The sequence below is a fragment of the Pholcus phalangioides genome, unplaced genomic scaffold (assembly GCF_987345545.1).
Source record: "Pholcus phalangioides strain wild (caught in Gottingen) unplaced genomic scaffold, Ppha-v1.0 ptg000013l_1, whole genome shotgun sequence".
In the NCBI taxonomy this organism is placed as follows: Eukaryota; Metazoa; Arthropoda; class Arachnida; order Araneae; family Pholcidae; genus Pholcus; species Pholcus phalangioides.
In genome coordinates, this window is record NW_028301606.1 from 22,098,214 (window position 1) to 22,154,170 (window position 55,957).

The 55,957-nt window shown below is 37.3% G+C and overlaps 1 protein-coding gene and 1 non-coding gene across 2 annotated transcripts; one reads left to right on the forward strand and one right to left on the reverse strand.

The window, feature by feature from the left end:
- Positions 1-1,058: 1,058 nt before the first annotated feature.
- Vps45 (vacuolar protein sorting 45) lies at positions 1,059-24,218 on the reverse strand. The gene is made up of 15 exons (XM_089240884.1): positions 24,009-24,218; positions 22,078-22,273; positions 20,379-20,458; positions 18,850-18,918; positions 18,582-18,719; positions 17,310-17,420; positions 15,937-16,071; positions 12,355-12,465; positions 11,710-11,877; positions 9,772-9,930; positions 9,181-9,288; positions 5,963-6,084; positions 3,976-4,110; positions 3,137-3,225; positions 1,059-3,013 (listed from the first exon to the last, which is right to left on the reverse strand). The coding sequence occupies exons 1-14, from the start codon at positions 24,099-24,101 to the stop codon at positions 3,171-3,173; spliced, it is 1,680 nt and encodes a 559-aa protein (XP_089097010.1). The 5' UTR covers positions 24,102-24,218; the 3' UTR covers positions 1,059-3,013; positions 3,137-3,170.
- An 8,516-nt stretch (positions 24,219-32,734) lies between these two features.
- Positions 32,735-32,808, forward strand: TRNAF-GAA (transfer RNA phenylalanine (anticodon GAA)). The gene has a single exon. It is a non-coding gene; the product is annotated as a tRNA-Phe (tRNA).
- Positions 32,809-55,957: the final 23,149 nt, after the last annotated feature.

Here is a 55,957-nt window from a genome sequence, read left to right on the forward strand (position 1 = left end):
AGCAACCATATGGCAGCTCTGCCATGAGAGCTGAACATAATGAAAACTCTTGATTGCAACTTGAATGGGGGGTGGGGTGAAAGTTTAAATTGGGAATATAAACACCTCGCTAGGATGATAAAATTGATCATAGGCATCAAATACTGTTTGGTGCTTCAGAGAACATTTGTTTCTTGCAAACAACAGGTTGAAATTACTTTGCTTTGGAATTTTTTTTTTCACACATTTGAATAAAATGCTTAATGGGATAAAGGAGGGCTTTGGGTAGCATTCTAGGGCTGAAAAAAAATTAAATGATTTTATCAAAATGTACTACCACAAAAAGTCCCATATTCTTTTTTTATTAGCATATCTTTTCACTGCAAAGTTTTAATATGGTCCTGTATATATGGGGTGATTATAAAAAAACTATCCCGACATATGGGCCTCAACTATCATACCATTCACAGAAACTGAATGAAATTTTGGCATAAGGTATTTTGATGTATGCGCTCAAGAATGATATGGAAAACAACAGTGTCACTCTAACAGTTACGGTTACATTGAGAAAATTTCGAAAATATCAAATGGCAACACCAAGTTTTTTGTATTGGAATGTGATCTCCATACTGAAAAACACTAAATAGCGTTGGAATGGCACCTGTAGCACGAAAATCCCTGGAGCTAGGCAAGGAAAAAGTAAAAAGGACTTTGCCGTGCACCAGAGCATTAATGTTCGTTTCATTCATCACACCGTTTCTTCGGCTGAGATCCCAGCCTGATTAGTTCTACACAAGGTCATGTGGAAAATTAGTGAAACACAATAAAATGCTTTATTTTATGCTGCTTCTCTGTCCTTATTGTTTGTCCTCACTTTTAGCCTATCTACCGCCGGTGATTTTCATGCTACAGTTGCCGTTCGAACGCTATTTAGGGTTTTTCACAATGGAGATCACATTCCAATACAAAAAACTTGGTGCTGCCATTTGATATTTTCGAAATTTTCTCACTGTAACCGTAACTGTTAGAGTGACACTGTTGTTTTCCATATCATTCTTGAGCGGTCCATATGTCGGGATAGTTTTTTTACAATCACCCTGTATATACAAATACATACAGTGAGAGACAAGGTATGACACTCATACACTATCTTTGAATCCTCCATATCAATATGAGCTTATTACTAAAGCTGAACCACTAGTGAATTGAATTATAAATTACAGGTTGCAAACAATATATACAGCAAATATTAGAATAAGCCAACTAAATATCAATTCTGTTTTCTTTCTCTTCCATACCTTTCATCTATTTCTTTAAAACAAGAAATGGAAAACAGAGAAGAGTACATTTATGTATTTCTTTTGAACAAAATTTTAAAAACATTTACTCACAAGAGCCTAAAAATATAATTTCAATGATTTAAATAACTAGAATATAATTTACTCAGACAGTTTCTGCTACTTCAATGGGCTGAAGCTGCAAGATATTTATTGAAAATTAAATGAAACAGTAGTTAAATGAAGAAGTTACAGTAGAGTACATGATAATAATGAAAAATAATGGAGTTACATTTTTATTGAAATTCCTCATTCATTTCTTCTAGAAACATTAGGTGTATTATATAGTATAATTCTTTAATGAACTGACCATAAAAAAAGAAATAAAATATGAACAATTAATTTAAAGCACAGAGCGTTTAACTTTTTTGAATTCAAGGGCCACTAAAATGCCTGAAAAATTTTGCACGACCACTAACTTACAGCATGAGTATTATGACAGTATGTCCTTTACTTTATGGAATAATCCTATACTTTGAACATTGAACTTTTTTTATATAATTGTCCCATCTTCTTCAAAGATGCCCATTTTAATTTTATAATCTTTACTACATTTTTTAAGAATGACAATAATTATCATAATTCATAGATTTGATTATGAGAATAAGATTATTAACATAAATATTCATCTCACATATTCGTCATGTTCAATGTTTTTTTTTTCTCAACTACATTTCAATTACCTGTGATTTCTAGTAGCCCTTCATTTTCCATCTATTGGTAATTTTTCAGCAACTCTTGATAAAGAATTTTTCATGTAAGAATTTTGTTCATTGGTGATGCCCTGTATTTTGCTGCATTTATCACCATTTCCACATTTTCTCAATGAGATATGATTACCAAGGCGTGATGAATATTTCTTCTCGTAAAATACATTTTTGTTTACTGTAACTTGCAGCAGCCTTTCCTCCCCCTCCACCAACTTTATCAGCAATTAGAAAATTTGCAGTAAATTTCATTTTTTGCCTGCATTTAGAGAAATGTGCTGATATCAAGCATTTAGAATAGCAATTTTCTATATTTTTCTCAATGAGATATGGTTAACCAAAGTATGAAGGTCTGATAGTGATTTGAAACCCCTAGGGAAAATAGTGATATCAATTTAAAGAAATTGAATAATTTAGCATTCAGGTGGAAATCAATTATCAAGTCTACCAGCAGACCTTCTTTACCATCCTCACAGATCCATAGGTTGAGAAACGCTGATTTAAAGTATTAATTTCTCCCAAAAATTTGATACAAATTGTTGGCAAGTGCATTAAAAATATGAAAGAACATGTACTAGATGACTAATGTACATACATATAAATCAGAAATATATTTATCCTACAAAGAAAACAATAACATCACTCCTTTAAAAACATGGGTGGATAATAAACTTTTTCAAAATATATTGCATGCTCTCAACTATTTCTCATCATGCAATTTTAATAAACAGAAATATTTTTTTGTGAGAAAAACTAGTAGGACAAGGAAAGAACACAGATGCTCTGTCCTTTACACAGACAAAAATTCAGATATCACATTTTTTAAAAGAGTTTCTTCTAATTTTTACAAGTTGACAAATGAACAAATTTTGCACATAATTTCACACATGTAGACATAGACGCATCTCTCATGGATCCAGTTCATAAACATAGTTAGCCACAGAGTGATTAGAAAGGTTCAAGACGTATGCAAGAAAGTTTATGAAACATCTGAAAAACAAACAAGAATATGATACATATACACAGGGGGAAAAGTTTTCACGAACATGTATGTTAAAGTATTTTTTATTACATAAATCAATACATTTCTTCTACAAACAGATGAATACACACCAATGCATTTTCTTCCACAGTAAATCAAAGAATTCTATGAGTAGTTTCCAATCCTCTCAAAGACTGTAGATTTGACTTCATTAAGAAAGCTAATACGAACAAAAATCTCAATTTTAGTTTTCAGTGTACAAGAATATGAAAAGATGTTTCAGTAAATGGCAGTAGATTTTTTGTAGGATCTAAGTTTTGCTTTCTATTAAAATTCTGAATAATTTAAAATAAAATATTATAGTCTATTAAAGTGAAATTCTGAATAACAATATTCAAGGGACTGGAGAGAAGTATTTATTGTTACAAATGGAATATATTAACAAAATTAGAAGTATACCAGGACAGTAATATTATGTAGGTAATTACCATAATAGAGAGTACTGTTGCACTAGAGCAGTGTTTCTCAAACTTTTATCACCAGCAGCTCTCGTGCCCAATTCATGGCTCATCGGCGGCTCCCCAGAGTAGTTTATAGTCAATATTTTCACTAATAAAACAACCCCTTTGAAGCATCTCAAACTCGTTGCCACCTTCCCCCCCCCCCAAAAAAAAGAGCCGCAAAGCACACTTTGAGAGACACTGCACCACAGTTTCACTGTACAATGAAGAAAAGTTTAAAAAATATACACCTAAGCCTTATTTTTTACAAGAAATTGATTTAATTTCGCAAGACTCTATATAACCCAAAACCACTTTGGATTACTTAAACAGACCCTCCATCCCACCCACCTGTTATGCTTTTTTTGCTGCAATGCAAATTTATTTTTTTTTTGTTTCATAGAGATTCCTTCAAACATACATATTATTTAAATCAAGCATTATCAGAGAAAATAAAACAAGTGATTTACCTGGTGAAATTATGTACGTTTGTTCCACCTAATAGTATCCGGACATTTGGATTCTGTTTGTTCATATTGTAAACTGTATACGACTCTTCAAATGTTGTACCACCAATGAAAAATACTATGATATCCTGTATTCGACTGTAAAATAAGAAAAGTGAAATACATAACAGCCCAAGAACTTAAATAAGAATAGAAATACATGGAAATATATCTGAATATTTTATATAGAAGTATATTTAGTAACAAAAATAAAGCTTTTGGAAACTAAATATACCTTTATAAAACACATGCAGAGGATGTTAACTCTTTATCAAAATGAAAAATAAATGGACTAAAAACTGATATAATAAGTTCATGTAATACATCAGATGGGTCAGTTGCACAGGAAGGTAGGCTTGCTCGAATTGCACTGCTCCATTCTTGTTATCTATGCCCGAATCGCACTGGACTCCCCCCCCCCCCCACTTCCTTGCTGTTACTGATTGTTGATAAATTTTTTTACCCTCTCTGCATTATTTTCTTTTCACACTTTACTCAGGCCTAGGACTGGCAGTGCCGTATAGTCACTGGAGTGTTTAACAAATTTTGTGTGGATTTAAATTCCCTCGACTTATTTATTTGATATTAAACTTCCTTATTGTTCAACATAATTTCTTTGGGTTGTTATAGTACCCATAATATGAAATAGCTTTCAAATATTGGTATCTCATAAAGTTCTCTATTCTGATAATTCTGTTATATTTTTTTCATGTTTTTCCATACTTTTCAAATTTCTTGTTTATCTTTTTCATGATATGACCACTGTTTTTTAATGCATAGAAATCAATTTAGAATTGTTTGATAACTTCTATAAATGCATAGATATTGGAATGAGGTGCTCTAAAGCTTGTGTCTACTTATATTTTTTCTCATATATTGCAGTCTTTCACATATTTTCTTTCTGCATTACCTGCGAGCTCACCACTAATTTCTTTCCTTGTAAACTTTGGAGGGTCGCTCACTGAAATTGCTAACAAATTTCATTTCACACTTACATTTGTTAGAAATGATTTGCTAATTCAAATTCTTGTGATTGTGGTGTAAATCCTATTTCAAAATTTCTGTCAAATTTTCCTCCAAATATATCTTTGCATTCAAGTGCGTTTCACACATCACCACTTGCAGCCATCTTGAGTTTCATAGTCTTTATAAAATTTGCAGTTTTCGTACACTACTAACTTACGTCCTTTTTTATTGCACATAAATTTCATTTTTAAAATGAAGGTAAAGCCTAACACACAGGATACTTGAGAAAAACGACGACGCAAGAAAGATATGACTAAAACATACTAGTTCCAACACCAACTACTATAGATAAGATTAGGTTCAGTGAATCGTATCCATCCTCTTCCCAAACAACTAACCCATCCTATATGAAAGCAGTCCAGTGCAATTGGCCCTCAGATTTGATTGACAGGTTTTGCGAGCAGTGCAACTGACTCTTGCCCACCTGAACTTAACACATCAATACTATTTTTCTTTTGTTCCAGATGGACCAAAAAATAAAGATCTCTATAAGCATATGTGAAATACAATTTTAACTGAATAAAAAGTTACCCACCTTTCACAAGGTTAGAACTCAAATCTTCAAAGTTTCTGTATTTAAATTTCTGCTATATACAGTGTGCTATATAACGTGTGAACATGGCAATTTATTGCAGATTCTGAATGACAGGTTTTTTTTTTGTACTCACAGAGAGGTTGGTGTGGGACTCTCTGCAGTAGCAATTACTTTCTGTGGTCATGTTGCCACCATTTCTGTTGAACTCCTGCATCAGGGGAGTTTCTAACAAAAACGAATCAGGTATCAAACTCGCAACATCTCTAAACAACCTTTGGTACTTTAAGCGAGTATCTTATTGATCCCTGAGCTACCTTTCCCAAAGCATAGATTGATTTATACTATAACGGGGGGGGGGGGGGGAAGAGGAAGAAGATATAACAGTCTTACCTATCACATACTTGTGTTCCACTTACAAATGGGAAGGAGGGTTCTCTGAGCTTCCCTTTTATAGCATCTCTCAAAACATCCTTCAACAGTGGAGCATGTTGAGTGTAGATATTCTCAACACCCTAACCAAAAAGGGGAAAAATAAATGCAACTCGTAGCAATATTATTACATTTTTTTTCTTATGTACTTATGAGTATCTAATGAGCATAAATACCATTTGCTAAAGTGAATACTAACAGAAACATGAAAAATTTTTTGTTACAGCCATCTTATGAATATTGTTACGAAAAATATTGGTAATTGGTAGCATAATTTGTTGACGACCCCTCAAGTTAACAAAGCCATGAAGAAAAGAAGAAAGATCATTCTCTTGGTTGAGAACATTCCGGCAAGTCTGTGCCCCCCCCCCTCTCCTGCAGCGTCACTCTTCGAGAACAACAAGTGATGCTGGAATCTTCTATTTCTCGAACGTTAGATGAGTCTATAAAAATGATGCAATCAAGAGATCAGTGTGTTGCTGGACTGTTAGCTCAGTGTGAGAACTCTCAATTTTGTGAAACCGCTGTCTGTAAATATGTGTGAAAGAGTTGCTGAGACTGTATCCTCAATTTGAGATTATGAATAATTGAAATAGCTGTTTTCGGTGAATGAATCTGTGACATCCTGAAAAATTGCTTCATTCTCTGATCATTTCAAGGACTTGTGAGAAATTATCCGGAACAATATCAAGGTTAGGCAGACTTAAAATACAGTGAAACCTGTATGAAATAGAATGTCAAGAGGGTGAAATATTATTTCGTTTTAGATATTTTTCCTTTTTTATAAAGGTGCACATGAAAGTACTAATCATCAATGAGACTACCTCTTGAGTCCTTTCAAGACAGTTTCTGTCTCATACAATATCTATTTTAGATGGGTTTCGTTGTACTTTTTTAAAAGATAATTTCAAATGTCTAAGCTTCTATGTCTCTGAGGGCCGTTTCAATGTATGGACTTACCCGACACTAGCTAGGAGCCTATTGGTGGTGCAGAGAAGGGGGCTTCATAACTTTGCATTACAGTTAACATCAATAATGTCACACAATTTAGGAGACTTCTGTATATTGCTTAGCCGGGGGGGGGGGGGGGCAGCATGATGCTGTTACGATTGCCCCCAATGCTTTCATCAAGATTTGAACACACATTTTGAATGGAAAAACAAAACTATACTTGCCATTATATTGTATATTAATTATATCTAGTTAATCTAATCATATCTATAGTCTGTTTCAGGTTAACTTTGCAGTGAAGAGAAAGGTAGAGAGTGTATTCCTTCGCCGCAAAATATAGTTCTCATATATCGGAGGTTTACGATGAACCTTTATACAGAATATTTCAATTTTTTCTATGATTTTTAAAAAAATACTGAAAAAAATAGTTTTGAACCGATGTTTGCTTGTTTAAAATTTTTAAATTATAAAAAATATTGGTTACCATTATTAAAAATCCATAGCAACGGCAACGACACTCTGGCGCGATATCCTAGAAATTTTCCCCGCCAATATCACTGTCGTGATTTTTTTCGTTACACAATTGTATACTGTATATATAAATTTTTTTTTTCGTTATTTGGTTGAATTTTCCATAACGATACAATTTTTCATTCAGTTTTACATGCAGTTACAGGCTTACACATACACACGAATATTCAATCAGTTTTATTTTCTCCTAAAAATAGGCTTCAGTGAGTTCAGATATTCACTCATAGATTACAAGAAGTGTTTCTCTTCCACGAGAGTGCCGATACTATTGTGACTTGCGAGAGGCCCTCTATGGGTGCAGAAGTTTTGGTTATAGGTCCTCCTTTTTTTAATTATTTATTTTTTGCCATGTTTATGGGATAGTTTTAGTTTCCGATCACGGAGAGTGTTGACAGAGTCGCGACTTCCACTCACACGAACGGACGCCATCTTCCACCCACCTGTTTCTCCTCATGCCCCTTGCCTTTAGCGTCTCTTCAGATACAATAAATGAGTGGGGGGGGGGAAGGTCCACAGTGGTTTGGGCTTTCATCTGTTATGTGACAGTTGTGTCTTAATTTTCACCAGAGATAGCCACGCTAAAGTTCTCTGCTCTTCCATTCCTGAATACTATATTTTTGGTTTTTGAATATTCGTTGTAAACAAAACTCCATAAGAATAATCCGTAATAACCATGAGCAGCACATCAACCGTAACAAAAGACAAAAGCTGTCGGGAAAACAAGTGGCATCGACGTATACCGTTCGGGGAAGGGGGAGGTCGAGTGACGGAAATTTCGGCAAGAAAAGTGAGTGAAAAAATTCTAAACTTTTCCGTATCATTATTATTATTTGGTGCTATTCCTGCATTTACACATGAAAACAGAGTTAGCCTGCTTAAGCTAAATAAATTAATATTTAACATTAATTTTTTCCATATAAATTGAAGAAAAAATTAAAAATCCCCAAGTTTTTGAGAGCCATGGTTAATATACAGTATTTTAAAATTACACGTTGCTTTCATAATATTGTTTGGATTTTTTTTTGTAAATAAATTTCAGCTGAGGGAAGGGAAATATTGCAGAAAAATATATGACTTTTTTGAAATTTTTAATGTTACTTACGGCATATCAATGAAGATTAAGTGACACACTCTGATACAAGATAATTATTTTTTTCTAAATTTTAAAACATTTTCTAATCAAAAAACAAAACAAACGATTTCAAAAACCTCACTTTAATTTCTGAAAGTATCGGCAGTGGTTTTCTTTTAATTCTATAATTATTACTAATTTAACTGTGCAATTACGTTACACGTAAAAAATATTTTTCTCAGTGAGATTGGCGAGAATCGGCCATACCTTACCGATTCCGCGCATCGATACATTGGTTAAGAGGCTTTCGTTCCCATAGCAACGAGTGATGCGGTTCCCTCGTAGCTTCCCCTTCACTGCAAAGTTAACCTGAAACGGACTATAGTCAAGTTTTAGTTCTGAATTTTTTATCTTGTAAAATTATGAAAACTTACTGTTTTTAAAATTAGAATGTGACTGCACATAAACTGCATCAGACTGAATATGTAAAACAAGGAATGTAATTCTATGCACTCATCGTGTGACCTTTAACAAGGTCAAAACAATTAAACTTGAACCACATGGATAGTATTTTCTAGATTTCAAAAAGCATTTGATAATGAAACTGAAAGAAAATATTATTCACCTTCAAACCTTTGATAACCCTCTTGGTGAATGTTTTGACATTCTCGGTAGTGAACAGTTCATTTTGCCCAGATTTATTTCCACCAAAGTCAACAACTGTACGGACCAACTGCAAGAAACAAAAATAAGTCAACAATATTTTTATGGTTAGGGTAAAATATTTTTCTTAACAATTTTATTCAGTTGCTACATAAAAACTCTTTAATTTTAATATGCCATATTTAAAAATAACTGACATCAATATGTGTTAACAGTATTTTTTCTTTTAATTTTTTTTGTCACCTTTGATGGGAAATTTACCTATTATGGCCTACGAATGTGCATTTTCAAAGAAAAAAAATGATCTAGTTTCTTATATAATATAGAATTCTGCCAATTTAGTATATTTTGGAAATAGTATTTTTTGCAGTAAAAAACTACCCCACCTCCTTGAGAAAATCGTGAGTATGCAGTTGAAATATATAAACAGCAAGAGAAATAAATGCATATAATGAAAAACAGAGAAATAAATAAAACATAACAAATTGCATACTTTTAAATCAGTGGTTATCAAATGTTATAATTGATAATAACATGAAAAGTTTAAATTTACCTTAATTAATCTTTCACTGACACCTCTCTTTTTCAGAGCATCCAGTAAACCCCCAACATCATTGTTGCTGTTCTTCTCAAACCTCAAAGCATAGAGCATCACCAATCTTGTAGCATCGATGTCACGAACTTTGTCATTAGAAATCAGTCGCCGAATTTTCTGTTGAAAGCCATGAGTAGATTTTAAGAGAGAAAAAAATAAATCATAAATAGTTTAAAGATGTTGGTGCATTCATGAAATCTAAATAGATATTCCTCATTACAACTATTCACTATGGATATTGTTATTCTTAGCAAAGTAGTGAAGTATGAAATATGCACAACAGGCAGGTTAAAAAAAAAATATTATTTTCATAATATAATGGAACCCTGTTACATTGCAGGTATCAAGAGAAATGAGGCAACCAGTTATAACCTCACTGCAAGTATAACTGAGTATACAAAAGTGTATGCCATAAAATAAGAGGTGTGCTTGTGTTATAACTAATTCTACAAGTAAAATTAATACACTTTTTGCAAGCTAAATAAAATCCTGAAATGGGATGGACAGGAATCTTCAGCAGGAATTTAAGCACCCATACTTTGTTACAGTCAACAATTTCAATCACAAAACTTGTTCTATAGCAGCGTTTCTCAACCTTTCTGAACTCGAGGATTAGTAAAATGCCTGAAGAAATTCAATGGACTACTAACATTCAAGATTAATTTGACCATGTATCCTGTAAAATATGGGACACATAAATGAAGGAATGAAATTAATTACATATCACAAAAGAAATGTCTTGTATTTTACGTGACATTCCTGGCTGTTCCGCAACTTTATTATAATAATTTTATTTCAATGAAACGCATTTGAATTTGTCATCTTTACAAATAATTTTCATAACTTAATTATATTATAATTATGGTCATAAATATATTATACCTCACATATTTCTCATGTTCAATGTTTTTCCTTGAACTACATTTAAACTGGCTGTAATTCCCCCAGTAGCCCTTCATTTTCCATAAATTATAGGTAACTTTTCAGCAATTTCAGCAACGATCAGTAATTTTGCCAAATTACAGTAACATTTTTGGTGAGAATTATCAATGTCCTATATTTTTTCTTATCAGAGATGCCAATTTCTGGTATATTTTTCTTCATGAAATATCGCCACATAGACACAATTAATTTTTCTTCTCCTGAAATATGTTTTTGTTTATTAAGATTTGTAGCAGCTCTTTATTTGTTCACTCTTCTGTGAATTAGGTGATAATTAAGATTTGTAGTAAATAGCATTTTTTTTGTAATAATCAGTGATATCTCGTACTTACAATAGCAATTTCAATTAAATTTTCTGGATGCGATATAGTTACCCTGAGTATTAAGATCTAATATACATTTGAATCCATTTCAACTAATATCAATTACAAGATATGAATTCATTCAGTAAGAATTATAAATGATCAAGTCAGCTTGTGACACCGCGATGGACTACCACTGGTCCACAGACCATAGGTTGAGAAACGCTGTTCTATACCATTCATAGTTTAAGGTATATGTGGAATAACCTGGGACCAAAAAATACAGGCCCTTACTGTATACAATGAATACAAAAAGAAGTGTAACAGAAAGATGCATTTAAAGAAATGAGTTGTTTGTAGAATTACATGTTTTAACAAGAGTGTCTTTATTGCACTGTAGGAATTTTCGCTCAAAAATTTTATAATTTTGTGATTTTTCTCAGTTATAAAGCTATATGGACTGACACAATCTTTTCAATATTATTCTTTTCAACTTGCATTGTGACTGCTTGAGCAACATCCCTCTATTTTTTCAATACATTTTCAATGTAACTTTCTGCAAGACAAGCATTTCAGGGTAAAGAATAAAAAAAAAAGTTCTCAGAAACAAGATACAAAATAAAATTTTCATTGAAAAGTTTTATGTACTCACTTTGAGAGATTCTGAATGATCAGATTGGCAAGCGAGTTCTTGCTCTGCTTCTGATACCTCAAGCAGCATGTGAGTTCCAACTTGGCGAGACAATTCTCCAAGCAAGGTAATATGTTTTGCAACAGTCCCCGACATCTTCTGAAACTCTGGGTAATTTTCTAAAAATGCCTGTGTGATCAAAAGCAATGAAGTTCTTACAAACTAACTCAATGTTTTGGAAAATATACACTGTACAGGATGGTGAAACACATTTTGTGGCAGAATATTTTACTTCTGACAAAAAATGGTTTTCCCTCTCATGAAAACGGATAATTTTTTTAAACAATATTTCAAAATTTTTGATAATACACTGTAGTAAGCAAAAAACATGACAGATTTTTTTTGACAGACATTTGACAGACAAACATGACAGACATTTTTATCAGATTACATTTCCATCGACTTATTCATTCATCATCTATGAATACAAGCTCACCAAATCAACCAATTTTTTTTCCAATACAATTAATTATTTAAAAAAATGATGAGTGAAATAGATAGATCAGACATTTTTTTAAAATCAGGAAATCACTTTGAAACTGATTCATAATTTTTAAAATTATTTTAAATGATTAAAAAAATTAATTAGTGAAAATTTATTCCTACTTTCATATCTGCAATAGATTCTAATTTCTTCTGACTTTTTGTTTTCCTCTGGAATTCGTCCATCAATTCTTTAATATTTGAACCAATTTCTCCAAAATTGAAATACATATTCTATAAAAACAAAATGATTTTGACAAAATGTTAATGATGTAAAACTTTTGAGAACCAATAAATTTTGATCCAAATAAAAAGTTTATCCAATGATAAAATTTTTTTTTTAAATCAAATGATAAAATTTGATTAACAATAAAAATTTGATCCAAGGTAGAAGAGTAGATATTTCAACAGCCTGAGGTGTTTTGCAATGCAGGGGGGCTATAACATTTCTAAATGTTATAGCGTGCCAATAGCTATCAATATTATTCTATGTGGGGGGAGGGTCCGTCCATTTCTGAAAAAGACAAACTCTCTGCTATTCTGAAGTCAAACATGCATAATACCTAATATATTTTACTCATTCATCAGCACCCCTTAGTTTATATGGCCCTACTTAAGAGCCCCCTTTTCCATGGAGAACAATTGCATAATACCCACCAATACTTTCTTGCCTTTCCTCTCTCTGCAACCTCTTAATACTTAAAAACTTATCCTTCTTGTCCTCTTTGCCTAACCACCTGCAAGTGACTGAGAGAGGAAGTTTTATGGCTTTACGATGCCCATTTTGGTGCATATATTTTTCCCTTTCCTGGGAAAGTTTTTCTAAAACAATTGACCCCATTTTTAAGCAATCCTACAGGAAAATAAAAAAGAAACTGTGGGGGCAGGAGCTCCTTTTTTTTATTTTTAAGTGGAATGACCATGATCTCATTCTTTTTAACACCCCCCCCCTCTGTGATAGGGGAGGGGGAAATCACTTTATGCAGCTGACACGACAAATTATGTGTTAGTGGGTATGAATTATTATATTTATCAATAATGATTAAAAGTGTTGTGTAAGCATGTGATCAACATAATTGGAATGAAGCCATCTTATTGCTGCATATGCAAGTTGGAATTCAAACTATACAAAAGGTAAGACCTTCTTTTCCCTTCGCTAATAGTAGGAAAATGAGAGAAAATAAAATTTCATGCTGCGTAAACTTAATTTAATCTGCAACATAAATACAGGAAATTATATAAGTTTTGCAGATCCTGGCCAAACTGCAATGGAATTTAGGACCAGGTCCCAGGGCCTCCACCAGGAGAGTCGGCACACAAGCACCCTTTAATTCAAAGATTTGTATACTTTCTACATTTAACTGTATGGATCATAAATCAACTGATTAATATTATAATAATTAGAGTCTGGAAATTTAGGACTAACAATGGTGAAAATAGGCAGGCAAAAAGGCACTTATAATTTGAGGAAGGAAGGAAATATAACTAAAAACTAAGGTATTAAAGGGTCCAAAAACTAGCTGAAAAATTGGTTGCATTTAATCTACCATTTTAATTATGGTTTATCATAACTGCATTATTATCCAAGTTAAATTGATTTCAAGCCCAAAATAAAGTATTTGAGGTTTCTCAGGTCAATTTCGGGGCCACCATTACCAGACACGGGGCCCAAAGAGAAAATGATCTGTGGGGGTGCCTTCGAGCTGCGAATAATTCTCGTTTATTTGATGTATTATTTGGAACAATCATTACCATTTCTATAGTTGATACATAGCTACCTTGTTCTATTGTTGTAAAAAAAATTTACTTTTCTTTATATCCCTCATACGTATGCGGGACTCCTCCAAGAATGGGGCCCTGCGTGGCGGCATTTGTCTCGTACCCCTGAGAGCGACTCTGGTCAATGTAATCAAATACCAAAAAATACAATAAATAAATAAATAAAATAAAAAAAAAATAGCTATGGTTGTTTGCAGTGCATTTATGGTGTAAAAAAAACATGGGCCTCCAGAGCCGTCATCTCCTACCTTGCCTTGGGTGAGTCATGACGTCAACTGATGACCTCTTAGGACAATTATCAGTCAACTATACACATACAATGCCATTTAATGCCTGAGCGAGACATATAACGTTAAGCATGTGGAGAAACAAATTTCTAATTTTCCTCTGCTTTTCTCAAAGTGGGCTGCATTCATCTGAAACAAAATTATTCACATCTAACATCATCCAATCAAAGCAAAGTTAATGCATGGCAACACCAAGTTCCCTATCTCTCATATCACGTATTCGCTTTTAAATGGGGTTGAAGGACTGGGGGGGGGGGGATGAGACTTTCTGATGATAATTGATATTGAAAGTTGGGAAAAATTTTTAAAAAGCATTTTTGTTCTCAATGCTCAAAATACCGAAGTTTGTATATTATGGCCTCTGAAATGCACCAATAAACCTAAAACTATATAAAAATAGGCATTTACGGCAGAAAAAGTTTAAAAAAGACTTTTTTCAGAAAAGCTTTACAATAGGTAAAAACAGACATTTATGGCATTTTGCTTGAACTTCCAGGCTCTAATAATAATATAAATGTAATGATAATATATTATTAATCAATTATAAAATTTGGGATACTTGTCGTGAAAACATTGTGTAACTGACGTTGTGTGGTGCATAAATGAAACATTGCAAGTTTAAAAAGTATAGAGTAAACGAGGCCAAAAAAACCGTCATATAAATGGGGTTTAAGAGTAAATAAGTGATTTCAAGAATTCTCTGGAAATTCAATTTCCCGTTCTCAATGGCTTCAAAATGTCGAGAATTTGGAGACCCTACTGTAGAGTATAATTACATCGAGGTTTCACGAATTGTTTTATTAATTGCGTTTTCATTTGAAGATGTTTTTTTTGTTTGCTTCTCTCAAAGGAAAAGGATAGGAGAGGGGGGATTAAAAGTTAAAAAACAGCTTGAACAAGGAACTTAATGAACGTAACTCAACTTAAACTTAAAAAAACATTCATTCATTAGTTGCATTCAAATTGTCCAATAGCAGATTAAATTAACATTTAAAATAATGCTTGACTTGTCTCAACCTACATTTACGTTGCTTCATTCTAAAAAGTAATATTTTCAATTAGACACGACACATTTAAGCAAATCTTGAAACCATTTGATGTTGCGTTCTTAGAGGGAAATGTTTCCTTGAGAGGAAATCACATTAAAAAAAGACAAATAGATAGGAAATAAGTTTACTCTGACACACTTATGCCTTTTTTTTTACTTACATCTTCAGTCTTGGAACAAATTGCTGAAGTAAGTCAAGGTATGTCTGTATATGTGTATTGATATTAAGTCACTTAATGCTGATAGATGAAAGAAAACAAAATTTTCTTTAAAGATGGAAGAAGATCATTGACACATTAAATAATGTGGAATTATTTCTCACCACATAAGCTACAGATGGAATACTGAATGACAGTTTTCTTTGATAGGAACATTTAGGATTCAGAGCCTGGTGTGTGTGTGTTTAACATTTAATTTCTGAAAAAGTGTGTAAGAGGCACTTCAATAATAAAAAAAATTGTATTCGAACATGAAGATAATATGTTTGTATGGCTATGGAAAAATCTTTAATGTATGAAGATAATCTGACTATGATTTAAAAATTTTCTTATTAATTGACACGAAAGAACTATATCTAGAATTTGAACATACACTAGCATAAAACTCATCATGCTCTGGTGAAAGTACAACTTCTTGGAGATCTTTAGTGATTCCTGGAACATTCGACAGATTAACACGGTTGTTATTTATTCCTAGAAGTTCATGGGCCATAGCTTGATAAGTCCACTAAAAGGATGAAAGACAAATAAATAAATATGGTTGTTCAAAAATTCTCAAGAACAGCACAGCATTATATGATCAGAAAAGCATCATAAAAATGTTTTAAAACTTAAAATACATAAAATTTTAATTAGTCTATATAATCAAAGTATATACCAAGTTACAGTAAAATCTAAATTATCCAACCCTAAGTTTATCTGAAATTCTCTAGAACAAACATTCATTTATTCAGCATAAAATTATAACAGAAGTTAGAAATTCTACTGCATATGAAAATTAAGATAATTATGAAGACAAGAAAACTTCACAAGTTAATGAAAAAAATGCTTTTTATAGTTTTTGAAAAATTCTTGCTTCGTTGGCATAGCAAGAATATTCTAACTCATAAGAACTTGCGTGAATTCAAGCTGATCTCTATGTCAAAAAGTCTCTCCAAAAAGAGCAACAGACCTACACGCTACAGATACACATTCAGACTGTTAGGTTAGGGTTATCAGATCAGAAAATTGAGAAAGGAGGATGCCTGCAATCTCACCCTTAGTGACGTCACCTATCCCAACAATAGATAGCGCAACTATTCTAACCAATAAAACCACCCACAACAATTCTTCTCAATTTTAAAACAGAACTGCTAAAAAAACAGAAACAGAAAAAATTCTGGTAATTTTGGCGGCTACTGGTGAATGCGTATGGGAGGAAAAAAAAAACACAAAAACACTCACATGAATGAAGAAATATGTTTCAAAGTGAAAAAAAAAATTTCCCCAGGAAAAAATATTAAAAATTCCAGAATCCTGAAAAGGAGGATAAAAGGGTGAATTTTTCAAAATGTAGGAGGAGGCTTGAAATGACATCAAAAAGGAGAATGGTTGGTAACTCTATGTCAGGCCGACATATGCACTTTTGGCACAACTTATTTGGTCGAAAATTGCCTACGGCAATAGATCAGAGTTGTGTTCTGTTTGTAAGAAAGAACAGTTGCTTAAAACCTGCATGATAGAGCAACAATTCCCACATACACAAAATATGAACAAACTGTTTATGTGTGTTATAATTTATATATTATTGTAATAAGTATAGATGATAAAGAGCCCTAATTTTGATTATAAGATCATTCAGAAATTTTGATTTACCAATTTGTTCAAATCAAGTCGTATTATCTGGGTTTTATATCTGGTTTTATGTCTGGCTTTATTATCAAATAATAAGTACTTTAGTAATCATTATACTTAATTAAAACACACCTGGTTCAGCATGGGAGTTACTGCATCACTTCTTCTGTCCATAATAATAAGTAAACAGGACGTGTCTCCTCGACGAAAATCAAACAAAGTTGCTTCTTTAGAAATATTTTGCTGGAGCCATGAAAGTGAAAAAAAAATTATTTTGAATAAAAAACTATTTCAATAACAGTTATTATTATAATGCATTGATAAGATGCTAAGACTATCATGAATTATTCAGAAAACTGAAAATTAAAAATATGCAAAAGCAAGTATTATTTATACAGTTGAAACATATTTTTTATAGATAATTACCATTGAAACTAAAGTATTTATTTCAGTGATACAAAGTAATTTCTAGTTTTTTTGCTGTCACAACTTTGATTATTACAGTAATCAATTGATAATAATTTTATCTATATTTTCAGCTACTTGGTAAGCACAATAATCTAATCTCCACAAGTTTGGGGAGGGGGGAATTGGGAAAAAAGCAGGGAAGCAAAGCTGCTCTCAATCTACTCAAAACTGGCGGTCTTGGTACAGGAAATTACTGTATGGCACATGAAAGGTATACATTTTCAAAATTTTCACTGTAAGTGTTTAAAACATTTTGATTATTTCAGTGGGGAATTTCTCAAAAAACTTTCCCCATTGAAATAATCAAAATATTTCAAGCACCCACACTGAAAATTTTGAAAATGTTAGGGGGTATAGACAAATTTTTTCAAGGTTATCCCATCGACCAAGTACATGTCTAATTAGTAGATATTAGCACTAATGTGAGTCAATCTCCCCCTTAAAAAGTCTCGCCACAGCGAGCAACTGGCCTGCAATGGTACACTATTCAATCATTACACTTCATGCATAGTTAGAAAAATGGATGGCAGCACTTTTACACATAACAAAAATTACACAGAAACAAACTTCACGGAAGGTTCACTACATGTGCACACACACACTCCAACATGTACCAATTTGTTAGAAGTTCTGCAGACGAACGTGGACAAGGTGCAGTCTCGTTAAGTAGATATAAGGACTCAAGCAAAAACAACAAGAGTAGAACTGCCATGAGGACAATGTAGGTATATGATCCCAAGTGCAAGGGAGCTGTGCTGCTATAAGTTTTGGGGGAAAACACTGGTCTACCATACTGAAATCAGAGTTTATCATTATATACTATATTCAAATATAAAAAAGCGTTTTCGGAAAGCAAGATATAATAAATAAGCTTCCATGTAAATACAAGTTTTAATGATACCAGATATGATATACGTTCAATATTTAAAAAGTTACTTTGACAGACTCTGCCAATCGTTTCGCAGCATCTGAGGATTCTTGATACCTTATGACAGGCAGCTTCCTGTGTGATAAAAGTACTGAAATTAGACCTTGGACAGATCGCTGAAGATGTTCCTTCCTCCATCCTCTACCCTACACAGAATGTAAAAAAAAAACCATAATAAGGGAAACACAGCAGACAAAATACAGAAGACAACTGCAAAATTATCAACAACTTGATCAATAGGGAGGGAGGGGGAAGAGCTTAAACTGTGTTATTTACCTGATAGCATCCTACTATATTGAGTGAAAACAGATGGGGGACCAAAGGAATGTAATCTGCATAGAATTCCTGCAATAATAATAAAAAAAAATTAAGAAAAAATAAATGCTAATATATTCAACATATTTCAATGCTCAAATGATGTCATGTCCCCTGTAACTTTTTAAATCTTGATTGCTGTGCATTAGGGCAGGGTGCCCCAAGCCTTTTAGGTCAAAGAGCTTTCAAGTTCACCTGGATGTGTATTAAAGATTCCCTCTTTTCTTCCCATGCAGCACAGTTTAAAACTACTTGGATTCGATTTCAGTTTTTTTTCAGTCAAGGACCAATTAAGTCAAACTGCTTAAAACTACTGCATTAGTGTATTGTGTATCACAGTCAAACCTTTTTCACAAGAAGTTAAGTAATGCAAAATGCTAATTTACATGTATTATCAAAGTAAAATATTTTTTATTTGGATAACATGAAATTGGGATGATGAAATAATTTCTCCAGTTCTTTCGGTCATATGTTAACATGGTGGTTATAATATGCATTGCATATAGAGTCTATGATTGTTTTTATAAGCTTGAACAATCAGTTTTTAAAATCAAAATTTTGTAAATGGGAAAAAAATTCAACGAAATGACATATTGTTTGAGACCAGTAGACAAATTCATAAAAACATGAAGATTTTCAAAATGGAGGTTCATAAAATTAAGCCGTGCATATGTACTGTATTTATATTTAATGATTATTTTATTATCAGCAGTGGCGGGACGTGGTAGAATATTTTGGAGGGGGTGCAGATTTTCAAAAATATACTGCCATCTATCAGTGATAATATGTAGTCAAGTACATGCAGGGCCGTAACTAAGATTTTTTCTGCTCCCACCAATTTAAAATTCGATAATTTTATATAATGGTGTTCTTCCCCCCCCCCCCACCCTAAAACTTGCGGCCTCATAAATTTTTCCACCTGGGGCAATCACCCTCCCTCCTAGTTCCGGCCCCGAGTACATGTACTATTTTCAATCAGTAAAGTATTGCACTGCATTCGATAATATTTGTTGATCAAATTATTTTTCACATTATTTGTATATCTATGCAGTACAAAAATAATAATGCTCTATCAATGCAACATTAACGTAAATAATTTGCACAATGAGCCTTATCGATATCATAACATCAACGTTGGAAATCATTATTTAGCTCCAGCAGTTGCCATTGGCAATAGCTTTCTGCAAATTGTGAAATTCATACTATTCTTATTATTTAGAATATTTATTATATTTTAATGATAAAAAGTTCTAAGCATATATATAATTATTTTTTTTTATATTAAAATATATTCTAAATTGAAATTCGTTCTCCATCCAGGTTTGTTACTTTTTGCACTTAAATTGTATACTGAAATAGAATATGAAAAGAATTCATTACATAAATTCACTTATGCCATTGAACTAGTTTCTTTAGAAAAATATTTTCCTTTGAATGTACTGAAAGTATGTAAGCCATGCTCATGTTATACTAGGAACGAAATTGCATACCTGGAATTCTTGAACTGATTCATTTTCATCAGCTTCAGCAAGACGCTTAATATCACTTTTACTGATGACGTTACTGAAATCTAGGGAAAGAAAAATATTTTTATTATTTGCCGTTTCATTATATACATTATCAATGAAAACCTTACTAAAATTCGAAATGTCATGAATTACATCATCAAACTGAGTGTCAGACGTGTTTTAGACCTCTGGTGCTTAATGCTGCTTTAAAAATACTGAGAAACAACCGACTTTTGACGAAACTATCTTTAAAAATGTTACATCGTCAACAAGTTATTTTAGTTGGTAGACATATTTATATTCACTGATTATAACAACTCCCAGCGAACCCTGCTACTATGTCCCAAAGCAGAATATTTTGCATTGTTCTGCAACAAGCTCTCGGATGACTGAAATGTTCTGTAGTAAAAATTCCCATACAATAGTGTTTCTTCACTACATTTTTTTTAAAACTCTTCCAGATTGTTCTGCCATGTATTTTGGCATATTCTGATTTGGGGCTACTATGGGCTATAAGGAATAAAAAGTTGTGTCTCTTTTGAATATTAGCACTCTTGTCAGTATTGCAAGAGGAGTCAAGTTTGATTTCAGATGGAGACTAAATTTTTCTTTCCAAAGTTTGCCTCTGCACAATATCAAGGAAAATATTGTTCCTTTACTTATGGTCTGTTTAATAAATTTTTTTTTGATCAATACAAATAAGTGTATTGCAAAATGAAATGTCGTGTACACACACAAATAAACCAATTTTCTGTAACTTCTTTGTCTCGTCCATTTGAAAAAGTCTCTGTAGAGACCAGACAGTCTTTCAACATGATACTTATATAGCATGAAAACTCAAGCGCATTTTCACTTCATGAAGCACAAATCTGACTACATAAATACATAAGAGGTCGCACGTACACTCAGAACACAGATTTCAGCATACTATACTGATTCTTTAGAAATTCTGCTGAGGAATGTAAACGAGTTGCATGTATGGTCAAGTGGTAGTCAGGGTCTGTTTCTTGCATGGGCAAATGGGCACATGCACAAGGCCCCCAAATTTTCATGGTCCCAAATCAACTTTCTTCTGTATTTTAGGCGCAGTCCACATGTCCCCTTGCTCTTCATATGCTTTTGCCTCAACAAAGACTACATATACAGGGCCCCAAAAAATTCATTATTTGCTTACAACCCCAACTTATGAGTAACAAGCCATGAGAGTAACAGTATAATTTCTTTGCGAGAGTAAGATTTTGACTTGATGTGAACTCTGATTGAAGATGTATTGAGAGGCCCCTCGACTAGGGTAAAAAATGTTTGGTTTGACAACAAGGATATGTTGCTTTAATTTCAGCATGCCTTAATCAAAAGGGGGCTCTCAGCAAATGCCATCCATGACAACCAATATATTGAACATTGAGTACTAATAAAACTAACTAGCATGGGGGGGGGGACATTGCCCCCCCCCCTCCCCAGCATCAAAGGTGGAGTCGACTGATCTATGTATATATGAATTGACATCTTTATCATGCTCCCCCCCCCCCCAGCAATAATGACCGTGCCTTCCCAGACATTAAAGTCTATCTCCGCCTATGCCAACTAGCCATAATGAAATACTGAAGAAAAACATTTAAATATTCTCATGTATGGCACAATAAAGACTTTCACAAAACAAAACTCAAAATCCTCCACTTACATACATAATACTGTCCATATCGAGGAGATTTCAATTCATACACCAACCGGTCTATGCTTTCTAAAGTAGGTCGAAGAAACACCACACACTTCAAATGTTTCATCTTCTCTGGTCTTGGCGAATCGATCCTCTCGAAGAGATATACCTCTTTCTTTAGAATTTCTGACTGAGCGAACGCCATGCTCACTATACTCGTCTAAGAAAATTTTGGAATGATAAAAAAACCATCAATATCATCAAAATTAGGATACTCATTGTTATTACAGTTTTAAAAAAGCCATGTTTAAAAGGCAAACCCTGGTAATCCAAACTTTTCACTAATCTGACCAGGTCCCAATTAGTTCAGATTAATAGGGTTCTAGTGTATATAGCTTTGGTAGCTTGGTAGCCCACACATCCTGTAAGAGGGCCCCTAGGGCTGGGATCTTTTGCTGTTCCCCCCCCCCCCCGCTCAGACTTTTCACACGCCCTTCTATAGTTAATTTATATTATAGTGTGAAAAAGCAAAAAATGATAAGAATTGTCTCGGACCCAGGGTTAGAGCCCTGTCAGAGTGCCAGTCCCACCCTTGTGGGAGCCATGAGCCCACAGGACCATTTGTTCCCCGTTCATAAGAGAAGGATTGTTTCGAATTGTTGGAGAGAATTCATTCAATAGAAAAATGAAAGAGAATTCCTTTAATTTTTGAAGGGAAAAAAAAGCTTTGTGTGTCACAACCCTTTGACTAAACTATTCTGGGGAACCACAGATGAACCATGAATTGGGCAAGGGAACCACGGGCGATCAAAGTTTGAGGAATCACTGCTATAGTTGTTCGCATGCTGTCTACAGTACATGCAGTGATGTATTTACGGGGGGGGGGGGGGGGAACTAACAGATTATCTTTACCCAGAGCAACAAGTTCAGAAGGGTGTAAATTTGAGGAATGAGTGGGAGAAACGTGAGAAAATTTGTAAAACCCTAGATAAATTCACTTCTTTTGAGCAGTGCCGCTCACCTGGAAAGTGAGAGGATGGGGGCTTGATTTCCCGCAAGGCCAATTGAATTTTCTTTCATGGATTTATCTTTGCATTAGCCAGCTGTTGAAGCATTCATAGCATAATCGCGGAGAGTGACATCACCTTCAGATAAGCTGAAAGACCTCATTTGTCAACACTTATCAAGATTGCAATAGATATGTGTTTTCATCTTTTTTCCACTGAGAATCTTGACTGGGTTGTCTCACCATTTTATTTCGCAGACAGTGTGGTGGAAATAGATTTCACTGCTTGTGAGTGAGATGAAGTTATTGATCTTTGCGCTGATTTACATTCAAAGGTGAGTTCACCAAAAATGAGGCGCCAGTGACTTTTTTTTTTAGCTTTGATTGAAAGAGAAATATCCTAATCGAATGAAGAAAGCAATTAACATACTTTTGCCCTTTTTCAACATCGTATCTATGCGAGCAAGCCTTCTCTGCCATGGCGACAATAAAATACAAAGCGAGAAATAGATTGCAAGACCTTGAGGACAATTTACGTGTTTCGCTGCCAACTGTAAGACCTAATATCAAGTATCTGTGCTCTAAGCATCAATCACATTATTGATTAATCGAACAAAACTCTATTGATGCATTTTTATTCAGTGATTTCTGTTGTAGTAAATTCTACTCTGTATTCTAGTAAGGGTGGACCAAGTGTTTAATGCTATTCCAAATTGTGCCGTGAACTTCAAAATGTTGGGAAACGGTGCTTTCATCTCTCCTTCAACGTTACAAGGGGGCGCCAAAACACGTGATTTCCCCCCCCCCACTGATCAAGACATCTAGTTGCGGCCCTGGTTGCATGTCCAAACAAAGGAGGTATTGTACTTTGAAATCATGTTTTGTGCCCCGATTGCCCAATTAAAACTCTTTTATAAAGATCAACTGAAGAAAGATATTTTTCTTTTACCGTTTCTTTGTCCATGAGCAAGACTTTCATGCCGGGACCACATTCCTCGATCATGTTACTCACGTAGAGTTTCGTCGCCGATATCACGTTCATATTTCTTTCATTAATTTTAAAAGGGGGGTAATTTAATAATCTTTTTTCATATACTTATAAGTCCCTGGATGTCAACACCATATCAAACATACATGTCAAGTTATCGAGGGTAAGGAGGGGCAGACTTGTTGTCAGGGTTGCCAGATCATTAAAAACTTTCTATAGTCGAAATCCGAACAAAAAAAAGTATCCTGAACTTGTGCTGCTATCTACAAAACAACTTACAAACTATAGTTTGAACGTAATCTATCCCATTGCTTCTGCACCGGGACACACACACACCCATGCATGGCCCCCACATCCTGGAGTAGGGCCCTAGGCTAGGATCTTTTGCGGCCCCCCCCACGACCAGACTTTCACGGGCCCCTTTATGGTAGATTTATAGCGTGAAAAACAAAAAAATAATGAAAATCATCCCGGCCCCAGGGATGGAGCCTTGCCAGCCCACCCCTTGTGTGGGGCCATGGAGGCATGTGACCCTTTGCGGTCATGTGCACGGCCTCCTACCTGCTGCAGCAGGGCCTCTACGCTAGGACCTTTGGTCGATCGCCCCAGGCCAGACTTTTCACATGCCCCTGGAAAGAGAATTTATAGTGTGAGAAAACAAAATAAATGATGAGAACCATCCCTGGCCTTGTCAGCCCACCTTCGTGGAGCCATGGTCCTGGGATATTCTAAGGTGCAACGGGTGAAAATCAGATGAAAGGCGAGCCATGACAAGTGGTAAAGGGGGCGATAGAGAGATCTGAATAAAAATTTCCAATGTGTTGGAAAAAAATATGAATACTTTTCACACAGAACATATATATACATCCAACAGACCTGTCCATATGGAGCCAGGGCCATCTCACCCCATTTCGGCATAGCTTGGGGTCCTCATGTCCATAAGGAACCCACATGATGACATCTGGTACTATGATTTGCGAGTGTAAATATGAAAGCTGTTACGGTTATTTTCAGCCCCAGAACAAGGGCTCCAGAACGTCACCACTTTGCCCAGGAACCCAGGCATAGGCAGAGATTGACTTGGAAGTCTGGGGGGGGGGCATGGTCATTATTGCTGAGGGGGGCACGATGATGATGATGTCAATTCATCTATACATATATACGTTAGATCAGTCGACTCCACCTTTGACGCTGGGAGGCAATGCCCCCAACTCCCCCCGTATCGCCGCCCATGGCAGTGCTCGGTCTGTTCTATTCTGTGTCAAGTTTTCCGTGTATTTTTTCATAAGTTTTCCAGTTATCATACATTTTCGGTTCATTACCGAATTTGTAATTTTTAAAAAGATATATTTTCGGAGATTTTTTAAATTAACAAAACAAAAATTCTCAATTACAGTTTATTACCATCCGTTACAAAGGAAATTCTTTTTATTCTATTTAATTATTTCTTTATTTACATCATATATCAAAATGACGTTAGATAAAAGGATCCACGCAATATTGAGCGGAAGTCAGAACAGCGATGGTATGACAGTGCAAGATGTATTCGACACCCATAGTCGAAGTTTCGAAGTAGAAGAAACTCTGTAAAATATCGAGAAGACCTTGAGGGACGGAGTAACTGCAGGAAAGTATACAGAATCTGAAGGTAAGTGTGCGATTGTACTAAGGAGAACGAAAGTCCTTATTGAGGCACCTATGACAAGGGCTAAGACGCGTGGCACCAGAAAATCCTCCACCCATCTAATGAAGTTAAGGTCCTCTGCAAAGAGAAAGAAAAAGACAAGATTCGAAGAGGAGACGGGGTATAAAAAAATAAAAACTATATCATGGGGGTTTAACCCCAGAATCTCCAAGAGAAAGAGGAGGAAAGATTAGAAATGATGAACAAAGCTGCTCACAAATAAACCGGAATTAAAACTTTCTGCAAAATTATTAAATTAAGATCTAAAAAAAAAACACCAATGTCAATCCCAATACTCGTTGTCAACATCTCTAGCGCATCGTCAGATGGAAGGTCCAAAGCTCTCGAGAAAGAATTCGGGGTACCGATGAAAGAATTCGGGATTCTGATCAAAGAATTGAAGAGTCCAGACAAGATGATGTGTGCGCATCGGCGTTGCCAGTGACATCGATTCGGTCAAAGAAAAATAAAGTCGGAAAGAAAAAGGACGGCAAAGTTGGAAATAAGATGATCTACAGAAAGACAGTCGAAAGGTACGAACATTCGCCATCAAAGGATGAATCGAGAATCTCCGAAGAATATTCTAGGAACACGGACGTCACCGAATACTATGATGAAATTTTAAAATTGCCACCGTCAAAGCAAAAAGAAAAGCTTATAAAAGCTGAACTTCCATCGTTAATCGGAAACCTCGAAGCCAGGGCCAAAAACACATCCGATCATACGACTTTGCAATTAAATAAAATTCATGATTCTACCGTCAAACCTCTGGTTTCATAATAACCATTACATGTAGTTTATATTTTATATGTATTAATTTTTTTTAACATAAATATAACCAGCAGAGCGAGTCAACCAAAACACCAGGACCGAAGCTGATCCTTAGGCTCTCTCCAGACAATTCCCCATTTAAACCAAGCTCACATTGCTCACCAAAATTGGGTTAGGGCGAGAAGACTCGACCTGGCAGTTATATATATATGTGTATTTCTCTTTCCTCTATTCAAGTTCTTCATGCATTTCATGTCCACAACACACATGCGTACTCATGCTGTCGTATTTATGTTGCTCACCGAATAAGGTGCTAAGCGAGATGGCACGGGGGATCCCTAATTGTATATATTCCCCCACACAATACTTCTATTTTGTATATTTTCATTAAATCTACCGGAGCGAGTGAACTAACCCCAATAAAACTGATGCTGGCTTCTAGTCAGCAAGTTATCAAACCATTTGTTCACCAATGAGGTGTTAAGCGAGATGACTAGCTCCGATGGATATATATTTTTATTTCACAATAAGATTCTCATTTTTTACGTTTTTGTACCCTGTGTATATAACATGGCAAGTGTAAGATAACAGATGAGATGGCATGGGGGGGGGGGCCCTCAATTGCTTTTAAAATATACCTCCATCCTAATATGTGTACATTCATCCATCTTAACTAAACCCCGAAACTTTTCTCCAACACCAACCCCATCTCGTTTGTCATCACCACAAAATTTGTCAATCGCGAAAGTAACCAATTGTCCAGGGAAAATATGTTGTAAAAATTTTGTTTGGTTTTTTTTTTGACACAAAATAAAGTGTTCCAGACTCTGCCACGAAGCTGGGCTGGAAGAGATCTCAGCAACGGGATAAGTCCAGTGGCATAGTTCTGGCGTTCATTCATTTATTCGCCAAACCTCTGGAGAAACGTAAGCCCCCCACGCCCCTCGTCTCTCCGCCCATGAACCCAGGATGCTGAGAAGGCCATGCAGAGAACCCCCCCCCCCCAACAAGAAGGAAACTCCCTGAACTCTAGCCCAGGGTAGGTGCGGACCAGTAGTGATATGTCGAGAGGGGTGGTTTATTGTGTAGGTTCATTGGCATGGCCCCCACAGCCTGGAGCAGCGCCCCTAGGCTGAGATCTTTGGCGGGTCCCCAAGCCAGACATTTCACAGGCCCTTTTATAGTGAATTTACAGCATGAAAAGGCACCCAGAAGAAGCCTTTTTTAACCTCTCTTTCAACTTTACAAGAAAGTTCCAAAATGCGAGCTGCCCAGATTGACTAAGCATCTAATAGTTGAGGCCCTGCTTACCTGGACCATCATAACGCAAGGACTACTCTGGTGGTACAGTGATTTTAAAGAGTAGTATGTGAACTGGTAAGCAGGCACTTTCAGGCTAGGGAGGTGCCCCAGATTGTCATTTTGATAGGGTCCCCTGGTCTGTTAGAATGGCAACAGTCTTCTCTGTTGCGAGGCGTTCTACTAGATTCTAAAAGCAGTCACACGTTCTCCCACCAAGTGCCGCCGCAGAACTAAGGAATCTTGTAGCACTTCTCACCTGCATCTGCAAATATGTTAACCTCTTTACATACGAAGCTTTTTGTAACTTATTTGAACGATATATAGTTGGACTACCACCGATATATGTCCCAAACCAGTATATTTATTTAGGGGCGCGGTAGCCCAAGTCGATAAGATACTCGCCTAAAGTACCAAAGGATGTTTAAAGGTGCCGCGAGTTCGATACCCGGTTCGTCCTTGTCAGAAAATTTTCCTGACACAGGGGTACAACAGAAACGCCGACATGAACACAGAAAAAATTGCTACAGCAGGGAGTCCCCCATCGAGGGGTTAGCGCACCAACCTCTCGATGAGTATAAAAAACAAGCCTGCCGTTCGGAATCGGCAATAAATTGTAGGTCCCGGTCTAATTAGCCCTCGTGTGCAGAAAATGACCGTGGTGCGACAAAAATGATCAGTATCTTTATTTACAATTAAGAAAATCAGTAGAAAAAAAAAAATGATGAGAAAAGTAGGTTTTCCATTGCCACCATTTTCTTACATATCGTCTCCCCTTATACCAGAAACACGAATCTGCAAATTCTTGGTGGGGGAGAACTTGGGAAATGACATATGAATGTTTACTCTTCCGTGTTACTCTATGAAAGTAATTTTCCGAAAATTTTTGTAACATGTAATTCAATAGGGATACACATTTCCATCTCTGGCAAAACTAGCATAGAAAAATAACAGATCCAACCGCTGATGGTAAAAAGTGAAAAAAAGTATATACATTCATGTTTCTGGCATAAGAAGGACGATATGTAACAGGTACTGTGCTATATTTCACTGTACTGTATATACTAATGTACTACATTTCTTTTACTCGTCAAACTGTAGCGAGGGAGAAAAGAATACTGAGGTAAAAAAAATAAAAATCAATTACTGTTCATAGGGTTATGGATAAAGCATCTCTATCACAGGGACGAAACATAGAGGGAGCTTGAATGTATTTCTTTCATCTACTCTAAAACGAGGTATCTCGCCCTTGTAGGGGAAGAGGCTAAAAGAATGGCTATAAGAAATAAAATTCTACTTCCCATTTAATCAGTTCTTCAAACTATAATTTGAAGAAATGTGAAAATCCAAGTCTTTATGCGATTCGCAGTCGAAAAATGCAAATTAGTTAAATTTGCAACTCTCAATTTTATACCGAAGTAATTTCATTCTGTTACATTTGAAGAAAATTTATTGAGACAGATGGTTGAAAGTAGTATCAGTAGGTGACGTTAAATGTCAAAAATATTGACAGTCAGTGTACATTCTGAGCATATAATTATATAAATATATAAATTATCTCATTAAATAGAATTTCATAAATTTATACTATAATTTTGTTCAAAGCCTGCTTATTTTCAAGACAGGATAAAAAAAATTCAAGAATTCTCCACCAGGTGGCGTTTTAGTTGCTTTTATCATGTAGCACATGTCCGATTTAGTACATCTAGACGCTTCTTCTATAGTTCTGTCTTTATCCATTCAAAAGTTATGACCAATTAAACATTTCGTATGTAATGACAGCCTCTTTTACATTCATTTCCAATCTCTAAGAATCATTTTGGGATGCTCGGGAGCAAAAAGATAAATATTTAGAGAAATAAAGAACATTAGAAATTTTACATAATCTTGGATAACTCCTGAAATATGATAGATAGAACCATGAAAGTTGTGTAGTGGTATAACAATACGAATACGTGCAAAATGATAAGAAAGGTTAGAACGCCATCTGGTGGAAAGTTTAGGAACTTTTTTGCGTTATCTTGAAATCCAAGCAAGATAAATAAAAAATTTCAACAACAATATTGTAGAAAGGCATTCAGTTAGTGATCAAAATACTTGTTTATGAATAATATATATGAAAACATATTGAAAAAAAAAATAGTGTACCAAAGTCAGTCGCGATCATTACTCAGTATTTTGCTGCTTATTCATGAGTTATTAAGCTTTTGTAAGTTGTTGCCATGTAATTACAGTATTATGCTGAAGGTCTGTTGGAAGAGTTGTGGAAATCAACAATATTTTCTACTAAAAAAAAGAGCTGCAAATGATTACATACTAGGTACGTTGATTACACATCGTACAAGCTTACGAGGTTTATGTTATTTATTTTTGCATTGTAACAAAAGCTGGCTTCACTGTTCCTAACAACATTTTTATTTATTTTTTGCCAAATCAAGAGGGAGTTTCACGGCAAGGGATTTGGACAAGTGAAAGAACCGACCCATAGGCTAACTGACATTTTGAACTGTATTTCAGTCGAACAACTTCAAAATGCTTGCAGGAAGAGATTGGAGAAAAGTGCGTAAGTCCGCTGATGTCAGTGGGGTGGAATGCTCTGAAAAAATTTGAAATTTTTCTGATTACATACACAAAAATTAAAAGAAAAGAAATGAAAAGTAGTTTGTGCTCAGAGAAGAACTAACAAGTGTGTTTAACATGAATAAATCTCATTTGTATTTTGCCCTGTGCTTCATTCGAAGATATTGAGGTTTAAAAAAACGTTCTGCCATTCAAGCACCAATATCTTTATTGAGCACCAAGAAATTTTTTTGAGAAGCACGGTTTGGGAATCACTGGCTTAGAAAACTGCATTAGTAGGAATTTCATCTGGACCACGTTTTTTTTTTTGGCCGGGAATCTTCTAGCTTTGAAACCGGATTTGAAAGCCTATACATTGTTCTCTCTACCACTTCCTTTTTCTAAATCCCCCTCCCTCATACTCTTTCCAGCTGTCGTCACCCAAAGAAAATGGCCTTGCATGCTGCATATAAAAAGAGGCATAATTAAGTTATGCTTTTTTTATTCGGTTTTTAAGTTTTTAAATCAAACTGAATCGACTTGATCCAATTTCAATTGATCGATGCATGACACTATTAAACGGAAACAGCTGGTTAGTGATTTTGTCAGTACTCGTAATACATGTATTGTATTTCCTGGAACATCCTCCACAGCTGCTTGCATTTTTAAAAACACGATAATATAAGGCGCCACAGCTGCTCGCGTTTTTAGAAGTTGATTTGATATACACTTTACTTAAAAACTCTATGTTGTGGAAAAGTACTGTGAACATTAGCGCATGTAGCTTCAAATGATCACTTAATTGAATTGCAGTTCAATTATTCAAGAAATGGTTCTGAGCATTTGACAAATTGATTACATGTGCACAGATGATTCCAAGGTTAATGATGGTGGAGACAAGGGCGGGATTGTATTGTTCTTTTTACTTTGATATTAACATTTTCTTGAGTAGCAACCTCGTTGGGCAAGTTGTCTGTTGAGTCCTCTGTATTTGTATAGGCCTAATCTCCACTGGGCTTTCGATGACACAAAATCGAAGCATCTTAGATTGACCTTCAATAAACTGATCGATTCACGTTGCGATTTTGTCTGATTCTTTGCTGCTCTTTAGACAACACTAAATCAAGAAAAACCACCTTAATTTCCGAGAGTCAAAAAATGTCACTCTTTCTTTGATTAGATAAATGAGTTGAAAAGAGTATCTCTATGAGCTGAAAAATCACCCAATATTCCAGGTGATTTAGCTGCAGTTACTCCCATAAAAAATAATCACAATTTCCGTCACTACCTACATAAAACGAAGAGCCCCGTTTTCTCGCTTTGTTGTTCTGTCTGTTATGTTTATTTTAGATTGTGAACCGACTGCTCTCGACATGATTACTTAACGTCATACCTGAACCGTATTGGTGTGTTCGAAGTATCCTATGTTCTCAGTCTCACGATGAACATCCGAATGATCACGAACCAAAATTAGATATCTTTGACCGGATTTCATCGGCCGAATTTTGGAGGAGGGAAGGAGGGATACGTATTAGAAAGTTATGACTAAAAAAATATTGAATTTTTTCTGCACGGTAATGCTTTTCTCTTCTGTGCTCGTGGGGAAGAGTAAGAATAATTTTCCATAATCATTGCTTTGACGGGGGGGGGGGGGAAAGCGGTGGAATGTATTGAATAATTGTAGACACATGCGGTGAGAGAATGGGGTATTATTACTATAGTGAAATAAATTAAAGATATTGATATTTATGCGAATTATATATGTTATCTCGTGGGTGGCTTGAGCTTATCTGCCGCCCGGGTACGAAGCCTCATATGCCGCCCCTAATGGCTGACAGGACTTCAGTGAAGGGGACCTCGAGATAAACCGGATTTCTTTTCAGAAGAAAGCCGCACTTTATTGTTTACCGTGCAAAATATGCGTGAGCATACATCCCGCTTTTGAAGTTGAATTTTGTTTTCTTTATTTTTTTGTGTGTGTGTTTCAGAATTATTTTACCATTCCTAATAATGCCAGATAACTTAATACAAGGATGACGTCACTCTCCGCTACCATACGAAGGTTTCAACAACTGGCTGTTGCGAAGATATATTTTGGAAAGAGAGAAAATTCAGCGGCCCCTGCGGGGAATCGAACCCACGTCCTTTCACTTTTCGGGTGAACGCCCTAAACCACTAGACTACAGAGGCACCGAATCTCTCAATCTTTCCTTGGAGCTCGTGTACACTGAAAGGGACCGTACATGGACGGCCGGACCAGACTCAGGCCAAGCTCACAACTGCTGACGCTGCCACCAGATGGCGACTTATACAAGGATGACGTCACTCTCCGCTACCATTCGAAGGTTTTAACAACTGGCTGTTGAGATTCGGTGCCTCTGTAGTCTAGTGGTCTAGGGTGTTCACCTGAAAAGTGAAAGGACGTGGGTTCGAATCCCCGCAGGGGCCGCTGAATTTTCTCTCTTTCCAAGATATATCTTCGCAACAGCCAGTTGTTAAAACCTTCAGATAACTTAATCCTTGAAACAGCATGTGTTTTTGTCAGCCATCTGAAGAGCCAAGATATATCTTCGCAACAGCCAGTTGTTAAAACCTTCAGATAACTTAATCCTTGAAACAGCATGTGTTTTTGTCAGCCATCTGAAGAGCCAAAAAAACTGGTGCACCTGCCTAATATCGTGTAGAGCACGCAGAAGTGCCGCACGACGTGGCATGGACTCGACTAGTGTCTGAAGTAGTGCTGGAGGTAATTGACACCATGAATCCTGCAGGGCTGTCCATAAATCCGTAGGAGTAAGAATGGGTGGAGATCTCTTCTGAACAGTACGTTGCAAGGCATACCAGATATGTTCAATAATGTTCATGTCTGGGGATTTAGGTGGCCAGCGGAAGTGTCTAAAGTCAGAAGAGTGTTCCTGGAGTCACTTTGTAGCAATTCTGGACGTGTGGGGTGTCGCATTGTCCTGCTGAAATTGTCCAAGTCCGTGGGAATGCACAATGGACATGAATGGGTGCAGGTGATCAGACAGGATGCTTACGTACCTGTCACCTGTCAGAGTCGTATCTAGACGTATCAGGGGTCCCATATCACGCTAACTGCATACACCCCATACCATTACAGAGCCTCCACCAGCTTGAACAGTCCCCTGTTGACATGTAGGGTCCATGGATTCATGAGGTAGTCTCCATACCCGTACACGTCCATCAGCTCGAAGCAATTGGAACCGAGACTCGTCAGACCAGGCAACGTATTTCCAGTCCTCAACAGTCCAATGTCGGTGTTGTCGGGCCCAGGCGAGGCGTAAAACTTTGTGTCGTGCAGTCATCAAGGGTACACGAGTGGGGCCTTCGGCTCCGAAAGCCCATATCGATGATGTTTCGTTGAATGGTTCGCACGCTGACACTTGTTGATGGCCCAACATTGAAATCTGCAGCAATTTGCGGAAGGGTTGCACGTCTGTCACGTTTAATGATTCTCGTCAGTCCCGTTCTTGCACGATCTTTTTCCGGCCGCAGCGATGTCGTAGATTTAATTTTTTACCGGATTCCCGATATTCACGGTACACTCGTGAAATGGTCGTACGTGAAAATCCAAATTTCATCGCTACCTCGGAGATGCTATGTCCCATCTCTCGTGCACCAACTATAACACCACGTTCAAACTCACTTAAATCTCGATAACGTGCCATTGTAGCAGCAGTAACCGATCTAACAACTATGCCAGACACTTGTTGTGTTATATAGGCGTTGCCGACCACAGCGCCGTACTCTGATTGGTTCCATATCACTTTATTTGCATACGCATGCCTGTGTGTACCAGTTTTTTTGGCTCTTCAGTTTATATAACCAGGTTATTTTCATTAAGAAATTTTTTTCAAAGGTGTTTCTGGTACTCCGGGGACCGGACAAATAAGAAGCGGAATTTTTCCTTGTTCGTAAATATCCACCTAATCATTTGACTATTGTGGAACAAATTCTGGGTGAGGGCATGCCCCCTCCCCCCCATTCTAGAACCTGGGATCTTCTGCGCTCCCCCCTCCTCAGTCGGACTTCTCACGGGCTCTTGTATAGTTAATTTATAGCGTGGAAAAAAAGCCAGAAATTATGAGAATTGTCCCGGGCCTTGTCAGCCCCACCCTTGTGGGGGCCAGTAGTGAGGGAATCAAAAGCAAGCTTGCCCCTTGTGATAAAATACACGAGTGGCGCTTGGCCATGTGACCCATTGCTGCCGCACGGGACGCAGCTCAAGAGGGTTGCTAAATCCGAGGTGAATGGGTAAAAAAGTTCCATTGGCCGAAAAAAAAAATCAAAGAAAATGTTTTCTGTCTGCTCTGGGGGATGGGGGGTGCAAATTCCGAGATGAAAGGGGAACATTTTTTTTTGTTGGGAATTGTTTGGATAAGTTGTGAGGGAGGGGGCCATGATGTCAAGGGTGAGGCTAACGCCATCTATAGTTATGTAGTTATAGGAGGTGTGGGTAAGGCTCATAGGGCTCCAGTTTAGGGGCTCGGGACTAAATCCGAAATTTTTCTTTTTTTTCACACTATAAATTAACTGTCCCCATGGAAAATCTGGCTTGGGTCCCGCGAAAGATTCCAGCCAAGGAGCCTTGACGCAGGATGTAGGGACTGTGGGGGTGGGGGGGGGGGCAAGATTCACAAAAAATAAGTCCAGCACGGGTACGGATTTTGCCTCAAGCCGCTCCGATAGCTTACATTCTTGTTTCTGGAATTACGGTCAAAGGCCTTGCCTATTTTCTCAACGTTTCAGTTGTCGATGTATGACTTGAAAGCGTGATGTCATGTGAATTTTCACTGTGTTAAATTCTTGGGGGAAGTCTACGCTGCCGCCCCTTAGAACCTGCCGCCCAGGTGGGCCGCACCCCTTGCACCCCCGCTTAAGCCACCCCTGTGTTATCTTTTTTTATGCGGTGCTCTTTACTTCATAGTCTATATTCTATATCGTACCACTTTCTGCCACAAAATGATGATAAGGATTGATGAATAATTGAATGATGTGATCAAATGCAACAAATAGGAATTTAAAAAATTCTGTCAACGAACTGATTAGAATGAAGAATTACATATGTATGAGATCCATCATGGTTGAATCATCGTGTCTGGTGAGTCGAGATAGTGTACTGAATACGCATCGTATCTAGTTAACTCACTTGGTCTAGTAGCTGCTTACATCCTATAGGCCTATAAAATAGCTTCACTATTGCAACGAATTCTCCTTTGAGTGAATATACCACAGCCAGGGCCGTCTTAAGAGCATCATGGGCCCCCGGGCCAAGTGATTTTTCTGAGGCTCTACCAGGCAAATTTCCGAAAAATTCAACTACTCCTATTTTTCTGAGGCCCATGGGCCCATGCGCTAAGACGGCATTGACCAGAGCTACAAATATTCACTCAAATATCATTGAGTAAACATATAAGAGTTTTAGTTTGTTAAACAGTTGATAGCAATAACTTTGCTTAGCCATTGATGATTAAAAAGACATTTATATGATTTATATGCTACGATTATGTTACAAAATACACAATCATTTTATGATTACAAATACGTAGTGTAATCTAAATATATACATATATATGCAAATTTAATTATTATTTTTTAAATTGTTTCTTATCTGATTTATTCGATCAGAAGGGATTCTTAACCAGATCTTAGTTTTCAGAGTACCTAGGATTTACACTTTGACTTCTGAAACAACGATAAGTAAATGTTAACTTCAGCAGTTAATAATTCGTTTCTTTCCTTTTGCTTCAGATACATGTCCTTGTATTTTCTAACTTCTTGGAAATTATCATGACTTGGCTTCCTCTTCAAAGTCAGTTCCAGTTTTTTCACGAGTTCCTTGGATTCTTTGATCTCGTGTTCTTTTTTCCTCAACGTGTCCTTAACGTTTATGAGCTGAGTCTGCAGGGAACGGTTTTTGGTAAGCAACTCGTAACGGTCCGGATCGGTTTTCTGGAGGATTCTCCATCGGTGGATGTTAGAAGGGTGTTCCATCTCTTTCTCGAGGACGGAATTTCTCAATTTCACTTCGACCAGCTCTTTGTTGACTCGTATGAGATCTAATTTCATTTCTTTATGAGCTTCTAGCTTTGCCATCAATGTGCTCTTATCTCTTTGGAGATGAGAGCTATGCTTCTTGAGCAGCTGTATGTCGTTCACCCTGTTTCTATAATCGATGTGACCCCTGTCTAACATGCGCTCCAGAACTTGGATTTTATCTTCGAATAGATTGATTTCTTCATCTCGGCATTTGACTGCACTTCTTAGAGAGTTGATCTGGTCCAGAGCAGTTTCGAATTGCCGTTTGGCTTTTTTCAGAGCTTGCTGAAGCTTCTGCAATTCTGAACTTGCAAGAGCAGGGAACTGCTTGACAGATACTTGATCAGTTTGGTCCTTACTGTCATATTTGTGCGCCTTTGCTTGCACTTGTAGTTGTATCTTCAAGCTTAAATTCTCTCTGATCAGTTTTCGTACTCGGCTGATCAGCTCAGTATCGTCTTTTCTTCCCCCGACTTCAATCTTGAAGCCCTCTACAATATTTTGGAGTTTAGCAACGTCCCTTTGGAGAGTGAATATAGTCCTCTGGTCTCTCAAGTGGTGCATTCTGTGGATTTTTTGCCCGTCTTCGTATAGCTTGAGCTTTCTGTCCTTCTCCACGATTATATTTTCCAGTTCTTTTATTCTTTCCTTATTCCTATGCTCTATGTATTTCTGGTTTTGTATGCGGTCCTGTAAACTATTCCTGAGATTTACAAGGTTATTCACCCGCTTTCGGAGGCCGACATTGATTATTTCCAATTGACACGCTCTCTGTGGATCGTCGCACACTCTGAGAGCACTTTGGAAATGCTCTTCGTCACGGACTCCCTCAGTTTTGTGGACGGCGCGTCTCTTGAGGTTCGAACCACTATCACTATTAGAAGATAATTTTGATATAGCATCTGCAAAAGCGTGGTACACTTTGTCAGGAATTTTTTTTTTCACGGCCAGAAGTCCTACGGGATATCTTTTTCTCTCCATTAAATACTGAATTCTCATCTCTAGTAAACTTTTATCCCCTTTCAACCTGGCGATGTCGTTCTGCAATTTCAGGATGTGTTGCTTGTCTCGGTCCCTCTCGATTTCGAACTGAGTCATTTCTTTTTTCATGTCGTAAATTTCATCAGATTTTTTCAGCATGTTTAACGAAAGCGATTTGATTTCGGATTTCAATTCTAGAGCGTTCTGCTCGGCTGAAGCGAGATCTTTTCGAGTTTTATCATGAAGTCTCCTCAAGGCTTCGTAATTATGGTTGATATTCTTGTTCCCCACAGTTTTGTAATGCAGTCTCTGCAGGGCATCTTGTAGAGCCGTTTTCGTCATTGCGAGGCGGCAGTGCAGCGCATCGTCCTGTTTTAATTCATCCGCTTCTGCCACCATTTTATCTGCGTCAGATTTGATTTTTTCGTTGAGCTGCGTTATGTCTTTCTTCAAAGACTTTGTTTCATTGGTTGTTTGAGTCACTTTGCTTCTCTCTTCCAACAGTTCTTTACTCAATTTAGCGTTCCTCTTCAGTTCTGTATCCAAAGCCAGCTTCGCTTCGACGTACACTTTGTTCAGATGCTCCAATTCTGCAGCCTGTTCCTCCATTTCTCTCTGCATCACGAAGTTAATCGATTCTAGACGTTGGAGCTCGTCAAACTGATTCTCGGTTTCAGTTCGGTTATACACTTCAGCTAATTTATTTGAAAGCAGATCTTGTTTGCCTTTCTCTATACTTTGTGGTGATTCGATATCCTCTTTGAAAGTTTCGAAAAATTCTCCGGGAGCTTCATCCTCAGTTTCTTGCTTCTTGAGTATGAGCGTTTCAGTTGTCAAGTTTTCGATAATCTGTTCCTTTGTAGCGATCTCGGCTAACAGCTCCTTCACTTTGTGCGCAAGCGATACTTGCATCGCGTAGCAGTCGTTCAAGGTTTTCAATAAGTGTTTGAACTCTGCTTCAATGCGAATACTACGATCCGTCGTTGGGGGACTGTCTAATAAATGTTCACAATATTCCACTATGGCTACATATCTGATTTCAGTCACGTAATCTCCACCATGGAGCTCAAGAACCTTTTCTCGTAAGCTATTGAGATTCATCACGTGTTCGGAGTCATCTTCTGAGGATGCATCTGGGATCGGTCCGACGACCTCAGCAGCAAGTGGTTCTGGCGTGGTCGAACTTGATGCATCGAAACGCAACAGTTTTTGTTTGGCAACTTTCTTCATCCATTTTTTTCTTGGGGCAGCGCTGGCTTTGGCGACTTGCCCACCTTTGCGCTTTACTTTAGCTTTTTTGAGTTTGCCGTGCTTTGGTACAGGCTTACGTTTCTTCAGAGGCTTGACGGTCGAATCCTGAATTTTATTTAATTTCAAAGTCGTATGATCGGACATGTTTTCGGCCATTTTAACCCTCGCTTCGAGTTTTCCGATTAACGATGGAAGTTCGGCTTCTATAAGCTTTTCTTTTTGCGTTCACGGTGGTAATCTTAAAATTTCATCATAGTATTTGGTGACGTCCGTGTTCTTAGAATATTCTTCAGAGATTCTTTCTTTGATGGCGAAGGTTCGTACGTTTCGACTGCCTTTCTGTCGAGCCTCTTATTTCCAACTTTACTGTCCTCTTTCGTTCCGACTTTTGACTCAATTAATGTCACTGTCACCTCTTTTTGATCCAATGGCAACGCCGATGGACACACATCATCTTGTCTAGACTCGAAGGATGGCTTCAATTCTTTGATAAGAATCCCGAATTCTTTCTCGAGATCTTTGGACTTCAATCTGACGATGGGCTACTTAGGAGATACTCGCAACGAGTCTTGATGGCATTGATTTTTTCCTTGTCGGTAGGAGCTCCCATAATCATATCGCTGAGTTACTTGGGATTTCTGTCAATGTCATTTTTTTGAGCTCATGATTTCCGTAGAATATTTAGAATATTTTGATTTTTTTGTTATGTTTTCACATGAGAAAATTCACGAAAATCACTACTTTTCAACGCATTATTAAATTTCTTTTCGCGAGCTTTTTCATTTAGGCATGAAATTTCGTATTTTATGAGCGGGACGCTGATACTGTATAAACCTTTCGTCCTTTCAACTGTTTTTGAAGAGGTCTTTTAAATGGCTTCCACATGAGTTTTATATGGAGATTTTTTTGTCTCGGCAAACAGTTTTGCTTTTATGCATTTGATACTCAAATACGTAAAATGAATAAGCAGGGCAGCAACTAGATACTTGGTCAGCCGGGGCAAGCAAGCATTTTGGCGTCTCCTTGTAATGTTGAAGGAAAGATTAAAGGGTGATTTTTCACTCGCATTTGCCTCCTGGGGTACTAGACCCGCCTGCTCTACCCTAGTTACGGTTCTTCTGTATAAGTACACCAGAGAGAAACAAAATTGAATAAGAAGGAGCCTGCGTGTGTGTGTGTGAGAAGTTAAGATTTAAGAAGTTAAAGATTTTACAGATAGAACATTTGAAGATGAGATCGCAAGCAAACGTCTTCCGAACATCCGAAGAAATTTTTTCACATTTATTTTCTAAATATTTCTCTACTAGATTTGTTTTTCTACGTACTTAAAATAATTAGGAGAAATGAACAGACGCGGAAAAATCTATGAAAATGTTGTAAGTAATTTTTTCGTGTTCATATTGCTTGTAGAACAAAACGAAATTTGCGTTTATAATTTAATAGAAATGTGTAAAGACGACATTGATTCAAGTAATTTCAGAGATGAGTTGGGACTATTTTTTGATCTTTTTAGATAAAGTAGACAAGCAATCAATCAATAATATATACAAAAGCATCTGATATGAAAACAACTTTTCCAAATGTGGAAATTATTTCGAAAACTTTGTTAACCGTGCCAATTTAAACGCATCACGGACGACTACGACCACGCTCATATTCTTGTCTAAAAACAGTAAAAAATTATCTAAGAAATTCAATGTCGGGGGGACTATAAATAACATGACTATTTTATATATAAAGATCGATTTATACTTGAAATTATTGATTGTGATGAGATAGGTAAACACGTGACCCGCAGACCAAATGTGGCCCTGAAGGTTGTATGATGCGGCTTGCCCCCTGAAATCCAATTTTGTAAAAATAAACTAAGCGGCACATTTACAAATCACTTAAATGATCCGTGGCACAATTCCAGAGCATTTAAGTGTCCCGTGGCAGATTTTCAGATCACTGAAGTAGGCCTCAAACATCATTTTCACATTCAAAGATCACTTAAGTAATTCGCGACGCAGTTCCAGAACACTTAAACGATCCGTGTCACATTTAGAGATCCCTTGGGTGACATGCGGTACAGTTTTAGGGCACTTAAGCGGTCCCCAGTGCGGTTCTAAATCCCTCAAGTTACCCGCGGGACAATCCCAGATTACTTAACTGAAACGTGGCATAATTACAGATCACTTGAGCGGTGCGTGGCACAGTTCCAGAGCACTTAAGCGACCCGGACACATTTCCAGAGCACTTAAGCGACCCGGACACATTTCCAGAGCACTTAAGCGGCCCGGACATATTTCCTGAGCACGTGAAGGATCCGTGAAACATTTAGAGATCACTAAAGTGGCTCTGTAGGGTACTTGTCAATAGGGAGAATGTTAGTTCAGGTGGCAAATAACTATCGAAAGGTTTTTTCCGTTTTTGGCGCACCGAATAAGATGCCATTAAGAATAAGAATGTCCGAATAAGATTGACCTATTAATATTTCATATCTTCATAAAGTGTGGGGTTGATGACCGTAAGCATCATCCAAACCCCCCCCCCCCCTCCATTATCAAAAGTCAGCAAATCGGAACCCCCCCCCCCTCCCATCGATGCTGACTTAATACTTAATGACCCCTTACAGTAAAAAAAAGCAAATTAGTTAAAATTGCAATGGAATTACATTCCGTTAGTTTGAAGAAAATTTTCCGAAACATCGATGTTTCAAAGTTGTAGATAATATTAAATGTTAAAGACTTTTACAGTCAAGTGCACATTCTGAATGAGCCAATTATATAAATCAATAGTTATTTTTGAAACATATGACAACCATATTTTTATGGGCATCTTTTTATCAGCCACCTCGTTGGGCATTTTGCCTGTTGTGGTGTTGTATTTGTATTTGTATTTGTATTTATATCTCAATGAATAGGAATTCCACAAATTTATGCTACAATTTTGTTAAATGCTTTCTTATTTCTAAAACAAGGTAGAGAAAGTTCGATAATTTTCCACCAGGTAGTGTTTTGGTTGCTGCTATCATGCAGCGCATGTCCAATTTAGTATATCTAGACACTCCTTACATAGTTCTATCTTTATCCATTCAAAAGTAATGACAAATTAAAGATTTCGTATATAATGACATACACAGCCTCTTACAATCATTCTCAACCTCTAAGAATCATTTTGCGATGCTTGGGAGCAAAAGTATAAATATTTAGAGAAATAAACAACATTCAAAATTACACATAAGCCTGAATAACTCCTGAAATATGGCAGATAGAATCATGAAAGTAGAGTAGTGGTATAACAATACGAATACGCGCAAAACAATAAGAAAGGTTAGAAACACCACCTGGTGGGAAATTTAGGAACTTTTGCGTTATCTTAAAATCAAAGCAAGACAGACAAAAAATTCTAGCAAAAATATCGTAGAAAGACATGTAATTAACGATAAAAATACTTGTTTATGAATGATGCATATGAATATATTGAAAAAAATTGGTAAACTACAGTAGGCGCGATCGATACTCGTATTATCTTCATATTCATAGGTTATTAACGATTTGCAAGGTGTTGCTGTGCAATTACAGTATCATGCTAAAGCGGCCCATGGGCTGTTGAAAGAGGCGTCCGTAAAAATGAGCAATCTTCCACCGGAAAAAAAATCTTAAAAAGAGCTGCAAAGCAAATGATTACATACTAGGTACGTTCATTAAACACCGTACAAGCTAACGAGGTTCATTTATTTTTTTGCATTGTGACAGAATTAGGTGCGCCTATTCTCCACAAACTTTTTACTTTCTTTTGCCAAATAAAGACGCACCTTCGTCGCATGGGATTAGGAGAAGCAAAAGCAGCGGCCCATGGGCTAAAACAAATTCTTAACAAAATTTCCGTTAAAGTACTCGATAATGGAGGAAGAGGTAGGGGAAAGTGTGCATAAGAGCACTCATGCTAAGTTGGAATCGTCGGGATCTCATTATATAAAGAAATTTAAAAAACAAATTTTTTCGTCGAAAACTCGAGCTTTATACTCGAATTGCATACATGTACACCTTGACTTCTAGGGCACCGAATAACTAGAGTACACGTCCGCTTAGCTTTCTAAAAATGCAATTACTTTTCCCATTAAGAACGGCTCTAGTGAAAACGAGGCACCTCGAGTGCACCTTCGGGCATGGCTACTTAATATCCCACCTGCACTAACACAAAAAATAAAAATCGATAACAGTCTCAAACTTGTGTCACCCCAACCTATTCGCGTTCGGATGGATTGTTTCCATAGAATGCGTATAGTGGTTCGTGGCTAATTAGTGCAAATTAGCGTGTGCTTAATCTTTTTGGTATATTTATTTTATTTTTTATTTCATTTTCTCTTATGTCAATCCTGATTGTATTGTGCTGAATGTTTTCTGATGAATTGTTTCCATAGAGTTTATATAATTGTTTCCATAGAGTTTATATAATTGTTTCCATAGAGTTTATATAATTGTTTCCATAGAGTTTATATAATTGTTTCCATAGAGTTTATATAATTGTTTCCATAGAGTTTATATAATTGTTTCCATAGAGTTTATATAATTGTTTCCATAGAGTTTATATAATTGTTTCCATAGAGTTTATATAATTGTTTCCATAGAGTTTATATAATTGTTTCCATAGAGTTTATATAATTGTTTCCATAGAGTTTATATAATTGTTTCCATAGAGTTTATATAATTGTTTCCATAGAGTTTATATAATTGTTTCCATAGAGTTTATATAATTGTTTCCATAGAGTTTATATAATTGTTTCCATAGAGTTTATATAATTGTTTCCATAGAGTTTATATAATTGTTTCCATAGAGTTTATATAATTGTTTCCATAGAGTTTATATAATTGTTTCATTTGTTGAATAAATAGAAGATGCTCTCCGACAGCACCCAGCCTCCCAGGAGGTGAAGAGAGGAATTTGTCTTAGACAACACACACACAGCTCTGGGCGTGAGCGGTCATCAATCAATCTCTGACGTAAACGGTTTCAAATAGAAAAATATAGTAAGGCGTCTTGATAAGGATAGCCACCTTATTCTAGGGGCTATAACCTATAGGAAATTGCGTTTCATCAAACGTGAGCGGTCATCAATAAATCAATCTCTCTCTCTGACGTAAACGATTTCTAATAGAAACCTACAGGAAATCACGTTTCATCAAACGAATATAATTTCGTCGGCACGAATCATTCTCATTAGCTGAGGTTACCACTGAATTTAAAACTTTTAGAAAATAATACTAACATTAAAAAAAAATTCGATGAATCAAAACCATGATAAATTAACAAATTCGAATTGTCGAATTCGATTTCATTTTTTTTTTGACGTATATATTCATCATACCAAGAAATGAAATAACACATTTTTTCGTGGAAAACTCGAGCTCTATACTAGAGTTCTATACATGTATACACCCTGACTTCTAGGGCACCGAATAACTAGAGTACACGTCCGCATAGGAAGTTCAGCTTTTTCTAAAAATGCAATTACTTCCCCCATTAAGAACGACTCTAGTGAAAACGAGGCTCCTCGAGTGCACCTTCGGGCATGGCTACCTAATATCCCACCTGCACTGACACAAAAAATAAAAATCGATAAAAAGGTCCCTCAAACTTGTGTCGCCCCATCCTATTTGACCAGCAGCCATTCTTGCTGCTACGCCCGAGCCAACTAACGCGGTCGATGTCGGATCAGATCCTTCTGTTCGTGTCCGAATTAAGGTAGATTCGAATGGTTTCTTCATCAGATCCCGCGTTCGAACGTAGAGCCTAGCCTTTTTCAAAGTAAGGGGCCGCGATTCCATATTTCACGCGTGATTACGGTCTTTGGCATTCGAAATCACCAAAGTGTCTGCATATGCATTATTTCGGCATCTATACGCTAGAGAAAGAATTTGGCACTCGGACAGCACAAACAAGTTAGTTAACGCTCCTCGTGCCCACCGGCCAGGAAGGCAAACCAACCACCGTGGGTTAACTGCCTTGCTTTCAATGTCGAAAAATATATACACAATTCACGCGAACACGTGGCTTGTCGGTTAAGTGGTTTCTCGCTCACAAATGCGAACGATAAACCGGAATCGTCGGCAGTGACATGTATAATGAAAGGGATGTTCAACAACACTCTTTTATATAGCATATTTTCTTCAAGTTCAACAATAGATAAGCAACCACTGTTACTCTTTCTTTTGTAAAATAAATACATTTTTGTCAGTTGAACAATGCAGCAATGCCAGTGCGCTAACCCGTCGGTGTGGGACTCCCTGCGGTAGCTACGTTTTTCTGTGGTCATGTCGCCGTTTGTGTTGTACCCCTGTGTAGGAAATTTTTTTTTGACAAAGACGAACCGGGTATCGAACTCGCAACACCTCTGATACTTTAGGCGAGTATCTTATTGACCTGGTTCACCGTGCCCCAATAACAGGAAAAATCGTGTTTAATGAGGTAGGTTTTTCCTCTGATTTTCAGTAGGTGCAAAATAAGGTGAATAGGGCAAAGAGTTCCATTGAGAACAAAGATCAAGATGAACTTCCCGAAGACAAGATAAACCTTTCTCACCACCAACAGATGCTATTGAGGATATTTGGCGTGAGATCTGATTTCTACTCACAGTGTTAATTTCTCTTTCAGGTTCAAAGCTTTCAGACGTTCATCATAATTTAAAACATAAAAAAAAATTATTGTTTAAAAAAAATCAAAAATTATCAAAAAACATCGTTGTAAAAACATCAAAAATTTTTCTACAGGCAATATGCCCGTTTTTTTTTGTTTTTTTTTCTTCCGATTTCATGATAGCATAATAATCGGCCTATCCCACTTTTAGCACACTGACTTCATCGATAGTATCTATAAGATTTATAGTTTTGTACAAGGACTGAATTGGTGGAAACCAGAATGCCGAAGATTGATTTTATGTACGTCATCAGCACGTCATCCTTCAATATTCCCAAGTCAAAATAAAGTGTACAAAATCCTACTGCATGCAGCATTCTTACGGACAAAATCATTCGACATGAATTTGCAGATTTCGAAATTCTCCCTGTAGCAGTGCTATCTTAACACATGGACCCACCCGGGAGCGGCCCAGGGGCCTGGAGAATAACAGGCCTCAAAAAAATGAGTTGTTGAATTTTTCGAAAATTTGCCAGGTAGGGCTTCAAGACGGCCCTGGTTCTAACTCCCCCCCCCTTCCCCCTTTAGAAGAAAAAGAAAAAAATGAAAAGCCCTCCCTCGAGAAAATTCAGCATACGTAGACGACTGATCTTATGTATGAGCATAGGAATATACGTACAGGAGTGTTCTCATAGGAATGAGATGAATTGACATCATCATCACCATCGTGCCCCGTACACATCGTCGGAGATACGGGGGGGGGGCGGGGGGGGCATTGCCCCCTCAACCTCAGAGGTGGAGTCAACAGATCTAATGTATATATGAATATAAGAATTTACATCATCATCGTGCCGATGATGATGCGTCCCCAGCAATAATGGCTGTGCCCCCCCCCCCAGACTTTTAAGTCTATCTCCCCCCTATGCCCGTACATTCCCCCCCCCCTCGGGTTTCTAGTCTATCTCTGCCAATGTTCATAAGGGGGGGGGGGGTTCAACTGAGTTGTCGGTGAATGTCTCCTGAATACGAAATAAAGTATCCACTCTCAATGGTTTAAGTGAGTTCCATGACACCCACGCCCCCCGCCCCCCCCCCCACACACACACAATGACAGCATGGGCGCGGAACACATATTATTATTGTTTTTCACACTATAAATTCGCCCACCAAAGTACTCAGTCTTAGGCTTGAAAATGTGTGTGTGTGGGGGGGGGGGGCGGGACGCCATTGGTGAGCATCGAAACGCTCTCGATGTCATAGGTGGCGGTTTTCTAAATGAAAAGCCCTCTCTTTAGAAAATTCAGCATACGTAGCCGACTGATCTACTGTATGTAATGTGCATAGAAATATACGCACAGGAGTTTTCTCATAGGAATGAGATGAATTGACATCATCATCATCATCATCATCATCATCGTGCCCCGTATCTCCGACGATGTGTACGGGGCACGATGATGATGATGATGATGTCGGAGATACGGGGGGGGGCGGGGGGGGGGGCATTGCCCCCTCAACCTCAGAAGTGGAGTCAACAGATCTAATGTATATATGAATATAAGAATTTACATCATCATCATCATCATCGTGCCGATGATGATGATGATGCGTCCCCAGCAATAATGGCTGTGCCCCCCCCAGACTTCCAAGTCTATCTCCCCCTATGCCCGTACATTCCCCCCCCCCGGGTTTCTAGTCTATCTCTGCCAATGTTCATAAGGTGGGGGGGGGGGTTCAACTGAGTTGTCGGTGAATGTCTCCTGAATACGAAATAAAGTATCCACTCTCAATGGTTTAAGTGAGCTCCATGACACCCCCCCCCCCCCCACACACACACAATGACAGCATGGGCGCGGAACAAATATTATTATTGTTTTTCACACTATAAATTCGCCCACCAAAGTACTCAGTCTTAGGCTTGAAAATGTGTGGGGGGGGGGGCGGGACGCCATTGGTGAGCATCGAAACGCTCTCGATGTCATAGGTCGCGGTTTTCTAAATGAAAAGCCCTCCCGATGCCATCATCATCGGCGATGATGATGATGGTGAGCCTCGAGCCATTGGTGAGCATCGAGACGCTCTCGCAGAGAAAGGAAAAATTTTATTCCTACATAAAATGTGCCTTCTGACTTTTTCTCCCCCAGATGGGAAGGGGACACACACATATACTACGGTACTCAATTAAGTATTAAAATATTTAATGAGAACTGAAGTCTTTTCAGGTTTTCCACTAACGACATGAGTTAGTCCCCTCCTTTGGATCTCACGATAGGGCTCCCAATTTTTGTTTTCGTAATTTTGCATGTATATATTGTGAATTGTATTTTTGAATCTCGCGAAGGAATGTACATTGTCACAAGGTTCTCTAGGTACCCTACGAAAGGTGTCTCTAATCTCCCTTGCACAGCCTGCCTTTTCTCGTATTTGTCTAACTTTGCCACATGCTTTTTTGAAATTGTATGTGAATGGCATGAGAGAGAGAGGGAGAGAGACCCAGAGTCCTTTGCGTTCCACGCACCAGAGCTCTCTGATTTTTTCCTTCTTTATTCAGTTTCGCTCTTCTGTATATGCATAAGTCATACTCTCACCGGACAAAAAATTAGTCACCCCTTGAGAAATCACGTTAATACCGTATAAGTCCGCCTCTCTGTCCTTGATAACCACCTGGATTCAGTTAGGGAGGGAGTCCACAAGGTTCTGCAGATACATCGCATCCAGTTTAAGCTACTCGCTGAGGATTAGATCACACAAATCCACCAAATTTCGGGGGGGGGGGGGCGTAGGCATGATTATTTTGGCGTTTTACTCTATGTTCCATAAAATCCCGAAGATTTTCAATGGTGTTGAGGTCAGAGGATTTTACAGGCCAATCGAGGTTCGATAGGGGTGTATGAGTGTTCATTATATCAGTCACATATGAAATCAGTCTTGAGAATTTCGCTGTTGTCGTCTCGAAAAATGGGAAATTGAAAAATTTCAACAGCATGAAGATGTTTATTGAAGAACAACATTTGATCATCGAGAATGTTAAAGTAAACATGCTGGTTCATGTTAGTGGCCACCTCAATGAGTGGGCAAAATCCGTAGTACGAAAAACATCCCCCAAAACATCACAGACCCCACCACCTCCGGACTGAACCTGCCCTTGCATATATTTCGGATGAAATGCTTCATTGGGCCTTCGGTGCATTCGACATCGTGCGGCATCTGAATAAAAGCAAAAGCGTGATTTGTCGGAACACATTACATGCCGCCATTGAGTTACTGTCTCTATTCGGCGATTGCTGGTCCATTGAAGACTAGCAACTTTATGTGCCTGTGTGAGCAATGGCCTCTTACGAACCTGTACCCGACTCCAAATTTCCATTTCATGCAGTTCTCTGGCAATGTTATATAGGTTGGGGTGGACCTTTATTCACTGAGTGCAGTGAAGGTCGTGTTGGGGTATGGAAGCGATTTCGATTTACGAGCCGTGAAACTCGTCTCCGGTCCCTCTCGGTCAGGATATTTTTGAGACCACAGTTAAGGTACAGTCCCACGAGAGTTTGCTAGGAGACCCTTGGTAAGATAATTAAAGTTAAAGATAATAAAAGTCTGGATCCGCGGTCGTCTCAGGGCTCGGGGAAGCAATAATTTTTATGGCTTTCAATACAGAGGCCACGGAACGAGCGTCTTCCTTTGAAATGACCGAACAAGTACGGATTACTTCACGCCAGGTGTGGTTTTTGCGGTTTATGTCCAACAAAGACTTTTATTATCATTGGACTTTTATTAACTTTAATTACCTTACCAAGGGTCCCCTAGCAAACTCTCGTGGGACTGTACCTTTATGGTGACCTGTTTCATAGTCACGCGTACCACGCAACTTCTTATAGACACGTCGAACAGTCCTCTGCGAAATATCAACAAATCCGGCAACTTCATCCACCGTATTTAGCCATGGGCACGGCCAAACGTAATTGCCCCTTTCTTCCACTCTGCCACATTCTTGCATTTAATTACCTTCACGAACAATTCCCACTTTTGAAACAGAATTTTCTCCCTCAACTTGACTGCCTTATGATCGCGTAGAGGCAGTGCGAGTGCAATTGAGAACGTGACTCGACCGCTGCGCTATCTGTACTGGTTTAGCGACACCTCCGTGCTTGTGTGCCGGGGTGACTAATCTTCTGTCCGGTGAGCTTATGTTTATATTTATAAGTTATATGTTGCACACATTTCTACGTTTTTGTATTATATTTGTGTATATACGAGTTAATTTGAATCTATTATTTGAATGTATGCAATGTAAATTGAATGCACATACATAGGAGGGTCATGCATGATTAAGGGTGATTTAGATCCCATGATAGAGATCCCAATTATTATTTTTTCCCCTCATTGTATTTCAGAATTTTCTCCGGCCCAACCACTCCCTTCGGGGAAATGAGCTAAACTCGCGTAAGCGACAGAGCCTGGCCGTGCTCGGTCTGTTCTATTCTGTGTCAGGTTTTCCGTGTATTTTTTTATAAGTTTTCCAGTTATCATACATTTTCGGTTCATTACCGAATTTATAATTTTTTTTAAAAATATATTTCGGAGATTTTTTAAATTAACGAAAAAAAATATCAATTACAGTTTATTACCATCCGTTACAAAGGAATTTTTTTTTATTCTATTTAATTATTTCTTTATTTACATCATATATCAACATGACGTTAGACAGTAAAATACACGCAATCCTGAGCGGAAGCCAGAACAGCGGTGGTATGACAGTGCAAGATGTATTCGACACCCATAGTCGAAGTTTCGAAGTAGAAGAAACTCTGGAAAATATCGAGAAGACCTTGAGGGACGGAGTAACTGCAGGAAAGTATACAGAATCTGAAGGTAAGTGTGCGATTGTACTAAGGAGAACGAAAGTCCTTATTGAGCCACCTATGACAAGGGCTAAGACGCGTGGCACGAGAAAATCATCTACCCATCAAATGAAGCTAAGGTCCTCTGCAAAAAGAAAGACAAGATTCGAACAGGAGACGGGGTATAAGAAAATAAAAACTATATCATGGGGATTTAATCCCAGAAAGACAAAAAGGAGGAAAGATTAGAAACGATGAACAAAGCTGCTCACAATTAAATTATAATTAAAACATTCAGCCAAATCATTCTATAAAAATCTCAGTGTCAATCAGTGCCAATCTCGAATAACTCAGTGATGTGATTATGGGAGCTCCTATCGACAAAGAAAAAATCAGTGCCAAATCTGCAAAATAACATCAAATCAAGACTCGCTGCGAGCATCTCTTAAGTAGCCCATCGTCAGATTGAAGTCCAAAGATCTCGAGAAAGAATTCAGGATTCTTATCAAAAAATTGAAGCCATCCTTCGAGTCCAGACAAGAGGATGTGTGCCCATCGACGTTGCCATTGGATCAAAAAGAGGTGACATTGATTGAGTCAAAATAAAAAAAAAATAAAAAGTCGGAAAGAAAGAGGACGGTAAAGTTGGAAATATGATGCTCGACAGAAAGGCAGTCGAAAGGTACGAACCTTCGCCATCAAAGGAAGAATCAAGAATCTCCGAAGAATATTCTAGGAACACGGACGTCACCGAATACTATGATGAAATTTTAAAATTGCCACCGTCAAAGCAAAAAGAAAAGCTTACAGAAGCTGAACTTCCATCGTCAATCTGAAAACTCGAAGCGAGGGTTAAAATGGCCGTAAACATGTCCGATCATACGACTTTGAAATTAAATAAAATTCAGGATTCGACCGTCAAGCCTCTGAAGAAATGTAAGCCTGTACCAAAGCACGGCAAACTCAAAAAGACTAAAGTAAAGCGAAAATGTGGGCAAGTGGCCAAAGCCAGCGCTGCCCCAAGAAAAAAGCGGATGAAGAAAGTTGGCAAAAATAAGCTGTTGGATTTCGATGCATCAAGTTCGACCACGCCAGAACCATTTGCTGCTGAGGTCGTCGGACCGATCCCGGATGCATCGTCGGAAGATGACTCCGAACACGTGATGAATCTTAATAGCTTACGAGAAAAGGTTCATGAGCTCCATGGCGGAGATTACGTGACTGAAATCAGATACGTAACCATAGTGGAATATTGTGACCATTTATTGGACAGTCCCCCAACGACGAATCGGAGTATTCGCATTGAAGCAGAGTTCAAACACTTATTGAAAACCTTCAACGACTGCTACGCGATACAAGTAGTATCAGCTTGTACCCCCAGCTGCGCACAAAGTGAAGGAGCTGTTAGACGAGATCGCTACAAAGGAACATGTTATTGGAAATTTGACAACTGAAACGTTCGTACTCAAGAAGCAAGAAACTGAGGATGAAGCTCCCGGAGAATTTTTCCAAACTTTCAAAGGAGATATCGAATCACCACAAAGCGTAGAGAAAGACAAACAAGATCTGCTTTCGAATAAATTATCTGAAGTGTATAACCGAACTGAAACCAAGAATCACTCCGACGAGCTCCAACGTCTGGAATCGATTAACTTCGTGATGCAGAGAGAAAGAAAATTTAAGCTTGAAGACACAACTACAAGTGCAAACAAAAGCACACAAATATCACAGTAAGAACCAAACTGATAAAGTATCTGCGAAGCAGTTCCCTGCTCTTGGAAGTTCAGAATTGCAGAAGCTGCAGCAAGCTCGGAAAAACACCAAACAAAGTCCGCCCTTGGAAAAGAAATGGAACTCTCTTCTAGCATCCACCGATGGAGAATCCTTCAGAGAACCGATCCGTATCGATACAAGATGCTCACAAAAAATTCTCCCTGCAGAATCAGCTCATAAGCGTTAAAGAAAGAAAATAAAAAAATTTACATTCACGCAATTATATATATAAAACTTGAAATACTGGAAACTATATTATTATCACGCAGACACTTTTGTCTTTTGAGCAGTTTTTGTTCGTTATTATGCTTCTATTTTCACTTTTTTACTTTCGTTTGTTTTTAAACTATTCGAGGAATCTTGTATGAATAAACTGTATCTTGTACAATCAAATGTTGCAGTCAATCTTGTGTTATCAAGTTTAATATATTCTTCTCAAGAATTGGGGACGGGCATCAACCCATTTTTATATTTTCTGGTGATTTGCTAGCAGCGGTAACATTTTTTTAGTATTTTTCGTAGAGAAAAAAATTTAGTTATATATTTTTAGTTTTATATAAATTTTCTACACGAAATTATGTCTTTCACAGCCCTCCGTATCCTGCTGTAGGGCTCCTAGGCTGAGATCTTTCACGGAACCCTCCATAGTGAATTTACAGTGTGAAAAAACAAACAAAAAGAATTGTTCAGGGCCCCGAGGCTGGAGCCTTGTCAGCCCTACCATTGCGGGGGCCATAACCTATTTGTAAGTGAGAATGACAGGGGCTCGAAAGCCTGATCTAGTATGAATGTTTTTTTTTTATTTTGTTAACTAAAAATTTACTATAGAGTGCCCTGTAAAAAATTCCGACCCGAAATGCTGTCGCAAGGACGGATGATGACATTTAATCAAAATTGAATTAAAATGAACAATACTCAGTGAAAACATCTACACCGTTGTATGCCAGAATATCAACTTTTAATCAAGTACTCAAAAAATTCGCTACAATTTATCTAATTCAAATCGAATAGAAAATTTAAAACGAATAAGAGAGAATAATTTTCATATCAAACAAAAGAAGCAATCATTTGCAACTCAAATCATTACCACTTACCCACCTCCTGTAAAGGGCCTCTGTGGTGGAATATATCTTTGTATCCTACATTTTTAGTTAATTTTTGAAACAGAAAATTAAAGATTAATGAACAACTGCCCGACTGATACTTATACTCGAAAAACACACCACAGAGTGATGTTATCAAGAGCCCTATGGCCTCCACAAGGACGGGGCTCTATCCGAGGGGCCCGGGACAATTCTAATAACTTTTTGCATTTTCACGCTATAAATTAACTGTAGAAGGGCCCCGTGAAAAGTGTGAAAGGAGGCCCGGAAAAGATCCCAGCCTACGCATGTGGGAGCCACGAAGAGCCCCCATGTAAAGATATTTCCTATTCGGATATGCCTATTAGCTAAAAAAGGATCACATGGTGGTTTTTCTTTTTGGAATTCGTCTCAGCGTCAAGAGAAACGATTTGTTGTGACTGTAGACAAAACAGTTTGACATAGATCACAAAGGGCTTTCGCTAAAAAAATAAATAAATTGAGACAGGCCTATATCGGCAAGAGAGCAAAGAAAAGTGTATGAGTCTATGATTCTTTAAAGGAATTAAAAATACTCACGGTAAAACACTCTCACGACAAGGCCACCGAACTCTCGAAACCAAAAATTTTCTCCCCATCTAACTACTATTTCACGTCACGTGATCTTAAGGACCGGTAGTTCGTGGTTCCTCTCAACTACTACTAGTTGAAGCGGTCTTCAGTTTCGGTCCTCCGACCGGTAGTTGTCAAGGACTGCAGAGATAGTTCACCCCCAGTCTAGGAAACAAGAAGACTCCTTTAGTTCCCGTTAAGAGCTCCTCAAGACAATACTGTCATAACGCATGGGTCTAACTGGGCACAGTCCTGAGGTCTCAAAGGGAAGATGGGGGAGGAATCATGATTATGAGATCTGGTTGAGATTTTTCGAGATTAACCATGTAAATTGGTGCACAAACATTTTGAGTCAGTGGGGGGGGGGGGGGGGGGAAGAAGGAGGTCAGAATAATTATTTTACCCAGGGTTAAACAAGCGGGGGGGGGGGGTATTATAATATTAACATGGCCCTGCTTCAAGATTGAAATTACTCGTATTTCATAACGAAAATGAGACAGAATGAAAGAATACTCGTCGTGGCAGAAAACAGAGGCTTGAGAAAGGAATTTCGAATAATCTGAGCACCTCGGATTGTGTGGAATTTCCAAGTTATGAGACTCGAATTATGAGACTACTGTATGCACTGCTGAAAGGAGTTGGCTCTATTTCTTTGCATCTATGAAATGCAACATTTTCAATATAAAATATGGAAGACATGACAGCACTACTGGAACGCGTAACACACATAACTCTGACAACATAAATACGTTAAGGATCTCACAAACAATCACAACACATGTTCCGGCATGCATTGATTCGTTAGAAATTCCGCAGAAGAATGTGTACGAGGTGCAAGTCCGATCAAGTAGTAGTTCCATAGTTTCAGGCATGAGATATTGGAAATCTCTCTATTCCCATTATATGAAGGCAACATAAATTGAAAATGAGATCTTTCTTGAGGCAAAAAAAAAAAGAAAACGTAAATTTTTTTTCCGGGAATTTCAAATTGGTGTATGTACAGACTAAACATCGATAGTTGATAATATAGATAGAACTCGTAAACATTCGTATGAATTTATGATTTCAATAACTCCAGACATTATTCGAGTACAGTGATAGCTCGGCTAACGAAAATTTTTCGGCTAAAGATTCTTTTTTTTTGACGTTTTTTTACCTCGACTAATGAAGATTTCTGATGATATAGATATATGAGCAAACACAAAAGGCGTTGCGAGCTAAACTTTCATGCCAATTCAAAATGAAAATCTAAATGAATAACTCACTCGAGCCAGATTAATTCATTTTCACCTCGAAATCGCTTAACAGATGTACCTTCGTTCCCCTTTCAAAAAGATTTTGAGCCATTTTGTGTGAAATGAATGATTAAGGGGTGTCATGACCCCTTGACGTCAATTTTTGAAAAATAAAAAAAATATTTTAAATTTAAAAAAATATTTCATTCAATTGAAAATTAAATGCGAAAAGAAATTGTGTCAATCAGTAAGTTTGTTCTTTCAAAATAAAAGAAAGAAGTAATGAATTATAGTGTAAATGTGTATACAGGGGCGTAGCCAGAAATTTCGTTCGGGGGGGGGGACCACTTTTATTTCGGGGGGGGGGGAGACCAAAGTGACAGAACAATGGATTTGGCCATCTTTTTCCCTTTTTTCGGTCATTTTCTCACATTTCGGGGGGGGGGGGATCAGACCCCCAAGTCCCCCCCCCCCTGGCTACGCCCTTGTGTGTATACAAGAAAAAAACACGTTGAATGTATTTTTCGTACAAAAAATTCTGAAATTTTGCAAAAATGTTTATTCGACATGTATCAATGAAATGAACCTCGAACTTGGATATCTAACTGTTCGTTAGAATTTTATGAATTTTTGAATGAAGTTTGAAAAAAAAATTAATAAATTTCAAAAATCTGAATTTTTTAAGCATTTTTTAAAACACTTCCTACTGCTTAATTGCTAAACCCGCGGTCTATTAACACATGTCGAATAAACATTTCGGCAAATTTTCAGATTTTTTTTGGTGCAGTTTTTTTTAAAAATCTTACGGATGAGCTCAAAAATTGCAATCAGGGAAAATTGCGTTCAAAGTGTTTTTTCTTGTACAAACTTACAATTTGAAAATGCGAGATGCATCGCTATGGTCATTCAAAATGTCGCGAAGTGAAAGATGACTTTGACCAAAAGCGGTCGTGAAATGATGACGATGGTGTGAACAAGTAAAAGCGTGAGCTATGGTCAATGGACTTTGACAATGTGGACACACAGTTTGACTCTCTTGTAATAATAGATATGATTGTGTAAGGCGACTGTGTCCTATGCGCAATCGGGCGAGCAGAATTTTCTCCTTCCGATTAATCCTGCAGCTCGAACGCCAATGACCGATAGT

Coding starts and splice junctions, on each gene's coding strand:
- Vps45 (XM_089240884.1), bottom strand. CDS start 24,101: ATGAACGTGATATCGGCGACGAAACTCTACGTGAGTAACATGATCGAG. Junction 9,931..11,709: donor ATCATTCAGAATCTCTCAAA/GTGAGTACATAA, acceptor GGCTTTCAACAG/AAAATTCGGCGACTGATTTC. Junction 3,226..3,975: donor AACGTACATAATTTCACCAG/GTAAATCACTTG, acceptor TGTTCGTATTAG/CTTTCTTAATGAAGTCAAAT.